Source organism: Ambystoma mexicanum, chromosome 2q (genome assembly GCF_040938575.1).
Source record: "Ambystoma mexicanum isolate Mex_15411 chromosome 2q, UKY_AmexF1_1, whole genome shotgun sequence".
NCBI lineage: Eukaryota > Metazoa > Chordata > Amphibia > Caudata > Ambystomatidae > Ambystoma > Ambystoma mexicanum.
In genome coordinates, this window is record NC_090924.1 from 1365035038 (window position 1) to 1365107126 (window position 72089).

A 72089-nucleotide genomic window follows, 5' to 3' on the forward strand; every position below is an offset into this window, starting at 1 on the left:
TTGTCCCGGACAACCTTAAGGACGCGTGGGTTATCCCGCTACTAAAAAAACCTTCTCTTGACCCAAGCATACCCACGAACTTCCGACCTATTACTACAGTCCCTTTTTTGCTTAAGATATTGGACCGCGCAGCTTACCTGCAGATCCAAAACTACCTTGAATCAAACAATCTGTGGCCCAGACATGGGACCGAAACGGCTCTATTAGACCTAAAAACCCAGATCGAAGTACTGAAGGACAAGGGCAAATTAGCAATGCTACTACTCCTCGACCTCTCCGTCGCATTTGATTTCGTTAACCACCAGATCCTTTGCAGGCACCTCCACTCTGCTGCCAACTTCTCACCGTCCGCTGTGGCCTGGATCAAATCCTTTTTGAGCAACAGATCCATGAGGGTCTTTGCACCCTCCGCAGCCGCGGATCCTTCTCCTATTCATTGCGGCGTACCCCAGGGTTCTTGCGTGTCACCTACACTTTACAATATCTTTACGAAACCACTTTTTGATGTGCTTGATTATCTGGGTGTCTCCTACATCAACTATGCGGACGACACCCAGATACTCATTCCTATCTCAGGTGATTATCTAGCTGACACCAAGGCCCTCAATGACGTCTACCTGGTCATCCAAGCTTGGATGGCCCAGCACCAGCTATGTCTGAACGACGATAAGACGGAGCTCCTTATCTTGGGTACCTCACAACGCCTGAGCAAACTTGAGCCATTTTATCAGTCATTCACCATAGACGGTAATACCATACGAGTCTTGAAAGACACTAAAACATTAGGCTTCTACTTGGACTCCACCCTATCCCTAACGAGACAAACAAATGCAGTCAGGTCTGCCTCTGCGTACACGTGCAAACTTATTTCAGCCTGCCGACCGTTTCTCACCACCCCAACAGTGTCACACTAGCCAGAACACTGATCATGGCAAAAATTGATTACTGCAGTGCTCTTTACTTAGGCACTAGCCAAGAGAACCTGTCCAAACTCCAAACTACCCAGAATAATGCCATTCGAGCGGCCTTGAACATCCACCGCAACCACCACATCTCAGAAGCCAGAACTAGCCTAAAGTGGTTACCTGTGAAGCAGAGAATTTCCCTAAAAACTCTTGCCCTCACGCACAAATGCCTAGCCTACAAGGACCCGATCTATCTCTGCAGTCGGCTTTCGCGCCACTCTACTGGCCGACCACTAAGAACTGCTCAGACTCATTGCCTAACAATCCCCAGGTTTAAGCTTCAAAAAGCGGGAGGCACTAGCTTCCCTGTCCTAGCCTCTAAACTATGGAACACCCTCCCTGCTACCATCAGAGCCGAAGACTCCTTCAACACCTTCAAGACTAAAACCAAATCTTGGCTCTTCGACCAGCAATAAGACATGCCCGACATTTCTGTCCTACTTACTCTGCCCGCTTATCCCTGACACCATCTCCGGTCTGCTACCCATGCTAACCTTTTTTTGTTCACCCTAGGTTATATCCTCTGTTATTCCCAGTTGCACTGCAACCTATGTAATATATGTAATGAATATGATTATTATTATGTTCGTATTGTTTAATTTTGTAATGTAATCTCCTGCCTGTATGTTTCTTTCTTGCAACCCTGTACAAATTGCGCCCTGATGCCCCTGGGCCTGATGGTATGCGTGTTATAAATAAACAAATACAAATACAAATACAAATTTGCACAATATTAAGAGAATATCGGAACACGCCACACAGCGCCACCGGTGAATGCTCGTCCACCCTAATGTTTGGCCGAATCATACGGACAAGACTTCCGCACAACCCCCATGTCCATCCACCCACCACCATCGCCGAAGATGCACGAGCCAGTGACAAGGTGAGCAAGGAGAAAATGAAAACCTACTTCGACCAGAGGAGACAAGCCAAACCATGCCAGATTCAAGTAGGTGATGTGGTACTGGTACGACAGGACCAAAACACCAAGGGCACCCCTGCGTTCAGACCCGAACCCCTGACTCTGACCCACACCAGCGGGTCCATGATAACGGCGGCAAGCCCTCATAGAACTGTCACGAGGAACTCATCGTTCTTCAAAGTCTTCGAAGGAAACTCAGGTTGTGAAAACACAACCACCACGGTCACAGACGAATCCTCAGATCCAGAATCTGAATATAGAGTGGAACATCGGGATGCCGACGACAGCGACACCCAGATGGCCAGAACAATGACACCGAGGCGAAGCCCCTCGAAACGGACAGTACGCAGACCAACCAGGTGGATAGAAGAAATGAACTAAAGTTCTCTTTTAAGTGAGGGGGAGATGCTGTGTCCTCATCCATGTTAATGACCCTGTTTGAATGGGAGCCAAGTCCCATTTCTATTGTTGTTCTTTTGTTGTGGGCTGTGCCCCACAGTATGCAGGAAAAGGCGGGGTCACCGCCTCAGGCGCCAGTTCTCGCGCCGATGATTAAAGAGATAAGAAGCCACTATTCCGGCTCCCGCGTATTATTATATTTGCTTAATTTGATCCGCCATATTGCTTTATTGCTGCACCCGACCTCTGTTAGGATATAACAAGGCCCCATTCAGCATCACCCGTGTTCCAACCCAGATCCCAATCCCTGCCACCTCGCTATAGCGCCCAAACTCCCCCCCGACACCCAACCCAGCCTTACAACTATTCCCCTCCTCCCTCCCCCATGTCCTCCTCCACCTCCCCATCCCCTTCTCTGGTGCAGTTAGTAAGCCAGTATTTTGAATGTAGTTGTACTTTGAATCAAACAACTCTTTTGTGCAGCTGCACCACAACTTTTCCGCAAGGCTGATGCCATGGGCCTGTATTTTGGGTCTGACTTTATTTTGAATCTAGCTACTGCAATCTTGCTGCTGTTTTGTGCCACTACCTTGCATCTTTCCAACAGGGGGAGTGTTGTAGGCTTGCTTTTTGAATCTTGCTTCTGTCTGGTGCCGCTACCCTGCATCTTTTCCCACAGGGATAGTGTTGTATGCTTGCATTTCGCAGCCTACAGAGACCCTATGGTATGTATGGCACTCCATCGCAATGGAACATAGCTGTATCCCGCCGGGGCATGTCCACTCACTCACATACATCTGCAGTAATTCACTATTCAGCTTCATAACACACGTCACCTCTTCCATTCGAATACATCCTTACCCACGTAGAAATGTGGTCCACTTGGAAACATGCTCAGTCTCCTTGGCTTGCCTACTCTCCTGACAGTCTATCACAGCACCCATCCACTAGCCAAGTCTCCATGGGTCGCTAGCAGGGACGCAGCCACAACTCCCTATCTTCGTACTGGCAAAATGCGCACCAGCATTCTTAAAAATCCTCCTTCAATTCTCATACCTCAGACTTAGGTACTCCAAGCGCATTTACCCCACAGGGCTTTTAGGCCATACCAATGTCACTGGGCGCTATACAATGCCAAATAACATAACATAACATACCTATTTCTTACTGTGGCATGACATTTTTTACTGGGCATCTTTGATAAAGCAAGCATGATAAGTCCTATTATGTGTCTAAACTGACCTACATTGATGCAGCCAGTTTGGGCATGTTTTCTTATAGTGGCATGGCATTTATAATAACAAAGCCAGCAGGAGTATGTTCTTACGTGGGGGTACTGACATATATTGGGAGTTCCTGCTTGAACATGTTTTCTTATAGTGCTGGCATTATGCGGAAAACAAACATGAGCATGTTCTTATATGGGAACACTGGCATATATAGGTGCACCCAGAATATAAATGTATGGGCACAGCCAGCATGAAAATGTTTGTTATGCTGCCATATACTGTGGGAAAAGGCATCTTGAAAATGCCTTGGTTAATACTCCTGTGCACTACTTGTGACTTGCATGTATAGGGGTTTTTCATTAGTAACCCTACAAAACTGATTGCAAACTGTCTGGTATTTTACCCAATTTCTCATAGAAAGTGTGCTGTACAATTCACCCTTTTAACCCATTATTCAAAAACATTTCTCACTGTGAGAACCCCCACAAATCTCTCTTGGTTGGTTCTAGCTCCCTAACTTTGCTTGGTCGCTCTTGTATATTGGTGGGAAATTAAAAAGTTCACCCGCTGCCGCTGTCGTATTGTTTGCTAAAGAGGTACATTGTGCCTGGCTCTGCAACCTGAGGTCACCCTGCTGTTGTTGGACACTCAGGAGTGTTGAGGGAATGCAGTGCAGTGGGTGACAACAAAGAGAGATGGAAAGAAACCCGAGAGCAGAGCGGTTGCCACCCTATGAGCAGAAGGCTCCTGGTACTTGCTTGGCCATTAATGATGGCTAGGTATTTATAGACAGCGGTGAAAATAAACAAGTTGTTTCTATACTTCTAGAATACAGTAAAATACTACTGGACACTCAATTACTTGGGAGGATTTGTTTTATTTGGAGTGAACGTGTGAGACAGAGGGCTGGAGAGATAGAGATCGAGAGTGAGAAAGAGAGACAGACATAGGGCCTCATTACGAGTCCGGTGGTAACCTGCCGGTTTTTCTGGCTCGGTTACTGCCGGACTCGTATTACCATTCTGCCTCCATGATTCCCAGAATTACCGGGGCATTATAACCCCAGTGACCCGGGAAATCCTTGTGATGGTGCCGGTGTTTCCACGTCCGCCTGCAGGCAGGCGGTGTTAAACCCGCCAGGTCAGACCTGGCGGGAATGACACCTCCGCCTGCAGGACTCGAGATCACCCGGTATGGAAACAACGATGGCGGCGGGTTTAACGCCACCATTATTTCCATACCGGGTGACTCGTAATGAGGCCCATAGAGACAGGGACCAGTGCTTACTTTGCATTCCTGTTGGTGTTAGCAGACATCTCATTTAGGAATTAAGTCAAATACGCATCACCATGTGCACTGCACTTTTTTAGTGGACATTGATTCAGAATCAAGCACATACATGCAGTGGCATCTTATAGCTGCCAGGTTGCCCCCAGTAGAGATAAAAGATGGGATGTGATTTGCTAGAATTCCCAGCATTTCAGCCAGTCACAACAGCTGATGCATCCTGGCCACCTTATTGGCTGTAAGACTGGAGCACTGGCCAATTAGTGCGCATGGTATGTTCTGACCCTCTGGGTGCAATTTCTGTGCGCCCTTATTGGTGGGAAGTTAGGCATCTCAGATCAAACCGAGGCAGTAGTACTGTTGGTATTGTAGCACGTGCATGCATGTGGAAATCTACACCCCGAGATCCTCCTAACGTATCTGTTGCCCCTCTGCTCATTATGACCCTGTGAGGATGTGCCCTGCAAACCACCTGGACAGTGCCACAGAGGTGCTGTATCTCACTGTACCAGTGGGTGTTTGGCCCAGGGGGTGGTGTCAGGATCATGTCACTTGGCCCCGGTTTCAAGAATATGACAGTGGAACGTCCCATTGCTTTGACGTAGGCCAGTCCTGGTGGTCTCGGCCCTCCCCAATACATCAGTTTAGTAGGGCAGTCGAGTACTAAAACCTTACACCTGTCAAAACCCTTAAAGAAATCCTGCAGGATAATGACAGGACAATCCTTCCGCAATTGAGAGAGCCCCCAATCCTTTCCTAATGGAAATGCCCATTGCACTTGCAGCCACTTTAGCCGAATCCCATTTTACTAGATTCTCTACCGCATTTTACCGCAAACAAGTAGATGATGTGTTGGGGTTAGGTATTTAGAAAGGTTGGTTTGTGTAAGGGGGGCTGGGTGGGTGCGGTGACCCCCCCACACACATTTTATGCAGTCAAATGCAGTGAAAAAACGCTGAAACGGGATTCGGTGAAACCCCTGCGATTAAATAACACAGAACCTTTCCAAACAGACCTCCAGCCAAGTAGGAAATGACCTTGTCTTCAAGCCACTGCTTGCTTGATTGGCAACATTGGCAAAACTGCATTCAGTGGAGTTCTTCCACCACTTAAAGGGACACTTGAGGAATCCGGGCTTCAGTAGCTGTGTGACTGGAGATTATATCAGAGGCAGAATCAAGTTACAAGAGCCTTGTCGCCTTACTGAGAATACAATGTTGCACACTCCCCAAGCACACAAACTGTCCAGTGAACCGAAGATGTAGAAAGACGACCCGGCCTATTTCCAGCCTTCATTTCACATGCTAGGAAAGCAGGCGCACATGTAACACATACGCCTGCCATAGGGAGACTCAATCACTGCAGGTCAGTGCAAGTTATAGGACTGGCAGACACATGTGCACCAATTTATATATCATTTTTATTTTTATTTCTGTAATATTATTTTGATTGTATTTATTTTCACATGAAAGTATATATCTTTATACATGTGTGTCTCACCTTCCTTCAAAAACACAATATTTAGTTGTATCCATTTAACACAAGACTCCAAGGGTGTGAAGCCCTAGCTTTCTTGCTTTTGATTAATACATTAGGCAGGGAATTCGATCTCGCTAAGGGTGGTTTTCTACTTAGACCCCCTCTTTCCTCAAACTCCATGCCATAAGAATAGCGTAGGCCTTCGCCCTGCTGCATCAGTGTCCTGAACTAAAGTGCCTTCTGTCCAATGGCACAGGGCAGGTTCAAAGGCCACGGGGTATGGGAGGCCGTTCAAGTCAAAATTACACCTTTGTGAATGTGACATATTGAAGTGAATACAACATGCAGTGCAATGAGTAAGGCATACACCGAGATGACTATAATACGTATCGAAATGAGTATAGCATGTATTGAAATGAGTATGACATACAATGAAATTCAATGAATAAGACATGCATTGAAATGCATAGGACACACATTGAAATGAATATGACACCTATTGAAGTGAATATGACACACGTTGAAGTGAATATGACATGCAATGGAATGAATATGGCACCCATTGAAATTAATATGACACACGTTGAAATAAATATGACACCCATTGAAATGAATATGACACGCGTTGAAATAAATATGACACACGTTGAAATAAATATGACACCCAATGAAATGAATGGCCCGCATTGAAATAATTATGACACACGTTGAAATAAATATGACTCACGTTGAAATAAATATAACACCCACTGAAATGAATATAAAACACGTTGGAGTGAATATGACTCACGTTGAAATAAATATAACACCCATTGAAATGAATATAAAACACGTTGAAGTGAATAGGACATGCAATGGAATGAATATGACACCCATTGAAATAAATATGACACACGTTGAAATAGATATGACACACGTTGAAATAAATATGATACCCATTGAAATGAATATGACAAGCATTGAAATAAATATGACACACGTTGAAATACATATGACACCCATTGAAATGAATATGACACGCATTGAAATAAATATGACACATGTTGAAATAAATATGACTCACATTGAAATAAATATAACACCCATTGAAATAAATATGACACCCATTGAAATGAATATGACAGGCATTGAAATAAATATGACACATGTTGAAATAAATATGACTCACGTTGAAATAAATATAACACCCATTGAAATGAATATAAAACACGTTGAAGTGAATAGGACACGCATTGGAATGAATATGACACCCATTGAAATAAATATGACACACGTTGAAATAGATATGACACACGGTGAAATAAATATGATACACATTGAAATGAATATGACACACATTGAAATAAATATGACACCCATTAAAATGAATAGGACACATGTTGAAGTGAATAGGACATGCAATGGAATGAATATGACACCCATTGAAATAAATATGACTCACGTTGAAATAAATATGACACACATTGAAATAAACATAACACCCATTGAAATGAATATGAAACAGGTTGAATTGAATATAACAGTCATTGGAATGAATATGACACCCACTGAAATGAATGTGACGCATGTTGAAGTGAATAGGACATGTAATGGAATGAACATAACACCCATTGAAATGAATATGAAACAGGTTGAAGTGAATATAACATTCATTGGAATAAATAGGACACCCATTGAAATGAATATGACACACATTGAAGTGAATATAACATGCATTTGAATGAATATATCATGCATTGGAATGAATAAAACATGCGTTAAAATGAACAGGACATGCATTGAAATAAATATGACACCCATTGAAATGAATATGACGAATGTTGAAATGAATAGGACATGCAATGGAATGAATATGAAACCCATTGAAATGAATATTGCACACATTGAAGTGAATCTAATATGTATTAAAATTAATTTAACATCCATTTGAATGAATAAATCATTACCTCCATGTCCCCATTCCTCTTCCCAGTACTTACCTTTGAGTACGTTCCGTGCTCACTGGAACTCTTTTCTTTTCAAGCTGCCCTCCTCCAATTGGAAGGAGTTATCAGGTGTTCTAGGGCTTTGGTGGTCTTCAGGTCTTCGATCTAGTGGAATGATGCTATGGTTCGGAAAGACAACACCTTGGCTCATGCTTCCAACAACCATCAGGGGGCTACGGGGTCCCGCTCCCTGGAGGATCTGGCTTTGGCCATTTGGACCTGGAGCACGGCACACCTGGTCTCCTTGAGAGCGGTCCATATCCGGGGGGGGTGGACAATGTGACTGTGGACCGGCTCAGCAGGGTGTTTCCGGTTTCAGCGGATATGTCTCTTTGTCCCAAGGTTTTTCAGGATGTGTGTCGGTGGTTCGGCATCCCTGGATGGACCTCTTTGCCTCCCCCTGCAACTCTCAACTTTCCTGGTTTTGCTTGAGGACTCTGCCCCCCAGGAGTTTGTGGGGGGGGTGGACGCTCTTCCCTTGACTTGGCCCCTCAGAGCTTCTTTATGCCTTTCCTCCAAATCCCCTGATTCTGCAGGTCATCAGCACAATCAGATCAGCTCCACGTGTTTATCCTGGTGGTCCCTTACTGGCCTCAGAGGGGGTGGTTCCCGGGCCTTCTGGAGATGCAGTTAGCTTCTCCTTGGGTGTTACTCAGGTGGCCGTCTGCATTGCGGGTGGTCAATGTCCCCCTTCTCCTCTCTCATCCGTTGTGGGTTCTGGAAACGGAGAGGAGGGATCTCCTGGCATTAGGCCTTTCAGCTGCAGTGGCTGGGATGGTTCAGAGGGCGCGTCAGTCCTCTACACTTAAGTTCTGACCGTCATTGGGCTAATTTTCTGGCTTGGTGTCACCTGAAGTGTGTCCTGGCACTGGAGTGTGGCATCCCAGACATTTTGCAATTTCTTCATGAAGGGGCGGAGAAGGGGTTGGTGGTCTCTACTTTCTGTTCTCAGTGGTCTGCCATTCGGGCTTTCCAGGTTTCCTGGTCCTCTCCGGTAGGGGGCGAGGTTCTGGTCCCAACGCTCTTGAAAGGGGTAGCAGGTACTCATCCTTTGGGCCTAGTTGGGGTTCCCCGTGGGACCTTCCTTTGGTCATGTCCATATTGCGGAAGCCACCATTTTAGCCCCAGGAGGAGGTGGAGATGAAATAGTTGTTGCTGAAGACTACCTTCCTGATTGCCATTACTTTGGCTCAGCATTTGGGGGAAATCAGGGCCCTCTTGCGTAGGCCACTGTTTCTTGTGGTCGAGGAGGAGGCTTTGGTGCTGGGCTGTGACCCCTCGTTTGTGCCCAATGTCGCCTCTTGGTTCCATCGGTCTCAGGAAGTGGTTATCTCAGCTTTCTTTCTTGCTCCGTCCTCTCCTAGGGGGGAGGCTTGGCATTGTCTGGATGCCAAGCAGGCAGTCTTACATTATCTGTCCCAGAGAGAGTCCTTTTGTCTCACTGATCAGGGGGCAGGGAACTGTGGTTGCCAGGCTTCCATTCCAACGATTAGCTGGTGGACTAATCTTTGATTCTATGAGTCTGTGGGCCTCTGTACTGCAGCTTGGGTCCAGGGTCGGTCCACAAGAGGAGTGACTGTCTCCTGGGCAGGCCTGCGGGGGCTACCTTTGTTGGATATCTGCCGAGCTGCCACATGAGCTACACCTAATACATTCATTCTGCATTACCAACTCAACATGGAGGGGCTCCAGTCTACGTCCTTTGGTGTGGGTGTCTGGAGGCTGTGTCTGGTTGAGGTGGTGATAGGAGTCATGGTCAGCATGCCTTTGGCTTTTTGCTGTATCTTGAAAAAATTGGTGTTGGGTGGGTTTCGCATTACCGTTGGTGTCTGTGTCTTTTGTGGTGGGCATGGGCGTCCTTCCTGTTTCTGCTTTGGTACAACTCAAAGGTAAGTACCTGGACGAGAAAGAGGGACGTGGAGGTAATAGTCAGATTACTTACTGGTAATCTTGAATATTCCCCCTCCTCCTCCTCCTCTGTCACACCCACCCAGGACCTTTGCTCGGCCCTGGCTGCACACTTCACTGAAGAAACGCAAGACATCCTTTTCTCTCTCACTTCCACACCACATCATACACCAACACTTCTGGAGCCTCCCTTTGCCACTCTACCACTTCTCCTCTCTTCTCTCAATCCCATTACACCTGATGAGGTCGCCAGACAAGTCCGATCTAGGAAGGCCTCATCCAAACAGGTGGACCCCTGCCCCACCAAAACCATTAAGTACAACATTGACTCTCTTTCTCCAGCCTTGGCTGATCACTGCAATCTCTCTTTTGCCACTAGAGTTTTCCCATCTTCTCTTAAGCACTCCATTGTGCACCCTCTGCTTAAGAAACCCTCTGCAGACCCCTCCATTCCAGCAAACTACCACCCTATCTCTATCACCCCCTTCCTGGACAAACTCTTAGAGAAGCTGGCTATCTCTCAGCTCACCCTCAACACTGAATCTGCTGGTTGCCTCCACGACCATCAGTCTGGCTAGAGAGCATCCAGAGGAACGGAAAACGCTCTTCTGAATACCTGTGAAGACCTGCTCTTAAATCTCGACACTAACACCCCTCTGTCCTCATTCCTCTTGACCTCTTCTCTGCCTTTGACATGGTAAACCACAACATCCTGATTGCACGTCTCCGTGACACTCTGGGAATCACAGGTCAGGCTCTGGCGTGGGTAACCTCATTCTTTTCCAGCCGTCCATCCCAGGTGGAACTTGGGTCTTTTCTTTCTACTCTCACTCTTTCAACCTGTGGGGTTTCTGATGACGATTCTGCAGTTTTTCCAAGTGCATTGAGGCGCCACCATGCAAGGAGGGGACAAGGGAAGATAGATAGATGAATCTTCAAGGCATGGTACGTTCAGATCATGCAAGTGCAAGACAGTACAGGAGAGGGGAGGTGTGTGCGGGAGGACAAGTGCAGGAGTGAGGGGGAGTCCAAGTGCACCCAGTCAGTAAGAAGCAGAGGTAAGTGCTGAGAGATGGCACTCTCATGGGTCATTGACCAAGTGCAGTAACGATGAGGCAGGTGTAAGGCCCAGAGGCAAGTGCGAGAGGACTGGCAAGGTTGCCCAGGACCTGTGAGACTCTGAGGTACACCTGGCGGCCAGTCAGCAAACTATGCGGAAAAGGAGGGAGAGAGGGATAGAGCGGAGAAAGAGGTTAGCAGGGTAGAGGGATAGAGAAGGAAGAGGAGAAGAGGAATGTCTTGAGGAGTTTCTGGACCTTAAGGAGATCAGGCTCAAGATGGAGGGCGGCAGGGAGACTGTTCCAGAGGGGTGCCGCTGCTGAGGATAAAGATCTCCCTCCAAATCTCTGCTTGGAGAACCGGCTCACTCGCAGAATGTTGGAGGTAGATGAGCAGAGGGCTCGGGAAGGACAGTATTTAGGTAGGCATCATTGCAGATAGGTAGGTCCCATGCCCCAGAAAGCCTTCTGGACAATGCAGAGGGTCTTCAACTTGGTCCTTGCAGACACAGGGAGCCAGTGGAGGAATTCCAGCGCCAGAGAGATGCGGTCTGTGGGCTTGAGGCCAAGGATAAGTCTTGCGTTTATGTTCTGGATGAGTAGCAGAGGGCTCAGAGCAGAGGCAAGGAGGTTGAGAAAGAGGCTATTGCAGTAGTCCAGCCTTGAGAGAACCAGGGCTATGGAGACAGTGAGTCACTGGGGGAAGGTGAGAAAAGGAAAAGTATCACTGAGGAGGTGCAGCTGGTAGTTGGACTTTTTAGAGATGTCCCAAATGTGAGTGAATAAGGATAGAGTGCAGTCGAAGATGACCCCAAGGTTTTTTGCCTCACAGCTGGGTGCAGGTGCAGGGCCAATGGAGGCTGACCAGAAAGAGAGTGGGAACGTGGGAGCAGGAGTCCTGATGTGAAAGTTCTCAGTCTTACTGGCACTGAGGCAGAGGTAGTTTGCAGCACACCATGGCTGAATTGCAGACAGTCAGATATAAGAAAGGTATAAGAGGTTGCTCAGGGTAGCCTGAAGGAGAGTTGCATGTCATCAGCGTAACACTGGAAGTTAGAGATGAAAGTGACAATCACACATGCCAGCGCAGCCATGTAGACCTTGAAGAACCAGGGGGCTAAGTTAGAACACTGGGAAACACCACAGGTTGAAAGAGTGAGAGTAGAAAGAAAAGACCCATGTTCCACCTGGGATGGACGGCCGGAAAAGAATGAGGTTACCCACGCCGGAGCCTGACCTGTGATTCCCAGGGTGTCACGGAGACGTGCAATCAGGATGTTGTGGTTTACCATGTCAATGGCAGAGAAGAGGTCAAGAGGAATGAGGACAGAGGGGTGTTAGTGTCGAGATTTAAGAGCAGGTCTTCACAGGTATTCAGAAGAGCGTTTTCCGTTCCTCTGGATGCTCTCTAGCCAGACTGATGGTCGTGGAGGCAACCAGCAGATTCAGTGTTGAGGGTGAGCTGAGAGATAGCCAGCTTCTCTAAGAGTTTGTCCAGGAAGGGGGTGAAAGAGATAGGGCGGTAGTTTGCTGGAATGGAGGGGTCGGCAGAGGGTTTCTTAAGCAGAGGGTGCACAATGGAGTGCTTAAGAGAAGATGGGAAAACTCTAGTGGCAAAAGAGAGATTGCAGTGATCAGCCAAGGCTGGAGAAAGAGAGTCAATGTTGTACTTAATGGTTTTGGAGGGCAGGGGTCCATCTGTTTGGATGAGGCCTTCCTAGATCGGACTTGTCTGGCGACCTCATCAGGTGTAATTGGATTGAGAGAAGAGAGGAGAAGTGGTAGAGTAGCAAAGGGAGGCTCCAGAAGTGTTGGTGTATGATGTGGTGTGGAAGTGAGAGAGAAAAGGATGTCTTGCGTTTCTTCAGTGAAGTGTGCAGCCAGGGCCGAGCAAAGGTCCTGGGTGGGTGTGACAGAGGAGGAGGAGGAGGGGGAATATTCAAGATTACCAGTAAGTAATCTGACTATTACCTCCACGTCATTCTTTCTCGTCCAGGTACTTACCTTTGAGTTGTACCAAAGCAGAAACAGGAAGGACGCCCAGGCCCACCACAAAAGACACAGACACCAACGGTAATGCGAAACCCCCCCAACACCAATTTATTCAAGATACAGCAAAAAGCCAAAGGCATGCTGACCATGACTCCTATCACCACCTCAACCAGACACAGCCTCCAGACACCCACACCAAAGGACGTAGACTGGAGCCCCTCCATGTTGAGTTGGTAATGCAGAATGAATGTATTAGGTGTAGCTCATGTGGCAGCTCAGCAAATATCCAACAAAGGTAGCCCCCGCAGGCCTGCCCAGGAGACGGTCACCCCTCTTGTGGACCGACCCTGGACCCAAGCTGCAGTACAGAGGCCCACAGACTCATAGAATCAAAGATTAGTCCACCGGCTAATCGTTGGAATGGAAGCCTGGCAACCACAGTCCCCTGCCCCCTGATCAGTGAGACAAAAGGACTCTCTCTGGGACAGATAATGTAAGACCGCCTGCTTGGCATCCAGACAATGCCAAGCCTCCCCCCTAGGAGAGGATGGAGCAAGAAAGAAAGCTGAGATAACCACTTCCTGAGACCGATGGAACCAAGAGGCGACCTTGGGCACAAACGAGGGGTCACAGCCCAGCACCAAAGCCTCCTCCTCGACCACTAGAAACAGTGGCCTACGCAAGAGGGCCCTGATTTCCCCCAAATACTGAGCCAAAGTAATGGCAATCAGGAAGGTAGTCTTCAGCAACAACTATTTAATCTTCACCTCCTCCTGGGGCTAAAATGGTGGCTTCTGCAATATGGACATGACCAAAGGAAAGTCCCACGGGGAACCCCAACTGGGCCCAAAGGATGAGTACCTGCTACCCCTTTGAAGAGTGTTGAGACCAGAGCCTCGCCCCCTAGCGGAGAGGTCCAGGAAACCTGGAAAACCCGAATGGCAGACCACTGAGAACAGAAAGTGGAGACCACCAACCCCTTCTCCGCCCCTTCATGAAGAAATTGCAAAATGTCTGGGATGCCACACTCCAGTGCCAGGACACACTTCAGATGACACCAAGCCAGAAAATTAGCCCAATGATGGTCAGAACCTAAGTGTAGAGGACTGACGCACCCTCTGAACCATCCCAGCCACTGCAGCTGAAAGGCCTAATGCCAGGAGATCCCTCCTCTCTGTTTCCAGAACCCACAACAGATGAGAGAGGAGAAGGGGGACATTGACCACCCGCAATGCAGACGGCCACCTGAGCAACACCCAAGGAGAAGCTAACTGCATCTCCAGAAGGCCCGGGAACCACCCCCTCTGAGGCCAGTAAGGGACCACCAGGATAAACACGTGGAGATTATCTGATTGTGCTGATGACCTGCAGAATCAGGGGATTTGGAGGAAAGGCATAAAGAAGCTCTGAGGGGCCAAGTCAAGGGAAGAGCGTCCACCCCCCCACAAACTCCTGGGGGGCAGAGTCCTCAAGCAAAACCAGGAAAGTTGAGAGTTGCAGGGGGAGGCAAAGAGGTCCATATAGGGATGCCGAACCACCGACACACATCCTGAAAAACCTTGGGACAAAGAGACATCTCCGCTGAGACCGGAAACACCCTGCTAAGCCGGTCCACAGTCACATTGTCCACCCCCTGGATATGGAACGCTCTCAAGGAGACCAGGTGTGCCGTGCTCCAGGTCCAAATGGACAAAGCCAGATCCTCCAGGGAGTGGGACCCCGTAACCCCCTGATGGATGATGGAAGCAAGAGCCAAGGTGTTGTCTTTCCGAACCATAGCATCATTCCACTAGATCGAAGACCTGAAGACCACCAAAGCCCTAGAACACCTGATAACTCCTTCCAATTGGAGGAGGGCAGCTTGAAAAGAAAAGAGTTCCAGTGAGCACGGACCATACTCAAAGGGAAGTACTGGGAAGAGGAATGGGGACATGGAGGTAATGACTTATTCATTCAAATGGATGTTAAATTAATTTTAATACATATTACATTCACTTCAATGTGTGCAATATTAATTTCAATGGGTTTCATATTCATTCCATTGCATGTCCTATTCACTTCAACATGCGTCATATTCACTTCAATGTGTGTCATATTCATTTCAATGGGTGTCATATTCATTCCAATGAATGTTATATTCACTTCAACCTATTTCATATTCATTTCAATGGGTGTTATGTTTATTTCAACGTGTGTCATATTCATTTCAACGTGAGTCATATTTATTTAAATGGGTGTCATATTCATTCCATTGCATGTCCTATTCACTTCAACATGTGTCATATTCATTTCAATGGGTGTCATATTTATTTCAATGCATGTCCTATTCATTTTAACGCATGTCTTATTCATTCCAATGCATGGTATATTCATTCAAATGAATGTTATATTCACTTCAACGTGTGTCATATTCATTTCAATGGGTGTCATAATTATCTCAATGCATGTCCTATTCATTTCAATGTGTGTCTTATTCATGCCAATACATGTTATATTCACTTCAATGTGTGTCATATTCATTTCAATGGGTGTCATATTCATTCCAATGAATGTTATATTCATTTCAACCTGTTTAATATTCATTTCAATGGGTGTTATGTTTATTTCAACGTGTGTCATATTTATTTCAACGTGAGTCATATTTATTTCAATGGGTGTCATATTCATTCCATTGCATGTCCTATTCACTTCAACGTGTGTCATATTCATTTCAATGGGTGTCATATTTATTCCAATGAATGTTATATTCATTTTAACGCATGTCTTATTCATTCCAATGCATTGTATATTCATTCAAATGAATGTTATATTCACTTCAATGTGTGTCATATTCATTTCAATGGGTGTCATAATTATCTCAATGCATGTCCTATTCATGCCAATACATGTTATATTCACTTCAATGTGTGTCATATTCATTTCAATGGGTGTCATATTCATTCCAATGAATGTTATATTCCCTTCAACCTGTTTCATATTCATTTCAATGGGTGTTATGTTTATTTCAACGTGTGTCATATTTATTTCAACGTGAGTCATATTTATTTCAATGAGTGTCATATTCATTCCATTGCATGTCCTATTCACTTCAACATGTGTCATATTCATTTCAATGGGTGTCATATTTATTTCAATGTGTGTCGTATTCATTTCAATGGCTATCATATTTATTTCAACGTGTGTCATATCTATTTCAACGTGTGTCATATTTATTTCAATGGGTGTCATATTCATTCCATTGCATGTCCTATTCACTTCAATGTGTGTCATATTAATTTCAGTGGGTGTCATATTCATTCCAATGCGTGTCCTATTCACTTCAACGTGTTTTATATTCATTTCAATGGGTGTTATATTTATTTCAACGTGTCATATTTATTTCAACGTGTGTCATATTTATTTCAATGCGTGTCATATTCATTTCAATGGGTGTCATATTTATTTCAACGTGTGTCATATTTATTTCAATGAGTGTCATATTCATTTCAAGGGGTGTCATATTTATTTCAATGTGTCATATTCATTTCAATGGGTGCCATACTCATTCAATTGCATGTCATATTCATTTCAATGTGTGTCCTATTCATTTCAATGCATGTCTTATTCATTGAATTTCATTGTATGTCATACTCATTTCAATACATGTCATACTCATTTCAATACATGTTATACTCATTTTGATACATATTATAGTCATCTCAGTGTATGCCTTACTCATTTCACTGCATGTTGTATTCACTTCAATATGTCCCATTCACAAAGGTGTAATTTTGACTTGAACGGCCTCCCATAACGGGGCTCTCTTAACAGCTACGGTGACAGCAAAGTCACTTCAGTGCAGAGGCTGCATTTAAAATCTGTACCTTTGTTTCAAAATTGCATCATTATGATGCATTACCATACTGGTGGAAGTTTAATCTTTAAACATAAGCCATGCGTGAATTTGGGGTATGGAGGCCAGTAATTCACGTAATTATTAAAGCCAAATCTGATCTGTATCATACATGTGTCAACAATGTAAGCACAGGCCTGCCATGGACACACTGTGTGTATTCGGCCTAGACTGGCTGTCTCTGCTGCCAGGAACATAGCCAGTGTGTGGAACGTGGGAGCTGGGGGGTTCTCTTTTCATCCGTTGTGAGGTTGGATAACAGCTCTCTACAGTAGGACAGCCCCTCAGCAGGAGCTACTTTTCTGGGAAACAGGAATCATAGGACATGTCCTAATCAAACGGACTAGCATCACATCAATATATTGTATACCAAAGGACCTTTGATACTATGGGTCTGAGAAGGGGGTAGTGTTAGTGTAGACAGAGGGAGCCCAGCTGAGTTTCATCATCCTCTTTCTCTCTGTACCTCTCCTTCGTTGCTGTCTCTACACTTCCTTTAGCACAAAGGACTTTGGGTATGTTGCAAGAAGGCAAGGACCACTTGTCACAAGGGCAGGGATTGCACATCATAAAGCAGGATTGCTTTTGTCCAATCTCTTGTGTGCATGTGCCTATAAAGGAACGAGTCTCCCACCCCTTCTTTGTCACCCTTCTGGACTATCCAGGATATAAGAAAGAATTCATTAAGACCTCTTTTTGGAGAGTTAATCTTTCTCGAAGTCTTCAGTCATTGAGATGAAGAAGGAATGTTCCAAGGCAGAGGAAACCTCCGCTTTCTACCCACTCCCAGCACATTAGGGGTAACTCTTACTGAGTACCAGGACCTGCTACTCAGCTTAAAAACCTCCCTAGGCTGGGAGAGCATAGCCTGGAAAGACTCACCCTGTCCTAGAGCCCTCTGCTGTGGGTTTCACGCATCCTCAGTGTCAAAATAGCCAGGATCCCTGTTTTCACCACATCAAACTGATTGAGCCACATTCAATCCATGTTCGCCGCATTCACACCAGAAGCATCCAGTGATGCTGCCTCTGGCATTCACTCGATCTTCGAAACCTTGTGCTTGCATCATTGATTCAGATCTGCACAGAAACCTTCCACCCCCAAGAGCCTCATCACCGCTCTGGCCTGAGCACCGGCATTCCATGGAGATGACTTCAAACTACTGCATCGAACCAAGGATTGACCCACCAGGAATTTGCATCGCAGTTTGACTCAAACCACCTGACCCATGTGTCCCTCATTGAGCTGAACCAGCGGCACTACTTGTTTTGAACCACACTCGATTATCGAACCACTCCCGGTGAGCCATTTCACCTGCATCAGTTGACGCCATCACAAACTACACAGAGCACCTACTCGAATTTGATGCAAAGCTGACCCGCCGCCTGATATGAACCCTGTAGCCACAACAGTTTGAAGGCTGGCTTGACACCATTGAATTGACCGTCGAATTGACTTAAAAGTTGGAATAAGGTACTTTGAACTGACCTTGTCCCAATGGTCCACCTTTTGGGGCCCTAGAAACTGGCTAAATCGATTTTTCACTTTTCCACTATAAACATATCCTTTTTGAATTTCATCTTGCATTTCGTGCTTGTGTTTTTCGTCCCTCGTAAACACCTAGAGGGCGGCATCATTACATTCTGCATTTCTCTGTCTTTCCTGCACGGGAGTGGGTTTTTGGTAGTATTTTTTAAATAGTTAAACATACAACTGATTTGTGGAATTACAGAATACATTCTCATAGAACCTGATCATTTGGTATACTTTCATTTTGGAACTGTTCTACTTTGCTGTTTGGGTTGCTACTGGCTAACATTCACACACCGTCTGAGAAGGTTATAGTCTTCCCTTCGCCCATATTACCACAAAAAACTAAATGAGTTATATCCCTTAGCAGTGCCTGATTTACCTTTATTATTGGAATCACTGTTGTTTTGCAGAAGTGTGGTGGCTAGGTAGGTAGTTTAGCCACTACTCATCCTTACAGTCCTGCAGCGCAGAAGTCGTTTAGTCACAGTAACTCCTCGGTCATCTGCGCTGTCTTTTATTGACCCCCAAGGGAGAACAGTCTGTTCCTCCTGGAAAAGTTCACATTTCTATACAGGATCATCTCTACATTAAACACTATTTTGATATTGGGTGGCACCAACCTCTGGCTAGATGTCCGTGAAGACTTACCTGTGACTAGTTTCAGTGTGAGCATAGAAAATGTTGCTTTCACCCATTGGAACCAATATCCCACACATCAAAATGGGCATTCCCTTGACATCATTTTCTCCCAGGATTGCCCTTTCTCTGGACCTAAGCACATATTGGTCCCTTCGTCCTTTCAGCAACTGTTTACCAGTACTCGGAAGAGTGCTTCCAGATGGGGGCGCTATGTACCAGCTCACACAGAGCTACCCAAAACCAAAATCAGACCCTTGAAAAAGAATAATGCAGTCAACTTTGAAGAACAATTCTCCACCTTCCCTCCAGCCTTTACTAAAACCAGCTATCCAACACTGCTCCTTAATGTGTAAAAACCACGCTATTAGTTCAACCCTAGACAGTATTCGTTCATCCCTGAATGCTATCTAGAGCTTAGCATTATGTCACTGTACCTAAAAATAAACTTTTTGATCAAAACTGCATTCACCTGACTAAATAAAAATCAGCAGAGACCTATAAAATCTTCGAAGAGCTAAGCAAACCATTACAAACGAAGGAAACGATTAGCCTGACTCAACAAATGGTGGACCATCTTTCTGCATCCTTTGTCAAAAAATTAAGACATCCAACGTACTATTGATTAACAAATATTGTCCAAATGTCCTATAAACCTTTAACCTCTGATTCGATGGGTGAACCAATCCCCATTCTCCCCAAAGATGTGGTTAGAATAGCAAAAAAGTCTCCAGAGGGTAATGGTTCCCAGCCCCCCCTTATGAAGACATGCATAGATACCCGGTTCCCTGGAATGGTCAATCTTTGCAACGCCCACTTTGGCTCAAGTATCATCCCTCCCTCCATGAAAGAAGCCATAATGTCTGGTGTTAGAAAACTGGATCTTGCAGATCCGATGAACTACTGGCCCATGTCAGAGATCCCTTATATAGCTCAAATAATGGAGAAAATGCGTATTCCACTGTGCACTGTCTTGTGCATTCCATTAGATGGCTCCATGCGCATTCCATTGTGCAGTGTCTTGTGCATTCCATTAGATGGCTCCATGCGCATTCCATTGTGCAGTGGCTTGTGCATTCCATTAGATGGCTCCATGCGCATTCCATTGTGCAGCATCTTGTGCATTCCATTAGACGACGGAATGCGCATTCCATTGTGCAGCGCCGTGTGTATTCCATTAGACAGCTCCATGCACATTTCATTGTGCAGCATCGTGTACATTCCATTAGACAGCAGCATTTACATTCCATTGTGCAGCATCTTGTGCATTCCATTAGACAGCGGCATGCACATTCCATTGTGCAGCGTCTTGTGCATTCCAATAGACAGCTCCATGCACATTCCATTGTGCAGCGTCTTGTGCATTCCATTAGACGGCTGCATGCACATTCCATTGTGCAGCGTCTTGTGCATTCCATTAGACGGCGGCATGCGTATTCCACTGTGCACTGTCTTGTGCATTCCATTAGATGGCTCCATGCGCATTCCATTGTGCAGCGTCTTGTGCATTCCATTAGATGGCGGCATGCACATTCCATTGTGCAGCATCTTGTGCATTCCATTAGACGACGGAATGCGCATTCCATTGTGCAGCGCCGTGTGTATTCCATTAGACAGCTCCATGCACATTCCATTGTGCTGCATGCACATTCCATTGTGCAGCATCTTGTGCATTCCATTAGATGGCGGCATGCACATTCCATTGTGCAGCATCTTGTGCATTCCATTAGACGACGGAATGCGCATTCCATTGGGCAGCGCCGTGTGTATTCCATTAGACAGCTCCATGCACATTCCATTGTGCTGCATGCACATTCCATTGTGCAGCGTCTTGTGCATTCCATTAGACAGCTGCAAGTATATTCCATTGTGCTTCAGGTCAGCAGATTCTACGCATCAAACTCCACATGTACATGTCTCCAGGGCTTGAAGCCCCAAAATCACTCCCCATAGATGTCAAAAGAACCTTGTACGCAAAATCATTCACCAAAAGGGGCCCAGGTATGTTGACACTTTCTGAAAACCCTATCAGCAATAAAGCCCACTCGAATTACCTGTGCAAATAAACTCACAGCATTAGGAATTCACAAGAGGCCATGAATTCAATGCAGCACCTTCTCCGTCATCGCTCCTTCCTTATGGGCAAATAACACAAAAGATAGAAACCCAAGAGACACTTGGAGAGATGGCCCTTTAGTTAAGCTCCTTCTTTTCTGCTTGCTGATCTCATAAACCCCAGGCTGTGGAGGGATCCCATCACCACCCTTACCCACTAATCGCAATAACGTTTCCTGCCGTCTCCACTTTCTCTAACACATATTGTGCACCTTGAGAAGAGCTTCTATCATCCCCTAAATTAAGGACTGGCTTAGATGGGCACTCATGCCCTATTGATCCTTTAAAAGTAACACAGATTTGATCTCTCTTTTGATCGTGGCTTTTAGCGCCTAGATACCCTGAGGTGAGTGTTCACCCTCTACAAGTATGAACAACTAGAGAAGAAACCGAATAGAATACTCCCTGTGTACTTACCATCACTGGTTTCCCCTTCTGTAGCCACTGTACTTAGTCCCATTGCTTTAGAAAGTTCTTTGAAATATTCTGTATACAATTTTAGGCGCTCCACAAAATAACAATAACATGATTTTGAAAGAAACTACGCCTTGCGTTCTTTGGCTCGCAGTTTTAGCTTTTCCTCTAAACGTCCTATGATGCAAAGTGCTATTGGTTGAAACTCCAGAAGTGCCAGGCAAGTCCAGAGGGCACCTGTTTATCTGACTACATTGAATTAATACTGAACATGGCGACAGGTCCTTTTACAGGTACCAACTCTGGCCTGAAATCGGATGGACAGATATGGTTCTTTGCTCATAATATCTCCTGGCTTGCCTCATTGCACACTGGGAGAATACATCTGACAGCCGACTCATTAGTTTCCCCTGCCCTTTAACAGAGGAACTGCCTGCCAGCCAGCCAGGGAACCAAGCAATCTGAGCCCCCATTACAGGGCATTAATGTCAGCTATTTTCCTTGTGCCATTAGAGGCAAATTGCGTGCATAATGTGAGCCGCAAAACCAATCTGGTAAACTCACTCCCATGACTTTCATGTGATGTTAGTATTGTCACTATAATGGGGCAATTATGCGCCATTTAGACGTGAGGTCAATTAATCGTTTTTGAAAGTGCCAAACTGCAGTTCTGATCTCTGTTACTGTGTGATAACTTCCTTTGAAGAGAGGATAACATTACAGTTCTGATCTCTACTCCTGTGGGATAACTTATTTTGAAAGAAGGATACCATTGCAGTTCTGATCTCCACTCCTGTGAGATAACTTCTTTTGAAAGAAGGACAGCATTGCAGTTCTGATCTCTACTCCTGTGTGATAACTTCTTTTAAAGGGAGGATACCATTGCAGTTCTGATCTCTACTCCTGTGTGATAACGTCCTTTGAAAGGATGATAGCATTGCAGTTCTGATCTCTACTCCTGTAAGATAACTTCTTTTGAATAGAGGACAGCATTGCAGTTCTGATCTCTACTCCTGTGTGATAACTTCCTTTGAAAGGAGGATAGCATTGCAGTTCTGATCTCTACTCCTGTGGGATAACTTCCTTTGAAGGGAGGATAAGATTGCAGTTCTGATCTACTCCTGTGAGATAACTTCTTTTGAAAGGAGGATAGCATTGCAGTTTGTAATAATATGCAATGTGCAATAACCAGGAGCTGCTGTGGGGGAGCAGCAGGAGGAAGACACTGCCCCCAAAAGTTCCCATCCACCAGCTACCCTTCCCAGGGTACCTCGCAGGCCGAGCGGTGTGAGGAGGTGTTATCAAGCGGACAATTGGGCAGAGGAGAGCTCTGGAGGAGAGTGTCCGTGGTTCAGGGGGCTCGTCAGCCCTTTTTCTGGAGTAGCAACGTGTGCTTGGAGCAGCGCTGGTGGTGTTGTCGGGCAGACAGCAGGGCTGTCGTGAGGCCCAGAGGGAGAGTCCTGAGTCTGTGGGCACTGGAGCAGCTGTGGGCCGGGTGGTGCAGAAATAGGATCCCGGTGTTGCCTGTGATGTGGAGAGGGCTGTGATTGGAGGAAGCTGCAGCCCGGGTGGCGCTGATAGGATGGAGCAGTATTTGGTTTCCCATGTCTAAGAGGCTACAACATATCAGTCCATGTGCTGGTCCTGGGGGACGCTGATAGCATGTCAGCGCAGGACATATCCAGGCTGGGAGGCACCTGGGTTGTTGATGAGGAGACAGTGCAGCAGGGACGTGGCGGCGCTAAGGAGAGTGAAGTTGCCGTGGTGACCACCAACAGTTTTCAAGTTGGACTATTTGTCTGTGCACAGTGGCACAGGTGAAGAACAGGAGAGCTGAGTGCCATTGGTGCCACTGGCGTCTCCGTTGGAGGAATTTGTTTGCTGTGGCTGGGTGGTGCAGCACCAACAGTATGGGGGGGGGGGAGGCCGGCAGTGGTGTTTTTCTTGAAGGCCGGGGGCAGGAGTGATGATGTCATCACCATACATGGGGGCGTTCCAGCAGAGGAAGCTGGAACGCGAAAGTGTTTTGGCACGCGCATGTGTCCGGTCAGGGAGTGCATTGTACGTTATATGCAGCCAGTGGCGGCCGCTATCATAGGGCGGAAGGGCGCTGCCCCCCCACCTAGGAGGCACCCACCTTGGTGTGAGTGTTGCTGCTCTGCAGCAGTTGATGCATGTTACTGCTGCAGTACCCATTTGAGCAGTGCAGAGGAGCTCTGGTGACAAACAATACAGTAATAGTATTGGGCCTGGGCTGGCTGCCACAGCGGGGCGCATCCCATTTTACTCACCTTTTCCCTATCTTAAAGTGCGTGGAGCTGGTAGCTCCACGCACTCTACGTAAACCCTTTCACTAGGAGCCTGGCGGGGCGCTTGAGGGGTGGCCCCGCCACTGAAATATGTGCGCAAACAGCGCACCGAAGATTCCCTGCATAGATACAGTAATGTAATTGGCTGCTTGCCAGCCAATGACATTTGAGTATGGGAGTGGGGTGGGTTATTGTGGTGTAAGAGGCTGTGTCGATTCTGAGCTTCCCGTGACCACGAACAGCAGGCCAAAGAATTTTGCCGGTAACGGTAAGTACTGAGAGACTGTTGGGGCAATCACCGTGTATTAGCACGGCATCTTGCCCTTTCCAGGCCAGTACAGTGTGCCCCAGGGGGACCGTGGTGCACAGGCTGAGGCCGGGTAGTAGGCCCATGGGCCTGCCGCATCGGCGTGCTTGGCGTTGTGTATGCATCGTTGATGAAATTAATGGAAGATTTTTTTTGTTCACTCAAGTAACTTAATTTAAAGTTACTTAACTGAATACAAATCATCTATCTATTTCGTCAAGACGTCAACACAGTACTGCGGCAGGCAGCCAGTTTCCCTCGGGCTCGGGCCGTGCTCCAGGACCATCCTGGAGCACTGCACTGGGCTTTAGGACGGCCCTGCCCTACTAGGGAGCACACAGCTCCCTTGATAACCCGTGCATCCGTCCATTTTGGACCCATTACATAGCAATACCCCCTCACAGAAATGTGTAGAATGAGTCTTGCTTTGTTTTTTGGCATAAAAAGGCCGCAGATTTATTTTCCACAATAACATAAAACCACACTGTACACATTAGTGGAAATAATTCAGAAGATGCAGCGACTGCTCCGTGTCCAATGACCTGCTTCCCCCTTTCTTTCCCAAAGTCCATTATAGGCCCAACTCTCCCAACCCTTTGCGCCTGAGCTTCACCTGCCCATGCAGGTATTCCTGGGCGGGGAGAGTGCCGTTTCCTTGGGGGAAGCTGAGCCCTTGTTGTTCCCCCCAGACGCCCCTGCCGTTCAGGCTCCCAAGGGGCGCTGGTCCGAGAAGGGCGAAGACCCTTCCGGCTTTCTCCTGGCACCTCCGGAGTCTGTCTCTTGTGTTTGGTTGCCCAAACACCGCCACACCGCCTGTCGTCCTGCGACATCGACGATCAGGCCTCCTTGCTTGTCCTGTTTGTAGGGTGGGTGGGTGGGAAAACGAAGTCCTCTGCTGGTAGGTGGGCGTCCCAATGCCAAGGCTAGATACTGCCTGCAGTGGGAAGCCCGTTTGTTATAAAGGAGGGTAGCCCCACCCCCCGCCATTGTTGCCCTTCGCGGGCTTTTCCTCCGATTTGCCGCGCTGTTTCCTTTCGCGGGCTTTCGCTTCGTCTTGCCGCGCTTCCTGCGGGCACCTCCCCCTCATCCCGGGGGAGGGGGAGGATAGGAGGAGGACACCGCCCGGGTTATCGGGGTGCCTCCTCCATTTTGGGATTTCGTCGTCGACACTGGCATAACCCGTGCATCCGTCCATTTTGGACCCATTACATAGCAATAACACATTCTTCTTTTACCCCCTCACAGAAATGTGTAGAATGAGTCTTGCTTTGTTTTTTGACATAAAAAGGCCGCAGATTTATTTTCCACAATAACATAAAACCACACTGTACACATTAGTGGAAATAATTCAGAAGATGCAGTGACTGCTCCGTGTCCAATGACCTGCTTCCCCCTTTCTTTCCCAAAGTCCATTATAGGCCCAACTCTCCCAACCCTTTGCGCCTGAGCTTCACCTGCCCATGCAGGTATTCCTGGGCGGGGAGAGTGCCGTTTCCTTGGGGGAAGCTGAGCCCTTGTTGTTCCCCCCAGACGCCCCTGCCGTTCAGGCTCCCAAGGGGCGCTGGTCCGAGAAGGGCGAAGACCCTTCCGGCTTTCTCCTGGCTCCTCCGGAGTCTGTCTCTTGTGTTTGGTTGCCCAAACACCGCCACGCCACGGGTGGGTTTCCGCCCACCGTGGCTCCCCCTTGCTGCCTTCCTCACTTTTCTAGGGTTTTTGCCCAAAGGATCCCGTAACTAGCTCCAACCCCAGTGATGACAATTGTACCCTGGTGACAAATGCACCCCTTCCTTCTGAAAAACCCGGGTACTTTAACTTAATCAAGCCGGGCCTGATCCGGCCACAGCCCCTGCAGAATTCGCCATTGACCATTCCGGCCTCGGGATTATCTCTGACCCAATGATTTCTGTTTCACCCACTCGACTGGCCAAATGCTGTAGGGAAACCATCATCCCCTGCCCCAGAGCCCCCCTTCCCAGGCTTCTCCGGTCGCTACCTCCCCCGTGTATGACCCATATGTCCGGCTTTGCCGTTTCCTTAGCAAACTGCGCCCATGCCCCTGCAGTTGTACCCCTTGGATCCCTGGCACCCCGTGCCATTCAAGTCTGCCCTAGGAATCACTTCCATTCTGCCCTGGGCATCACCTCAGACCATGCGCTCACTCAGTCACCCAACTGTGCAGGTATCTCCTGCAAAGAGCACCCTGTTTCCTCTGTCCCCTTTCCATCCCGCTCCGCCTTACCCAGGGCGGGCCTGTTCCGGGACACCCCTACCTGCCCTGCAGGAGTTACTTGTTTCCCCTTACTCCTTTGCACCAAGTCCGTAGCAGGCCCAACTCTCCCCATCTTTTGTGCTTGAGCCCCCCTGCCCTTGCAGGTGTCCGTAGGCGGGGAGAGCGCCGTTTCATTTTTGGGCGAAGCTGGTCCCTTGTTGCTACCACCAGCCGCCCCTGCCGTTAGGCTCCCAAGAGGCGCCGGTCAGCGGCGTGCAAAAGACCGTTCCCCTCCTGCTCCGCCTTAACCTCCGCCTTACCCAGGGCGGGCCTGTTCCGGGACACCCCTGCCTGCCCTGCAGGAGTTACTTGTTTCCCCTTACTCCTTTGCACCAAGTCCGTAGCAGGCCCAACTCTCCCCATCTTTTGTGCTTGAGCCCCCCTGCCCTTGCAGGTGTCCGTAGGCGGGGAGAGCGCCGTTTCATTTTTGGGCGAAGCTGGTCCCTTGTTGCTACCACCAGCCGCCCCTGCCGTTAGGCTCCCAAGAGGCGCCGGTCAGCGGCGTGCAAAAGACCGTTCCCCTCCTGCTCCGCCTTAACCTCCGCCTTACCCAGGGCGGGCCAGCTCCGGGACACCCCTGCCTGCCCTTGCAGGAGTTACTTGTTTCCCCTTACTCTTTTGCACCAAGTCCTTGGTGGGCCCAACTCTTCCACTCTTTTGTGCTTGAGCCTACCCTGCCCTTGCAAGTGTCCGTAGGCGGGGAGAGCGCCGTTTCATTTTTGGGCGAAGCTGGTCCCTTGTTGTTCCCACCAGCCGCCCCTGCCGTTAGGCTCCCCAGAGGTGCCGGCCCGAGAAGTGCAATACGAGTTAGAATGCCCCCTTCCAGTGTCCTAAACACTATGAGACCTTGACCTGTTAATTACCGAGGGTGCCAACTCGCATTGTTTGTTGATGAGCACCCCCACTTTAATTATTAGGACGTGACCTGGCCGCAAATTGAACAGCTGTGTGCCCGACTGGGCCCCTCCAGTCAAGCTCACCCTTTCCAGGCCCCCGAAGTCCCGGTTTACCCCAGATTGTGGGTACCCAAACCGACCCCAGAACCTTCACCCCCCGAGGTATTGGTTTACCCTCAATACGTGTCGTATGCCACCACCCTGACACCCAGGGGTGTCCTAAAGAGTTACCCCACCTACCAGACGCCTCTTGGGTTATGTGGCCTCGTCCGAGCGAGGGGGAGGGAAGTTCGTGCTAGCTCAGCCCACCAGTCTCCCTTTGACCTGCCCCATTTAAAAGCGAGCTTCACCTGCCCACGCAGTAAAAATGCCAGCCTCCGACCAGAGTTGCCTCTAGTAACAGCGGCACTTCAGCTAACCTGTGCAGCCCGTAGTAGCTGCCCTGCACAGAGCACCAATTATGATCCCTATGGAACACTCAGCCTCGGCAGCCCATGGCCCCCTTGAAATAATTAACCCTTTAATGAGCAATTCCACGGGGAAGCGCTGTGGTTTCATCTGACGCCATCTAGTAATATCTCCGCCGGTGGACTAAGCAAGGTGACCAGTGGCTGCCGCGTTCTGCCTTTCTCATGGCCGCACACAATCAGTTCGCTGTTGGCGGGATGTCCCGCCGGCCCATCTAAACGTGGCCCTAACACACCTTGAACCTGGCTGTACACATGAATTAATCCTTTACGGGCGCCTGCCAAAACCCTGCACTGCTCCCCCGTACCCTATGATGGTAGTTCCCCAACTTGTGGGACCCCAATGCCGCTGGCGTCCTCAGCCCCCTACCGGCACTCTCCCTGTCACGCCGTACCAGAATACTTCTCCCCCTGGTAAGGCGTCCCTCTTTGGAATAAATTATCGCCTGTTACTGCGTAGGTGCTTGAGTTACCCCCACGCCCCCGCGGTTTGAGGCTTACCACGCTGCTAACCTTCTTTAACCCATAGTCACCATCCCGCGGTTCCATGTCCGACCCGGACCCAAGGAGTCGGGAACCTGCTCCACATTACTTTACAATCCGCCGCTTGTTGAACGATCCCTGCCCTTTCCTGCCCATTCCAAAACCTATGTTACCACCAGCCAAGTAGTTGCTTGATCGGAGAATCGCCTGAGGCCACCCCGTGTAAGGAGAATTCCTAGATGCACAATCTTCCTAGCGTAACCAACTCCCCTTTCTTAGCCTTGAGCCCCTTTCCTTCGCATTCAACCAGAAGGACGGCTGGCCATGCGCCACCGCAGGCACCTTTTAATGGCGCCGGCAGCAGGTCTGGAACGAGGCCACGAGCTATGCTAATGTACGCGCTGCTGTGCTGTCCATACTTTAGCTTTTCTCTGCATGTAGACTGCTACCGTTGACTAGCGACCCGGAACCGGGCAAACTTCTATACTGCTGTTGACGCGTTGTTTCTCTAGTGCTTTTAATCTGACGCTCTATACAGCCCCCATCTTCACTTACTATCAACCCAACCGCTATTGGTAATTGTCTACTGTCCTTGGAAGGGTGAAAGCTGAGTAGGCCTTATTGGGCTTTGAACCTGTGACTTGTATCTCATACCCCAAGTCATACCATCTTCCCCTTCGGCCTGGCTGCCTAGCCTATCGCGTCCTATTACAAACCTCCAGTCGCCTCCAACCCCAACCATGGTGAACCAGAGCTGAGCTGACTGAACCTCAAAACCGGATCCACGGAGCCCCCGACTGCTTGTTTTAGCTCCCTGATGTCGTACTGCCACCCTTAGCCCGCAACCGTCGGTGCAACTCAAGAGTCCTAACCTGAGCTGTGCTCCTCGCCTTTCCTTAGTTCGCCGCACCATACGCCAGCGGTACGGAATTGCAGCCCCCTTGGCTAACCCCCCATATCAACCAACCCTTCATCTCCATGGCCTCTCAGGCATGGTTGCCCACCATTGCATGTAATGATGAACCCCTCGTCGCCTTTAAACCGATACCGAGTGACCACATAATAAGCCACTTTACCACTTCTGACCCTATTTCCAATACCTTCCCCATGAACTCCCGAAACTCACAGGAGCAATATGCGACCGTGCAACTAATTTCCCCACACCCTGTGAAGACCAGTCCGCCTTGGGTGATATCCCTTTGTCAGAGCCATACCGGGGAAATTTTACCCGAAAACACCAAAGGCCACCATCCATTCCTCCTAAGCCCCTGCCACCGCACTAAATCCCCGGGCACTCAAGCTGCCGCCTATCGACCCGCGTATTTCCCCCTCCTATGAGCAGCCCAGGAACCAATTCCTAGCATGCTGAAATGCGCTGCAGTGGGGAGTAGCGTTGGTCTTACACCACAAACCTGATTACACCCCTAGATCAATCGCGAGTGGCGTATTAGTAACATACAGGACCATAACTTCACATTAGATTGACTGAGTAACTCTTTTCCTTGATTTGGTATTCCGTGCCCGGCCTGTTCGCCTCATCTTAGCAACAAACATCGTTTCACTCTCTATGCAGCCTCGGTTTCTATAGGTGCCGCTCCATTCCCTCTTCCCTTGTTGAGGTCCTAGGCACCTCCTCACCCACCGACACACAAGGCGTCTTCCTGCGCACGTGCGACTGCACCGACATGGTCCCATACTAGGGAAAAAACGCTTATTTCCCCCAGGATCCGAACTCCCCACATACTATCCTTCAATAATACTGGTTTTATCATCTCCCAGGAAGTGCACACAATTTTTAACTGCAAACAAAATGCTCACACCCACCCGTACGTAAGCGTTTACTCCAAAGCACGTGCTTAATCACACCTCTCATCATTTGATTCTGCTACCCTGTTCACAGCGTTTGCCATCACCTAAAAGTCCCTTTAGCAAAGAATACCCTTAGTGCACCCCGAACCGGATATACGCACACCCATACCCGATCACCAAGACCTAAACACTCCATGTGCTCATAGTAAGAGCCGATATATACCGCCACATTGAAAGGCAACGACGGCCGACCCAGAAACGGTGCAAAAAATGAGAAGCCCCTGTACTCCCTTACCATCATGCACCATAATTCGGTACTTAAATCGCGCTGTGAACGCTCCGGTGTCTAAAATTCTTTCTTTTTAAATGCCCCGGAGGTTCCAGACATGGGATTAGAACTCAGGTCCCCAGCATCCCACGACAAAGCACTTAGCGGTTGACCCACCAGTAGCTGTGCTGTGCGAGCGCTGTTTATTATTACCCTTTTATGTGGTGCTCCTTTATCAAAAAGGGCGCCCCGCGGGATTCGAACCTGCGTTAGCAGGATCTGCAGGGATGTCAAGCGAGCGCTCTACTCGCTGCGCCACTTGAACGGCTGGCTGAAAGAAATTCATGTCCCATAATAATTCGTATTTTAAACAGCGCTACGGACCCTACTGCATCTGAGCGCTGCTATTACCCACGGTGTGTGGTGCTCATTCATCGGCCTCGGAAGGAGGAAAGCCTGAGTTTGGCCCAAACCGTAATTATTTTTCACAACACTTTCAGAATTTTGAAGTTGGAGGTTTGGTTCGAACCCCCCACCTCTCAGGTACAAGTCACAACACTTCCTGACTGCGCCACCAAGACTGACTAGTGCTCCCGCCTTCTAATGCCTCTGCCGCGAGGCCGCCCACACCAGCATTGACACCTCCGCTGCGCAGCAGCCAGAGAGTGTACTGCACTCCCAGGCGAGGTCGCATCGGGAGGGTGGGTGTAACCCAGGACCATCTGGGCTCGCCCCTCTAAGGAACCATTCCTGTTCCTTGCCCCTCCCCTGCACGTACCTTCGCTTGTGCGCGACGCTCCTTTTACACCGTAGCCCTGCTCATTCCTCACTGGAACCCCTTCACCGAAACAGTCTTCCACTGGAAACCCCGAACGAACTCGAACGGCATCCTTCTCCTACGAGCGAAAACGAAGTCCTCTGCTGGAAACGACGTCCTCTGCTGAAAACGAAGTCCTCTGCTGGTAGGTGGGCGTCCCAATGCCAAGGCTAGATACTGCCTGCAGTGGGAAGCCCGTTTGTTATAAAGGAGGGTAGCCCCACCCCCCGCCATTGTTGCCCTTCGCGGGCTTTTCCTCCGATTTGCCGCGCTGTTTCCTTTCGCGGGCTTTCGCTTCGTCTTGCTGCGCTTCCTGCGGGCACCTCCCCCTCATCCCGGGGGAGGGGGAGGATAGGAGGAGGACACCGCCCGGGTTATCGGGGTGCCTCCTCCATTTTGGGATTTCGTCGTCGACACTGGCATGAAGTGCATGTCTGGTCAGTTGTAGCCGGGGGATAGTGCCCGAACTGCAGTAGCGCCCCGACTAGCAGGCGTCGGTTTTGCATGTGTGATTTGTGCACAGGAAACCGAGACATGGTTTTAAAGAGGAGCTGATAAAACATCCAAGTCTCTGCGCATTTCGACAGGGACTGTTTTTTCCTCACACTACAGGTGTAAACGGCAACATGTAAGCCTGCAGCCGGTGAGTCTCGTGAGCCCTAGCTCTAGAGGTTCCTGCACCGTGGGGCTGGGGGTTCTGCCAAGACAGCCCCCAACTCTGGCTCCTACTTATGAGCAGCCCAACCGGGAGAGACGGATCCTCGACCGCAGAGTGTCCTGTGCCCATGCAAATAGCATGTATGTTTGTTTGTTTGTTTGTTTATTTATAGGGCGCTAGAGAACCCTTGGGTAGCTGGGCGCACAGAGTAATAAGAATACTTAGAGCTTGGTTACATGCTGCAGCAATGCAAGTAGCATACATTGTGTACAGTAATTACATTATATACATTCTTTATATTTACATGTAGAGGGTAACATATTATAAACAGTAAATACATTATGTACAATTTACATGTGAGAGTGGATGGGTTCATGCGGTATCAGAACACAATGCACATGGTCTCAGGTTTCAATGGTCATTGCGTTGGAGCCAGATGCGGGTGTGGTGCCTGAAGCTATTGTAGGACTGGACCCTTCTTAGTTCAACTGGTAGGGCGTTCCAGTACTGAGCTGCTTGCACAGGGAAGCTATTGCCTCCTGTTTTTTTTAGTCGGAATCTAGGGGTTTGGAGGCAGAAGGAGTTGGCTGTTCTAGTTGGTCGTGCAGCAGTTCTTCTAGGTATTCTATCCCTAAGGTATGGGGGGGCGGCATTGTGCAGACATTTGAATGTCAGTGTGACAATTTTGAAGGTGATCCTATCGCTAATTTTTAGCCAATTGTAGTTTCTCCGCACATTCGAAATATGCTCTCTAGCTGGGAGGTTCAGGGCCGTTCTGAGCGCGTTATTTTGCAGGGTTTGGAGTTTATTGATGATATGTTTATTTGCGCCTGCATAAAGTGCATTGCAGTAATACAATTTTGAGAGGATTAGTGCGTTGGCTAGGATAATGCAGCTGGCTGGTGAGAGGAATGGTCTGCATGCTTTGATAAGATTGCCAGTGTAGGCAGTGGATGAGGCCAGATAATTCACTTGTTTCCTTAGGGACAAAGTGGAATCCAAATAGAAACCAAGGGTTTTCACCTCTTTGGTGACGGGGATTGTGTTACCATCGATGTTGAAGGAGCTGTAGTTGGGGTCGATTTTTTTTAGGTTATTGGGTGAGCCTAGAATGAGGATCTCTGTTTTTCGTCGTTCAGGCAGAGGCCATGGGTTGCCATCCATGCCTGAATGAGGGTGTAGATTTTATTTCCTAAAGCTGTATCCGTAGAGAAATTGCCCGAAAGGGGGATGAGGATCTGGGTGTCGTCTGCATAATTTGTGTAGGTGACACCCAGTCTGTCCACTTTGTCGAATAGAGGTTTAGTAAATATGTTGTACATCGTTGGCGAGACACAGGAGCCCTGTGGGACTCCACAAGTTGTCTGGATAGGGTCTGCAGAGTTTGAGGTGGAGAAGACTTGCATGCTTCTGTTATCCAGAAAGGATTGGACCCAGGCTATAGCTTCACTTGAGAAGTGGGCGGCTGACGCTAGGTGTTTGCAGAGTACTGCGTGGTCCACTAGGTCAAAAGCCGCCGACAGGTCAAGGAGGAGGAGCATAGCTGTGTCTCCTTTATCATTAAGCTCGTCGATTTGGGCCTTGAGATCTATGAGAGCGGTCTCAGTGCCGTGCTGCGGTCTGAAGCCTGATTGACGTGTGCCGAGGAGTTGGTTAGTCTCTAGGTATTTTTGGATTTGGAGATAGGCCACTCTGTCAATTATCTTCAGGAGGAAGGGGACAGTGGTGATGGGCCTATAGTTGGTGGGGACGGAGGGGTCTAAGGTTTGTTTTTTAAGCAGGGGGAGTACCCAGGACTCTTTTAGGCTGCTTGGGATGGTGCTGGATGAGAAGGATGCATTGATACGTTTAGTAACATAGGAGGCAAGGTCTCTAGCGGCATCCTTGATTATTTGGGCTGGGCAGTGATAGCCTTTGCAGTTGGAAAGTTTTAGTGAGGCAATGATTTTTTCAGTTTCCTGAGTGGAGACTTTAGAGAATTTGAAGGGTGTTAGGTTAGGTTTGAGCGAGGGCGTGCTGGGAGGTTCGCTAAGAGGGAGCGAGACTTTTTTATGGCAATTTTTGATTGTAATGTTTTTACTTTATTTACGAGGGCATTTTGAATATTAGTAACCCGGCGAGAGACAATCAGAATGCAACAAGCATTCTGATTGGCTCTCGCCAGGTCCCTACCCGGGCGGGAATCCCTCCGTCGGGATTCCACGGCCTTTGTCCCCAGCGGGGGCCGTGGTAGCCCCTCAGCCAATGAGGAGGCTTGAAGCGGGGCCATCCCTGCTCCGAGCCTCGCCGCGGCTGAGAGGCTGCCTTCGCCCCCGCCAGGGACTCGGGTAAGTCTTTTATTTTTTTTTATTTTTCCCTCCCTCCCAACTTACCTTCTTGATCCTGCGTCCCCAGCGGGGGACGAGGGAAGCCTCCAGCCATGTGGAGACTCGGAGCGGGGCCATCCCCGCTCTGCGCCTCCACACGGCTGGGGGCGTCCCTCGTCCCCCGCCGGGGTCACAGGTACTTTTTTTTTTTCTTCCTCCCCCTGTCCAACTCCCGCCCTCCCAACCCTACTTACCTTTTTTTTAAATACTTTTTCGGGAGCGGACGCGCTGGGAACACAAGTGTTCCCAGCGCGTCCGCTCCCGATGACCGCCATGGAAAGGGAAAACGGACACCGTTTTCCCTTTCCATGGCGGCGGCCATTTTCTTGGTCGTTTTTTTTCTGTCCCAAAACGCTGCAGCAACACAGGTGATCTCATGCAGGTTGATGATTTGTCACCAATTAGGATGCAAAACTCAAGCAATCAATCAGGTACCAACGGAGGTGTCTGATGGAGTATGTGATTCTCAAATAAGAGTCTTCGGATTGCTCATGACTCCTCACTAGACTCTGACAAAGACCTCCCTATAAGTCCCTCATCTTTTGTCCTACCCAATCCAAGACAAGTAAAAAAATCTTGGAAAGGACATATTGTTATGGGATGTAGTAATACTCACTTGGAGGAAAGTGTTGTACAGGGTGAAATGGGCTTAACCCTTTTGACAATGAACTCGGCCATACTATCTTTGGCTAAATTATATGAATCCATGGATGCAAAAATTAATCACCAGACGATACTGTTGACCAAATTAACAGATAAAATTACTGAAAGAGAGGATGTGACCAATCCTAGAACCTGTGAACCTCAATTTGAGAGCTTTAGGCACTGTAGTACAAATGACTCAGAGTCGCAAACTGATTACCTGATTACCACTGGCAACCAAAGACAAGTGCAGTCCAGTCACTTTGTTTTTGGTAAATGCAAACTTGCAACAAATGGGAGCTCAGAGTTGGAGTCGGAACTACAGATTGAGTCTAATAGTGAGGACTTGAAGGACACAGCGTCCGGCTCAATCGTTGTAACATCTGAAGACGACTCTAATAATGTAGGAAGCCAACCAGAGCTAATTAATTCCTTCACAAGAAAACTGCCAGATGTTTCTCTTAATAGTAAAAAAGCTGATCTCACTAAAAAGAAGAAAGTTAATAAATTACGAGCAAAGCCAAGACAATTTTTAAAAATAACCAACAATAAGCATGATGAGGCTTTGGAGATAGTGAAACATGATGGCTGCAAAAATCGACCAGACCAGCCTATAGTGGCAAACAAGGGGAAACCCTTATCCAGGTTATGTTACAAACCCTTGGATGATTTAGTGGCTGCAAGTGAGGAGGTTAAAGTGGTGAACAAGGGAATATTTTCATTTGGGGTATGGCATAAACCTGTGAATGATCTGGCGATCGTAAGTGAGGAGCCCAGAGTGAAGGAAGGTACCCAACTGAAGTCATCTCTTCTTAACTTGTCCTCGGTTGTACAATCAGAGGATAATGGGCGTGAGCGGATTGATACACAGATGCGTGAGGAAATAAATAAGACCATTGAACAGTATATCATAGAAAGACAACTGGAACTTTGTAAACAGGCCACCGAGCAGACAAATTCAGTGCCATGGAAATCCAAGCCTGCCCCTATGCCCATCTCTCACAATAATGAAAGAGATCTGGCAAAGGCAGGGAGAATATCTCAAGGAGGACAGTGGCAAGAAAGTTAAAACCCTGCTCGTCTACCATCCTCCAAACCAAGAGTAATGGGTCAGAACAAGTATCCTGGCTTTATCTTAGAATGTAGAGAACATCCTTACGACCAATATGATCTTAACCGCTCATGCATTCTCAACATCTGCAAAGAAATACCTAATTTGAGGAATATAATATCCTCTGATATTGACAGAGTGGACTTTTTGAATGACAAAGATCTGTCAAAGTCAAGGATTACTCTCAGTTCGATAGTTTTGGCCGATTTAGTATGGGAGGCCAGAAATGCATTCTTTCAAATGGGTTTTAACATTTACAGAGAAGAGTGTCAGGAAGTAGGAGGTAAAAGAATGGATTCAAGGAAATGGGTTCCACATATCTATGGATCAAATAACAGAAGTCAAACCATTCATGAAAATGAATGATTTGACCGTGCATAACAATCCATTACCAAAGAAAAAAACAACCTTGTATGCTGGAATACCCGGCGTTTTAAACATTTTGTCAATACTACCTGCTCAAATCTCGATGAATTTGACATTGTTGTATTACAGGAAACCTGGTTGGTTGATTCACCTATTTGGAATGGATATGATATAGTGCTAGAACCTGCAATTGTGCCACCAAGAGGAAGGCCTATGGCCGGTCTACTTGTTAGACTCTGGCAGGCCGTTTATTCAATTTATTAAATTGTCAAGCAAGACGCATATTTTTTTGCTAGTCAACATCTACTGGGGGAAAGCCCACTTGTCATCAGAATGTTTCTTTGACCATCTGAAAAAAAGAATCTGCGAATTGCACTAGAAAAAAAGTTAACTTTGTGCTAATAATGGGAGACATTAATCTGCATCTGTTGTCCCAAAAAAAGGAAAAAATAATGCATGATGAAACCAGATGGAATCAATGCATGGAAAATATGCAACTGGTTATGGTTAATGGTGCAGTGGAGGGTGATACTCCCTTTGTCATTACATGGCATAATGGGCTATTTGAGGCTACTATTGACTACATTTTTGTAAACAAAGCAATGATGAACATGGTCCAGTCCCTGAATATAAGACCCAACACCAAAAGTGATCATCACCAACTTTGTTTAAAGTGAGAATTGGAGATTGAACCATCGATAAAGCATGCAGGAACTTACAAAGGCAATATAATTGCCAATAATGCAAGGAATCGATTGAAATGGTCTGATGACTCCCTAATGCGTTTTGATAAACATCTGTCTTTCAATTCAGGGAGGGACTATGTTTCCTCAATGCTTCAATATGTCTCAATTAAAAACTCTGTTCAAGGCCAAAGCTATAAACATACACACACATTTGATATATAGGTGAAAGATAAAAAATCAGAGTTACGTCATCAAATTCGCATGTTAAAGCAATTACCCAAGGAGGAAGGAATGTTAAAAACTAAGCAACTCTGTACGAAATATAAGAATTGGCAAAAAGGAAGGAAAGCATTGTGCCTTCAGAGAGACAGTGAACTTATGTTAGGAAAGATTGCTTCCAAATCAACAGCTGAAATATGGGGAGTATTAAATGAAGCTACATACAAGGACCAAAATTCTATTCAGGTAAACTCCATCTCAGCTGAAACGTGGTGTACGTATTTCAGTCAGATATATCAATCCTCTTCAAGAGATAGCCAATCTTCCCTTGGAAGAGAAAGTAAAAACTGGAATCATTCATTCACATTTGACCGGGATGATATAGTAATGCATATAGCAAAACTTAGTTGTTCGAGAGCTGCGGGTCCTGACGGACTTAGTAACAAGATGCTTAAGGAGAATCCCAACATATGGTCAAGCATTCTTACACAAATATTTAAAGAAGTAATGAGAACTGGGGTCGTGCCTCCCTCATGGAGAAAGTCCATCCTTATACCGTTATATAAAAAAGGTAACAGATTAGATCCGGCCTCTTACAGGCCCATAGCTATCCTCGACTGCCCGGGACATTTTCTTGCACACCTAGTACTTCGCGAATTTAATGGGTGGCTTGATGATAAGGGATTAAGAGATCCATGGCAAACAGGATTCGTGAAGGATCTAGGCACAGGGATCAATTTGTTATGTGTAAATGCAATCATCGCTAAGTACGCCAAACTAAAATATCCTTTATATGTGGCTTTTGTAGATTTTAGAACCGCTTTTGATGCGGTTTCCAGGGAACTTCTCTTTATGAAGTTAATGAAAAACAACTGCCCCTGGAACCTTCTCAAGTGGATCATCGATCTACATTCTCAAACCACACTGCAAATTAGATTATCCAACAATGGGAGTTTATCCGACCTAATATTTAGTTTCAGAGGTCTCAAGCAGGGACGTATTCTTGTATCATCTATTTTTAATTTTTTCATCCTTGACATTGGTAAAGACCTTTATGACATCACAACTGACTCCCCGAAGTTGGCCTCGTGTGAGGTCAAATGGTTGTTATATGCCGACGACCTTTTGTTGTTATCCAGAACGCCAAGGGGTCTTAGAAATATGCTTTGTGCTGTGGAAAAATATGCAATACATAACAAAATGACTATTAAGACCAAGAAAACTCAAGTGATCCAATTTGGCATTTGTAAGCAAAGAACTAAAAAAATTGAGTGGAAATTGATGGAGAGACTGTTGAAACTGTAACTGAATATGTATATTTGGGGTTAAATATCAGCAACAATCTGTTTGATTCCCCCTACTATTCCAGTCTACATCGAAAATGGAACAATTTGATATCCCAAGCAAAAATCATCAGGGGTAAATATTGTAAGTTTACTATTGCTCCTCTTCTAGTTTTCTATAAACAAAAAGCTATGCCAATTGTGTTATATGGAGCGGAAACCAAACCAATTCAAAACAGCTGTTTTTGGGATAAAAAGGAGGGGTTCTATTGGAGAACTTTGTTATGCTTACCTTCATCCGTTCATGTTGCCCTAATAAGGCCCGAGCTATGGCTAATATCTTTATATGCGAACTATAAATGGAAAATGTGTATGCTTTATAGGAAATGTGTCCTAGAGAAAAATAGAAATGGTCTTGTACAATTGGCTCGTTATATACAAAACTCTAATGATGTCTACATTCTTCAATGGAAACTACAGGTGCAGAAAATTATGCAAACTGCTGGCATAACTGACAACCTACTTATCCATAACCCGGACAAGGCAAAATGTAAAATGTGGGAGATGGATTGGATAGAAAATAGAGAATCGTGTCACAAGTACAAAAGTTTTGTTCAAAATCCATTTGCCCTTAAAGCTTATGGTAATACTGAATCGTATCTCTTAAAAACTCCTAGCACTATCCATCGCACCGGCCTTATTCGATTAAGATTGAATTTATGGCACACGAGAGTTGTAACAGCTAAATGGGACAAGGATACAGTGGCGACCATTACATGCCGGTTCTGTAATATTGAGGATAAACCTTAGAGCACATCTTTACAAAATGTGATGTGTTAAAGCATTTAAGAATTAAGCACTTTAAAACCCTATTTGAATCTAGATTTCACATAGGTCCAGAAGATCTATGGAAGTATATATTCCATGTATATTCAAAATAAGTGGGGTATGCGTCGATACATTTTTTTAATGAGACAAAACTTGGTAGAGATGATGTGGATAACAAAAAGGAAACACTTTAATAGTGGTAAAATGGTTAATAAGATGTAAATGGTGTAAAGTTTTCTTATTGAGGTTTTGACCTGGCTATTTAGAAATTTTAGAAAAAGTATTGTTTTATATTTTTGTAATGATCAAATTTGTAATAATTGTTAAATTTTATCTTAACGACAAATGTAAAGATGTAATTATCATGTTTTGAAAGGTTGAGTTTCTCAACCATATCAAATAAATAAACATTTAAAAAAAAAAGACCACACAAGAACGCCAAGGTGCAGAGAGGCCTACCCTATGGGCCAATACACCACTGGTTTAAGCAGGAGCCCTGTGAAATCCCTTGTTGATATTGCACTCCACAGGAAATATTGATGTACTTTATTTTTTTGATTTCAAAGGTGTGCACGTTTTGTACTTTGCTGACGACTGTATAAGAAACTGGGCCATTTTCCAGGTGTTCATGATTCATCGGCTGAGAGGATGAGAGGCAACTGTTTGTGGGGGCCAGTAAAACACCTGCCATCTGTTCCTGCCCCTCCATCAGGAGGTGTTAACGCAGTGTACTACATTGCCAAAAACATACCATCATGGCTGTATAGGGCATGGGTTATCAACTCCTAAGAAATGGTCTTTAGTTATGTTTAAATGGTAATCTTTTTGTTTTTATAAACGTATGCAGACTTTTTTTGTATCTTTTTCTTACGATACACTTTTATGAATTATGATTTAAGAGTTCCTAAATCTTGAGCAGTTGATTATTATGGATTGGATTATATTATTTTAATTGGTAAATGTTTCCTATACTCAAAGCTATTGTTGCTTAGGTCATACTATGTGCTTCTTATAATGTACTAAATACTTGTTGCTAGGAGCACTGCGTTTAGGTTTTGTGGCGTCTGCAGTGCGCACAGGGTCAGACACTTTTTCATTGGTGCCTTTGACAATTTTATGGCCTTGGCCCCAGTCCGATTTGGACTGGGCCATAAAATTGTCTCGGGCACCAATGAAAAAGTGGCCCACCACAGTTGCAAATGGCAATTCATTCCTTTTGTCACACTGTTTGAATATTACCCAATGGAGATTTTTTGATAAAATGTGTTGCAAATTGTGCATTTTAAAGAATATTTAATCAGCAACAGCAACACTGCTCAAAACTAGTAGCTGCATGGTGAAGTTACTTATCATCAACCTGCCTCAGTCATAATGGGCAAGAAAGTGACCCACTTGGACCAAAAAAACCGGCCCACACCAGCATTTTGGGTTTTTGTTTGAATCATAGGCCTTTTGCTCTATAGGCCAGTCCAAGTGATGGCCTGAAGGGCTGCAGCAAATTAATTTTGTAATGCCAGCTCCGCAAAGTGCAAATGTAAAGCCCCAGAACGAAAGCATTATAGAAAATAATCATACAACTGATGACTGGCACATGGTGGTTATTGCTGGGCCTCCAGGCCCCTTTCATACACCATAGTGTACCAGCTATTCTCAATATTTGCTGCTGTAAAATACACCATCACACATGCATACGTAAGAACAATGTACCACCATTAGGATGTAAAACCTAATACTTTGTATGTCATATTTCTGTGGGTTTGGACAGTAAATTGCACATTTTGGAGGCCATTTTTCAAAGGATTTTGCGGTGGGAGAAGCCCACCCCCCCGCACCCCATTTGGGTAGTGTGGGCTTGCACGCTGCGCGTGCTTGCTCCCAAATTCATCCTGGGAAATTTACGCCCCACCAGCTTTAAAACTCACCAGCCACCACTGTATTCAGCACGGCAATGGAGCAATAATTGAGGGACGGGGCCACAAGGGACATTTTCTGAGGCAGCTGGGCCAGGGGCAGGAACGGCTGGCTCACTGGGCACATCGTCTTTGGCAGCAGGGCCGGTGGCAGGGACGGCTGACCCTGGCATTGCACCAGGGAAGGTGACATTACCAGAAGCAGCTGGGCCGGTGGCAGGGACGGCTGGTCCTGGCGTTGCTTTGGGGAAGTGCAGTGAAGAACTTGGGGCTAAGAGACGATGTGCGGTTTCTGCACAAGGCGGTGGTATGGATTATGGCCTGTGGATGCAAAAAAACAATGCAGTGTCCCCTGAGATCCCATGGAGCATAAGGTCTGTTTCATCTGCGCCGTAGGGGCTCAGTTCCAAGAGGACTTTTCTGGCAAGTGCTGCAGCGTTGTGGAGAACTTGAGGGAGTTTGACCCTGATCTGTGGGATTTTTACGTGCAGATGAAGGCCCTCGCGTTGTCTGAAGACTGATATGGGTAGGGTTGTGGAGGCCAGTAATTTTGTTGTGTGGTGTTTTGTGTTGTGGCCTCTGGGTTAGTGTTTCTGTTCGGGGTTGACAATAGTGGGGTGGACATGGGTTGATGTTGTTGAAGGCCGGTAGCCTATGTGTGAGTGTACATGTGGTGGCCTGGGTACCCCATTAGTGTCCATTACGTTGTTTTTGGGTATTGATTTTTACACATTGTTTTGTATGCTTTAACATGTATTTTCATTTTTAGGGTGATCTGGACGTGAGGGTGTTGGGTTATCGGTGGGATATTTGTGTTTAGTTCAAGTCATACAGTGTATCTACCTGAGACAGTGACAGGGTTTTTACCCTTGCAGGTGCTATTTGGACATGAGGGTGCAGGGAGTGTACTGTATCAAGTGGGACAGAAATGTTGTTTTCTTCTGTGCATGTTAACAGTGTTTCTTTTACAGGTGGCATTTTTGGACATGCGGGTGGGGTGATTGGGATATGGCTAACAGAATGGCAATAGTCCTAAGGTGTTCCAGCATTTGCATTTGTGTTTGTTCGTTAGTGTGATTTGTGATTGTTTCCCCTGCTGGATGCATGTGTAGGGAGGGTGTGACAGTTAGTGTTGGTTACTGTCTGTGATTCTGGTGTGTATATGTCAGGTGTTGTGGTTGTTTAGTTGGTTCAGTGGGTCTGTTGGTTACAGTCAGGGTGTGACTGTTAGTGTTGGTTACAGTTCTAGTGTGTGTATGTCGTGTGTTGTGGTTGTGTAGTTGGTTCAGTGGGCCTGTTGGTTACAGCCAGGGTCTTGACTGTTGGTTACAATCGGTCGGTTGCTGTTGGTTACAGCAGGTTTGGGGCTGTTGGTTACAGCTAGGGATTGGACTGTCGGTTACAGTCGGTCGGTTGCTGTTGGTTACAGCAGGTTTAGGGGCTGTTGGTTATAGCCAGGGTTCATGTGAGGTTTTGACTGTTGGTTACAGTCAGTCGGTTGCTGTTGGTTACAGCAGGTTTTGGGGCTGTTGGTTGCAGCCAGGGTTTTGACTGTCGGTTACAGTCAGTCAGTTGCTGTTGGATACAGCAGGTTTCGGGGCTGTTGGTTACAGCCAGGGTTCATGTCAGGTTTTGACTGTTGGTTACAGTCGGTCGGTGGTTACTGTAGGTTTTGGGGCTGTTGGTTACAGCCAGGGTTTTGACTGTTGGTTACAGTTGGTCGGTTGCTGTTGGTTACAGCGGGTTTAAGGGCTGTTGGTTACAGCCAGGAATCATGTGAGGTGCATGAGGTGCAGCCGCTGGTTCTGATGTGTATATCATGTGAGGTGCATGAGGTGCAGTCGGTGGTTCTGGTGTTTGTATGTTGTGTGTTGTGGTTGTGTAGTTGGTTCAGTGGGGCTGTTGGTTACAGCCAGTGTCTTGAGTTTTGGTGGTTTGGTATTGGGCCATGTGAGGTGCATGGTATTCTTAAGGTGCATGCATGAGGTGCAGCCAGAGGTTCTGGTGTGTTTATGTTGTGTGTTGTGGTTGGGTAGGTGGTTCAGTGCGGTGCAGCTGATGATTCTGGTGTGTGTATGTCGTTTATCGTGGTTGGGTAGTTGGTTCAGTGGGGCTGTTGGTTAGAGCCAGGGTCTTGACTGTTGGTTACAGCCGGTCTCCGCTGTTGGTTACAGAAGGTTTGTGGCTGTTGGTTATAGCCAGGGTTTTGACTTTCGGTTACAGTCGGTCGGTTGCTGTTGGTTACAATAGGTTTAGCGGCTGTTGGTTATAGCCAGGGTTCATGTGAGGTTTTGACTGTTGATTACAGTTAGTCGGTTGCTGTTGGCTACAATAGGTTTTGGGCCTGTTGGTTACAACCAGGGTTTTGGCTGTTAGTTACAGCCAGGGTATTGACTGTTGGTTACAGCTGGTCAGTTGCTGTTGGTTAAAGCAGGTTTTTGGGCTGTTGGTTACAGCCAGGGTTTATGTGAGGTTTTGACTGTTGGTTACAGTCAGTCGGTGGTTACTGTAGGTTTTGGGGCTGTTGGTTACAGCCAGGGTTTTGACTGTTGGTTACAGTTGGTTGGTTGCTGTTGGTTACAGCAGGTTTAGGGGCTGTTGGTTACAGCCAGGATTCATGTGAGGTGCATGAGGTGCAGCCACTGGTTCTGGTGTGTGTATGTTGTGTGTTGTGGTTTTGTAGTTGGTTCAGTGGGGCTGTTGTTTACAGCCAGGGTCTTGACCTTTGGTGGTTTGGTTTTGGGCCATGTGAGGTGCATGGTATTCTTGAGGTGCATGCATGAGGTGCAGCTGGAGGTTCTGGTGTGTTTATGTTGTGTGTTGTGGTTGGGTGTTGGTTCAGTGCAGTGCAGCCAGTGGTTCTGGTGTGTGTATGTCATGTATTGTGGTTGGGTAGTTGGTTCAGTGGGGCTGTTGGTTACAGCCAGGGTTTTAACTGTTGCTAAAGTTGGTTGGTTGCTGTTGGTTACAGCAGGTTGAGAGGCTGATGGTAACAGCCAGGGTTCATGTGAGGTGCATGAGGTGCATGGTACTGTTGATATTATTCAACTGTTGGTTACAGTCAGTCGGTTGCTGTTGGTTACAGCAGCAGGATTTGGGGCTGTTGGTTACAGCCAGGGTTCAGGTGAGGTGCATGAGATGCATGGCACTGTTGGTATGTTCAACTGTGGGTTGCAGTTGTGGTTTGGTATTGGGCCATGTGAGGTGCATGGTATTCTTGGGGCTTGGTCAATTGTTAGTCACAATTGTGTTGGTACTGTGCATGCATGAGGTGTATGAGGTGCATGGTACTGTTGGTATTGTTCTATGGTTGGTATGGTTGGTTACAGTTGTGGTTTGGTACATGGTCATGTGAGGTGCATGGTACCGGTTGACTGTTAGGGTACAGTCGGGGCAATTGGTATAGGGCCGTGTGTGGTGCCAGCAGGGTGCGGGGTGAAGGTGCTGGCGACGAGCATTTTTGGCCTGTTGCCGATTGTGGGGGCCATTTGAGGCATGACTGGTGTTTTGACTGTTGGTTGCAGTCGGTGAGGGAGTGTTGGAATTGGGGTCGACTGCGTTTTGGTGTATTGCGTTTATAGACTGCTAATTTGGCGCATGCACACTGTTTCAGTACGGTTTTGTGTAGGCTTTCAGCTCACAGTTTCTGCTCAGTGTTCAGTCCTTGTAGTTGGGTTAAACAATGGGGGGAGAAGTGTCATAATGTGCTGGGGTAAGGTACTGGTGCTGTGGAATCTCTAGTGGGTGGAATGTTGGTGTGGAGTCTTGAGTGTGCAGGTTCCAAAGTGTCAGTTGGAGATGGAGAGTGAGCTGGGTGGATGGGCCAGTGCTTATTCTTCCTTTGTACACCTGTAAAACTGGGCCCAATAATCCACATGTAACTTACCTTGTTCCTGTGTGCTGTCTGGTGGAAGAACCCCACATAGGTTACTTCACAGTTCTGATCTCTACTCCTGTGTGATAGCTTCCTTGAAGGGAGGATAGGATTACAGTTCTGATCTCTGCTACTGTGTGATAACTTCCTTTGTAGGTAGAATAACTGCAGTTCTGAACAATATAGTGCAGTTCTGATGCCCACTACTGTGGGATAACTTCCTTTGAAGAGAGGGTAGCATTGCAGTTCTGATCTCTACTCCTGTGTGATAACTTCCTTTGAAGGGAGGATAAGATTATAGTTCTGATCTCTACTCCTGTGTGATAACTTCTTTTGAAAGGAGGATAGCATTGCAGTTCTGATCTCAGCTGCTGTATGATACCTTCCTTTGCAGGTAGATGAACTGCAGTTCTGATCACTATAGATGCAGTTCTGATGCCTGATACGGTGTGATAACTTTCATTGTAGGCAGAATAACTGCAGGTCCGATCACTACAGTGCAGTTCTGATCTCAACTCCTGTATGATAACTTCCTTTGAAAGCAGGATAACTTTGCAGTTCTAATCTCTGCTACTGTGTGATAACTTTCATTACAGGCAGTATATCAGTTCTGATCCCTATAGTGCAGTTCTGATCTCTGCTACGGTGTGATAACTTCTTTTGAAAGGAGGATAGCACTGCAGTTCTGATCTCGACTCCTGTATGATAACTTCCTTAGTAGACAGTTCTGATTACTAAAGCACAGTTCTGATCTCTGCTATTGTGTGACAACTTCCTGTGAAGGCAGGATAACATTGCAGTTCTATTCTCTGCTATTGTTTGATAACTTCCTTTGTAGGTAGAATAACGGCAGCTTGGATCACTGTAGTGCAGTTCTGACCTCGGATAATGTGTGATCATTATAGGCAGAATAACTGCAGTTCTGATCACTACAGTGCAGTTCTGATCTCTGCTACTGTGTTATAACGTCCTTAGTAGGCAGGATAGCACTGCAGTTCTGAACTCTACTCCTGTGTGATAACTTTCTTTGTAGTCAGAATAACTGCAGTTCTGATCACTACAGTGCAGTTCTGATCTCTGCTACTGTGTTATAACGTCCTTAGTAGGTAGGATAGCACTGCAGTTCTGAACTCTACTCCTGTGTGATAACTTTCTTTGTAGTCAGAATAACTGCAGTTCTGATCACTACAGTGCAGTTCTGATCTCTGCTACTGTTTGATATCTTCCATAGTAGGCAGGATAACACTGCAGTTCGGATCTACTGTGTGATCACTTCCTTAGTAGTAGGCAGGATAGCACATCAGTTCTGATCTACTGTGTGATCACTTCCTTAGAAGGCAGGATACCACTTTAGTTCTGATCCCTGCTACTGTGTTATCACTTCCATAGTAGGCAGGATAGCACTGCAGTTCTGATCACTACTCCTGTGTGGTAACTTCCTTTGTAGGCAGAATAACTGCGGTTCTGATCTCTGCTACTGTGTGATCACTTCCTTAGGCAGGATAACACTGCAGTTCTGATCTCTGCCACTCTGTGATCACTTACTTAGTAGGAAGGATATAACTGCAGTTCTGATCTCTGCTACTGTGTGATCACTTACTTAGTAGGCAGGATAGCACTGCAGTTCTGATTTCTGCTACTGTGTGATCACTCTCCTTAGTAGGCAGAATAGCACAGCAGTTCTGATCACTACAGTGCAGTTGTGGTCTCTGCTGCTGTGGGATCACTTCCTTAGTAGGCAGGATAGCACTGCAGTTCTGATCTCTGCTACTGTGTGATCACTTACTTAGTAGGCAGGATAGCACTGCAGTTCTGATTTCTGCTACTGTGCGATCACTCTCCTTAGTAGGCAGAATAGCACAGCAGTTCTGATCACTACAGTGCAGTTCTGATCTCTGCTACTGTGGGATAACTTCCTTAGTAGGCAGGAGAGCACTGCAGTTCTGATCTCTACTCCTGTGTGATAACTTCCTTTGTAGGCAGAATAACTGCAGTTTCTTAGTAGGCAGGATAGCACTACAGTTCTGATTTCTGCTACTGTGTGATCACTCTCCTTAGTAGGCAGAATAGCACAGCAGTTCTGATCACTACAGTGCAGTTCTGATCTCTGCTACTGTGGGATAACTTCCTTAGTAGGCAGGAGAGCACTGCAGTTCTGATCTCTACTCCTGTGTGATAACTTCCTTTGTAGGCAGAATAACTGCAGTTTCTTAGTAGGCAGGATAGCACTACCGTTCTGATCTCTGCTGCTGTGGGATCACTTCCTTAGTAGGCAGGATAGCACTGCAGTTCTGATCTCTGCTACTGTGGGATAACTTCCTTAGTAGGCAGGATAGCATTGCAGTTCTGATCTCTGCTGCTGTGGGATCACTTCCTTAGTAGGCAGGAGAGCACTGCAGTTCTGATCTCTGCTGCTGTGGGATCACTTCCTAAGTAGGCAGGAGAGCACTGCAGTTCTGATCTCTGCTCCTGTGTGATCACTCTCCTTAGTAGGCAGAATAGCACAGCAGTTCTGATCACTACAGTGCAGTTCTGATCTCTGCTACTGTGGGATAACATCCTTAGTAGGCAGGATAGCACTGCAGTTCTGATCACTACAGTGCAGTTCTGATCTCTGCTGCTGTGTGATCACTTCCTTAGTAGGCAGGAGAGCACTGCAGTTCTGATCTCTGCTCCTGTGTGATAACTTCCTTTGTAGGCAGAATAACTGCAGTTTCTTAGTAGGCAGAATAGCACAGCAGTTCTGATCACTACAGTGCAGTTCTGATCTCTGCTGCTGTGGGATCACTTCCTTAGTAGGCCGGATAGCACTGCAGTTCTGATCTCTGCTACTGTGTGATCACTCTCCTTAGTAGGCAGGAGAGCACTGCAGTTCTGATCTCTGCTACTGTGTTAATTCACGGAAGCGTTTTATAATGGCAAAACCCCATTGGAATACGCTCTGTGAATAAGAGCCTACATTTATATATTTATTCTGTAGTTATATTGGGCTTAATGCTGGACCAGGGATTAAACCCATCCCGGACTAAATAACAAAATGATTTGGCCAGGTTGTCAAAACCTTTTAGATGCCCAGTTTCACACCTTTGCGAATTTGCGCAAATCAAGGTGTGCTTTGGCACATTCAAAAACACATCCTCAATTCGCAAATGGGATGCGCTTTTAAATGCGCAGAAATTAGGCCCATTCCCCTGCGTCTGTTGGGAACAGGCACAGAGGGGTGCGCAAATCAGGACTGGGTCATTTGTGACCCTGTCATGCATTTTTCTTGAAGTGTGACATCCACACTTGCATTTCCACACACCAGACAGGGACGGAAATGGTATTTTTTTGTGTTTAGCAGAGACAGACTTTGAGGGCCTGCATAAGTGAAATGCGATCCAAGCTAACACGAGGGTGCTGGGGTCTAGTCATACTTTAATGTTGGGCTGGAAGCATGGTCCCAACACTGATGCATTCAAGGGGGATGGCGAGCGCATCTGTGTGCTACTGTCCAGGCCCCCCAGAAATGCAGAGGTGACTTTTGAGAATAAGGCAGACAGGAGGATAGCTGTGTGGCAACGCGCGGGTCTTGGAAGCAAGACCACGCTGAGCAAACACAGGTTTGAAACCCGTACCTGTGCTTGAAAAAGGAAAACAAAAAAAATATGAGCGTATTATGAAACTAGCGCCTAGATACCTACGGGTTATGTACGCTACAAAAAAATACAAATACAAGGTGACCTGCGCATTTCATCTGCGTTCATTTTTCAGACTCTGTCCCTCTGTTTGTACTAAACCTTGGCTAGCTACCGACTCACTGTTCTGACTTCCTAGCCTGCCATAGTTAGGATTCTGGGGTTCCACTATAACTACGGACTTTCATGTCCCTGTATGCTCTAGTGCAGTAACACACTGGAGGCCGGAGTGGGGTCTAGTAGAGCTTTTTTCCTCCAGAGCCCAGAGCGCTGCACCCCCCTCTTCAGTGCTCGGGAGTGATTGTCCATTGCAATACAATGCTCTGCAGCAACGCCAGACTACACCGGGGTGTTGCTATGTCTGGAAAAGATCCGGGGCTACACTAATGTCAGGACTATCGGGAATCGGTGCTAGCTAGACTTTTGGTTGTAGCCCCTGAGCTTCTATCTGGGGATACCACCAAAAGACCCGGGGCTACAGCTCCCTCATCCCCCCCAAGCAACGGACTCTGGACAACACCACTTCTCCCTCCTTTTACCATCTGTAACTAAAACCACAAAACACTCCTATAAGAGGTGCAGAATAAAAATGAGACTGCCTCAGACCTATGCCAACTTGGAGGAAAGATTACTTTTGCATTTAAGTAATTCAAAATAACAAAAACCATCTTTCTTCTACGAGGCCTCGGAAGGAGAAGCTCAGGGGCAACGAGCTCGGCTTGGAAACAAAACTGCACAGAGCAACACAGGTTCAATCCCAGGTCGGCGCTTAGAAACCTCTGGGTATTAAGCGCGTTTCTAAGTAACCAATCATGTCATATCATGTGTAGCTCAGAAATGATAAGGTCCACCAATGAACCCTGGGCCACTATTTGCAATCAAAAGGGCCGGTCATTAAGCACTACTGTCCTCTGTGGGGCTTCTTGCCTTCTGCTCTCTGTCTTCTTACCCATCGAGGTCTGATGCAAAAATCCCATCCCCTGGGGTTTCAAGGGGCAGCACTCATTTAGCCAGGGCTTTTCTTACAATCATGAATTGATTTTTAAAATACCCTTTCTTGGAGCATGCTTGCCTTTGTAATTTGTGGTCGTATGCATGTATGCATGTATGTATGAATGTATGTATGTATGTATGTATGCATGTATGTATGAATGTATGTATGAATGTATGTATGTAGTTATGTATGTATGTATGCATGTATGTATGAATGTATGTATGTATGTATGAATGTATGTATGTATGTAGTTATGTATGTATGTATGTATGCATGTATGTATGAATGTATGTATGTATGTATGAATGTATGTATGTATGTATGCATGCATGTATGTATGCATGCATGAATGTATGTATGTATGTATGTATGAATGTATGTAGTTATGTATGTATGTAGTTATGTATGTATGAATGTATGTATGTATGTATGTAGTTATGTATGCATGTATGTATGCATGTATGTATGCATGTATGTATGTATGTATGAATGTATGTATGTATGTATGTATGCATGTATGTATGTATGCATGTATGTATGTATGCATGTATGTATGAATGTATGTAGTTATGTATGTATGTATGTATGTATGTATGTATGGGATTTCTACAGTGCAAACCTTAACTGGGAATTAACGGACGTCCCAAGAGGATTGCAAGTAAGAGTGCTGGCTGCACCACCACTTTTCATAGCCTTTATTTATTGATTGCACTTATTATTTATTCTGTTTTCTTCTCTGTTCCGCACTTTTCACTTCTCCCCCTTCCACGCACTTTCCCACTTTTCCCGTTCTTAATGTCACTGGGCCTAGTAAGATCATTGTTTTTGTTCTCCCTTGTTCCCCTCCCTTTGGTTGGTCGCACTCTGAAACACTTGTGCATGAGCGCGATGTAAATAAAATATATCATATCATATCAAGAGTACCAGGGGAGCAGGGATGCATAAGGGGAGCAGTGAAGTGGGGGAACTCGAGAGTGGGGAATGAGGGTTGAGCAGAGCGATCACACATTGGTGGGAGGTTCTTTGAAGAGTAGGGTCTTCAGGACTAGGGTCTTCAGGACCTTCTTGAGCTCCAGGATTGAGTGGGCATGTTTTAGGAACTTGTCCCAGAGAGAGGATGCACAGCAGGAAAAGGCCTGTGTCCTGCTTCTTTCGCTCTTGCAGTTCTTTGCTTCCAGTCTGGCAATGGGGTTGCTTCTGGTGGCGCGCTGGCCTGTGGAGGTGATGAGATCAGCAGCCAGGTACAAGGGTGGCTTACAATTTGAATTAGAGAATCATAAGCCACACTAACTATGTTATCCACTTTTGAGTCCATGGAAAAATGTCCAAGAATGGTAATAAATCATTATATAATAGAGGAATATCTGCCTCTTGACTCAAGTGGCTCCAGTAGATTGCGCTACAGTTATTCCTGAAGTAGTGCTGTTAGCCCCACAGAGAACTGATATATGATATGAATGGTTACTTATAACGCGCTTAATACCCAGAGGTTTCTAAGAGCAGACCCAGGGATCGAACCTGTGTTGCTCCGTGTCGTCTTGCTTCCAAGGTGAGCACGTTGTCCCTGATCTATCCTCCCGTGACTGATACACAATTCCCCAGAATGTCGGCAGGAGATGTGGAATCAGAAAAATACAATATTACGGCTGTTACACCGAGCAAAGGAAAATACACCGACTCGGGTTTATAAAGATTCCCAGAATCTTTATTACAAAACTGAACAGTATTCAACAAAGTACACAAATAGTTATTTGGCCATCAATACATCACAGAGACCACCAGCAGGTCCAATATGAGCAGCGAGGGAATTTCCTAGCTGGACATCGGTGCTTTTATACAATTTGTAAAATGATGTCCAGCCCCCTTACAGCTTAATCATGAACTGGGCTAGGGTCGCGCCATGTTCACTTTCCTAATTTACATATCTTGTGCATGCGGTTTACTTTTCAATACATTTACTAACACACTCCATTATTCTTCAATTTAACATTTACACTCTTTATATATTGCTTTAATACAGACCAAACAATGTTTCGCATATTATATTCGGATAGCATTACTGTTCTTGTATACTTGTAGTTTAACATTGCTAATTCAAATAATCCCCTGCTCCGAGGTCAACAAAGAACAAGGTCTACATGACCCTAACATGTAGCCTGAAGGCAGGTTGGACATTAACTTCCCTACAGAGGTTGGAGAGGTTAAGGCAAGAAGAAGGACACACGAGACGGCCATTTTAGATTACAGGGTGACTTTGTACAAAACCCCAAAATGGCGGTTTCTAACCTAAAATGGAGGCTTGATTCAAGATGGCGGCTTACATCAATTTCTAAGGTCAAGACCTTGCCGCAGAGTTATTCGCGTACAATTTTCAAGCAACTTGGCGTAGGCCAATATACATACAAATCGTTTGTAATAAGAGGCATAATTTAATATCCGGTTTGACAAACCCTCCTTTTGGCCTATGCCAAGTGCTAATACTATTTCTGATTTGATTGCAAGTAACTCCATGCGTCATCATCCAGACACCACGGATCATTGTCGGACATATCTATTGCCATTAGGCCTGATACCAGAGTTTCCTTCAACACATACTCTTTGGAGAGCTTCTTTGGGGCGTATATTTTATTCCCCAATACGCTTGTTGCTTGCGCGCAACATCCCCCTAATACTGAGCATATACCAGGGAGACACTGTATACAACAACAAAGAAACAGAAAACCTCCCAAGATAATCAGTAGGGCCGAGAACAACTTCCATCCCAATGACCGTAGGAGGTCCCAAAACCATGTACCAAGTTCCCAATTTCCCTCAGGAACATGTACTTCTGAACTAAGGACATGTAGATTTTAGATCGCCCTAAAGATCGTTGCAGAGGAGTCTGGAACGTAAACGCAGTAAGCGGATCCCACTAATTTACATACTCCGCCTCGCTCTGCCAGGATGACATCTAATGCCACCCGGTTCTGAAGAGCCACTAATCTTATCACTCTCTGCTCTAGCGTCATATTATAGAGTATGTCAGTGGTCCGATTGATGGTTCTCTCCAATACTCTCGCTAGTCCCCTAATATCTTCTGAATTCGTAATTTGCTCAAAAAATGGTACAAAAGATTTCATAATATCTCCTAAAGTTTGCGCCGGAGTATCCCCTTTTACACCTCGTCGTGCACGAGTCTTTGAAATTTCTGTAGTACTGGCAATAAATACCCCAGGTAATAGAATCCCTAAATAACAGGTTCCTTGCCAATCCCTGGGCAACCACGGAAATGCCACATTACCGCAAACAAAATAGACAGGTTCGCTTACGTACAGAGGTCTGTTTTCACTAGTCAAATTCGCAACGTTGGCACACTTTCTAAAATTACCCATTGACCGTGTTCCATTCCTCTGTATGCAGAAGGATACTGAATCGGGGCTGTGATTAACAGAATAAAATGGAGGCGTGGCATCCTTATTGCCTATAGGAGCCATTTTGAAAGAGATTAAAGACTGAAAAGGATGGGACAATCTATCAGAGGGCCTAACAGAAGCAACGTTTGGCTTGCTTCTATTTGCAAAAAGCGAGCATCCCAGGGGCATCAAAACATTCTTTTCAAAACTATTTAAATTTATACCATCAAAGTTCCCTGAAATGCTGTCATTCCATCGACCAAAAAATAGTGCTCTAAGAGAAGCGTAACAGGCAGTTGTCAGAGACAAAGGGTAAATATACCAACCAAGCCCTTTATCCCCATGTTGCGGTAAATGTATACAGATCCAGCAATTGGTCTTATTAAAAATTGCATGAGTGGCATTGATGATTAATAAAAGGGTATTATTCTGACAATTCCGTCTATGCAAGGAATCTCTAGGCGACAAAGTATGTAATTGCACAGAAGGAGTGGGAATCACAGATACATTCTCAATAGGTAAAAAGTCCTCTAACGGATATGCTTCTTCCAGATACCATAACCCAAACCCAAAAGTCATTACAAATCCAGTAATTATTACGAGAAGGCAACAATACACTTTGGGGGTCCCCTTACATACTTGATCATTGTCACTGCTAGTCATATTTTTATCTAAAAGTTCAGTACGAGCGGTAGCGGGTGCAGGCATCGTAGTCTTCAATCGAAAAAACACCAATTGTTCGTTTGCTGGCGACTCCAGTCGCGCGTCTTCTTAATGTCTTTTCCACAACCCTTAGCCGACAGAATCTTTCCGTACAATCGGGCCAAAAGGACAAGCTCTCAAATGATTTTTTCCAGTCGCACAGTCAGACCATGATGTACATTTATTTCCTTGGGCGCAAATTATATTTTGCCATTTCTGGTGAGAACAAAGTGTCGTCACTTCCTCCTGGAAGTGGTGAACGGACGGAAATGGGATCAAGAAAGGATTGATCCGGAAGTTCCACTGTAGGGGAGTGCGGAGACAAGATGGCCGTCTTGTCCGGCCCTGCGGATTCTGAAGCGGTCTCCGATTCTCCCTTGTTGGTTGTTGCTGTTTCAGGCACGCGAGTTACAGCAGTGGGAAGAGATTCTGTGTCTTCTGTATTGTATGGCATGGGCTGTGGGATCCGTTTGGTGTGCGTCGCATGGATCGAGTGTTTTCGACCCGCTACCCGCACAGCAGTCTGGGTGACTAGCAGGACTTGGTAGGGACCCCTCCAGCGAGGTGCAAGGCAAGATGACCTCTCAAAAACCTTTGTGAGGATCCAGTCCCCTCTCGCACCTGGTGATAAATTGAAAACAGATTTTTAGTCAACTGGTTACAGTAGTCTGAAAGAAGCACATTTTCTATATCCCGTAGTGAGCGACTTTTTGGCATACCCCAAATATTAGCAGGTCTCCCCATTACCACCTCAAAGGGAGAGAGCCCAGTCTTAGTTTGAGGGGTCGTTCTCATCGATAGTAACACGATCGGTAAGGCGTCTGGCCATTTTAGCTTGGTGCCAGCACACGTCTTAGCGAGTTTGTTCTTTATAATGCCATTGTGCCTTTCCGCCAATCCGGAACTCTGGGCATGTCTAGCTGAATGGAACCGTTTGTCAATCTGTAGTCCTTTGCAAATTTGCAGGACTACAGTGGCAATAAAGTGTGGCTCATTATCAGACCAGATGACTCTCAGCAACCCGAACCTAGGAAAAAACTCTTTCAACAGAGTTTTTGCCGTGGTTATGGCCGTTGCATCTTTAACCGGGTAGGCCTCAACCCACTTACTATATGCGTAAATAACAACCAATACATATTTAAGATTGTTACACCGTTCCATGTCAATAAAATCAAAGTGAATAACCTCAAATGGGACAGAAGGAGGAGCAAAACTTCCTCTAGGAGTCGAGGTACCTTTCCCTACATTGTGCTGCAAGCAAACCATGCATTTCTGGACAAAACGCTCCGCAATTTTGAAAATCTTATCATTGGCCCATACACTGTGTAGCATTTTCATTAGTTTCCTCGCACACACATGTGTCGGACCATGAGCCATAATAACCATCATCGTAATGTAGGCATCAGGGAGTAACCATTTCCCTTCAATATTGTCTACCCAACACCCATCATCATCCAATCTTCCTGCACCCTCGATCCATCTCTTAGTTTCCTCTATAGTAGCATCTGCTTGAATATCTTTTACAACATCGATACTTTCTCCCAAAGTGCAAACATTTACAACTTCTTTTAGATCGTACATTTCTGAACTGAAATCAGTGGCAGTCTGTTTAGCTATCTGATCGGCGAAGGCATTCCCTTTTCCTACATCATCTGTAACTTTTTGATGTGCTGAACATTTTATGATAGCTAACTGAACAGGGAGTGCAAGTGCTGAAAGCAATCGCACTATTAAAGTGCCGTGCTGGATTTTCGTTCCGTGCGAGGTCAAGAAACCTCGTTCTTTACAAAGTCTACCGAAATTGTGGGCCATCCCAAAGGCACACTGACTGTCAGTATATATATTCACTGTATGCCCTTCAGAAAGCTCACAAGCCCGAGTTAACGCTATAATTTCTGCGGCCTGCGCAGGGTTATGCATAATTCTTTTGGTTTCCACAACCGTGCTTAAAGTAGTGACAGTATAAGCAGCCGTGGATGTACCGTCTGGAAGTTTAAAACAAGAGCCATCACAAAATAGCTCTCCTTGAGGGCTATTCAAAGGTGTGTCTTTCAAATCGATTCTGCCTTTAGTCACTTGTTCTGTCTTATAAAGGCAATCGTGTGACGTATCGTCATCATCAACAATATTTTGTGAGACAGGTAAAAGTTCAGCCGGATTTAATACGCAACACCTCTGAATTTGAATGTGGGGAGCAAACAAGATCAGTTCATATCTTGTCAATCGTGCAGAAGTGAGGTGTTGCGTTTGATTTCTATTCAATAGCATATCTACAGAGTGAGGTACCATTAGGGTTAACGCATGACCCAGGACCATTCCCTCACTCTGTTTTACAGACGCAGCAGCAGCAGCAACAGCGCGCAAACATCTTGGCAAAGCGCATGCTACAGGATCAAGGGTGGAGGAATAGTAGCTGCACGGCCTATTTTTCCCTCCATGTTCCTGCGTTAACACAGCCAAAGCACATCCATCACATTCATGCACAAACAATACAAAGGCCTTATCATAATTCGGAGTTCCTAAAACCGGCGCCGAACACAGCGCGGATTTCAGCAAATCGAATGCTGTCTGGTGTTCCAAGGTCCATGGCAATGGCAAAGAAATGCTCTTCTTTGTCAAAGCCAACATTGGTTTAATCGTTAACGAAAAATTCGGGATCCACAATCTACAATAAGAAGCCATACCTATCAGGGCTCTAACTTCCTTTTCCGTATTTGGGACAGACATACCAGAAATGGTCTTTATTCGTTCAGGTGTCAACCGTCTTCCCTCCTTTGACAGGAGATAGCCTAAATAGACGACCTCCTGGCAACAATATTGGAATTTCTTAAGTGAAGCTTTGTGGCCATGATTTGCTAGATGACAAAGCAGCAACACGGTGCCTTCTTTACAGGCACTCTCAGAATCAGCGGCCAAGAGGACGTCATCTACGTATTGTAGTAACGTGCCAGTAGTAGGCAACTCGAGGGTATCAAGCTGCTCTTTCAATGCCCTACTATAAATACTTGGACTCTCAGTGTACCCTTGTAGTGCACGAGTGAATGTAAACGAGCGTCCACCTAGGGTAAACGCAAACAAATACCTACTATCCTTGTGTATAGGAATACTGAAAAACCCGTTTTTAAGATCAACGACGCTAAAGTGAGTGGCAGAAGCCGGAATCATGGTTAATATCGTTGTAACATCAGGTACAATAGGAAATTGAGGAGCCACAATTTTGTTAATAGTGCGTAAATCAATTATAAAACGAAAGGGAATCGCATTATCACCTTTTTTGTATACTGGCAAAATGGGGCTGTTACATATACTACCCGTAATCTCCTCAATTACTCCACGATGTACAAAATCTGAAACTATACATTTCAAAGCCTGTTCACCTTCAACTGAGATCTTATATTGCGGGATGCGAGGCAATTTTACTCCATGTTTCAAAATAATTTTAACAGGTTCAATTTGGAGAATGCCCACATCATTATCATCGATTGCCCATTAACATTCTGGAACATTACTAAATTCTGGCGGTAAAGGTCGAGTCAAAAACTGAGAGGCGAGTGATTGCTGGGGTGAAATTGTTAGCCGAATCCCATCCGGAGAACATTGAATTACTGCATGTAATGCTTTCAACAAATTTAGCCCCAGTAAGTTCTCCCCACAGTTTGTGGTAAGTAAAAATGGACACTGTTCCGTGAAGGGACCCAGTGTTATCGGTACCGGCAAAGAAACCGGACAAACTACAGGTGTGCCTGAAAACCCTACAGAAACGTTGGATTGCCCTGACAGGGGAATATTTGGAACCCGTGAATGGTCAATGGAACATTTCTGTGCTCCCGTATCTACTAAAAATAGATGCTTTCTATTTCCCACCGCCATATCAACGTAGAGGCCTTTCTGATGAACGGGAATAGGTGTAGGTTCCAAATCCTGCTTCGGGCAATCCTAGCAGAACAAAATATTATCAAAAGGAAGTTCTTCAGAGAGGTACGCGGCAGAAGGGTGATCAAAAATGTTTCTATTATCCACATTCGAAACTTGCTTATCTTGTGAAGGAGATTGCTGTGATTCTGGTGCAAACTGACCTCTGCCAGGGCCCCCTGCACCTGGGCGACCTCTGGATCGGCTACCCATGTTCCCAAATGACCTTTGCTGTAAGGTCGGGCATTGTACGCGCCAGTGGCCTTCCTGCCGGCAGTAGGCACACTGGTTAATGGTTACCGGAGCCAAGGGCGCACTTCCCTGTGGAATGTACTGACCTCTAAATTGGTTCCCCCCTCTAGGGTTTCTAATGATCTGCTGCAATAAAACTTTAGTTTTCAAGTCACCCTTTTTTTTCTCAAGCTTCTCTTTTTCAGTGTTTACACGATGTTCATAATACTGAGCCATATGCAATACTTCTGATTGGGACTTCGCCTGCCAAGCGCTTTCAGAGGACATAATCTATAACTGGATGTCAGGCAGCAATCCACGTGCAAATTTGTCGACAAACAACCTTTTCCCTGACTCTGTGCCCAAATCTTGTCCACTGAAATCCGAGAATACCTGCTCGAACCAATTGAAAAAATCGGTAGCACCCTCAGACTTTCCTTGGACACAGGCCGTAAGCTTGTCCCATATGATTCTTTTTTCTGGAAGCATAGTTTTCAATTTTACAATAATTCTATCAGGCAAGGTTAATATCACTTGTGGTGGTCGTTCGCCAGCTGGTCTTCCTCTGTCCAGCCTAGTCATGTTATCCCATGTATCTCCCAACCCTGGTATGTCATCTATAGTCCTAATCTGCTTCCACAAATCAACTGGCAGGAGTACGGGAAATAATAGGTCAATATCACTTAGAGTGAATACCGACGACTGTAAGACGACTCTATGTCTTTATAGAATCCGGTCGGATTTTTTCATATATCAGGAATAGATTGCTTTATGGTGTTCACTTCCTGTCTTGAAAACGGGACGTGAACAAACTGTGAAACGTAATGTGCAGGAATTTCTCCGGCTAATATACCTCGTGCAGCATCAGCCGCAATCTCAACTTTTGGTACAAATGTCGGAGGGACCTCTCTCATAGGCAACTGAGAAGTAGGCAGCTCTGAACGCTTACTAAGCAACAGAGCCAAGTCAAGCGCTAAGGCAGTCGAAGAAGTATCAATCGAAAAAGCTCTCTTATAAACACTCAACAATTCTGCGGGACAACAAATCTTTCATCTTACACACTCATTCTGCAGGTGCTCTACCATCACCTGTATCACTTTCTTTTGCATTTCTAACGTATATTGACTGTATGTGTCATATACTTCTTCTGGAGTGATCGACATATCCGAAATCCATCTTATCGCGTCCTTTGTACAAATTCGTGCTTCCTCACCTTTTAATTCTCGACGAGGAGAAAACTGTTTCTGTCAATACATAATACCTAAACTATCACCATCTACTTCCTCGTTCTGTAACTCTTCCAACTCCTTCCTATACTCAAAAATCCTCTCGACATGCTCATATACCTTCTCCGCAGTATCTCTGGACAATGCTAAGGCGTTCAAATCCCGTAACCCTTGTGGGGAATCTAAATCATCTAGTCTATTCCACATTATACTTAAATGAGCCCCTAATCCTTCGATAAAACATTTTTCTCAGGAATATCTTTTACATTTTCGAGTGTGGAAAAAACATCAGCTTGTTCACCCTTCTCCATATAATGTTTAGCCCAAGCATCAATTCATTCCTCTTGTCTGGCGACACAGTATTACGAGTCACAACCCTGGGTCTTGCTCCCTGGTCTACTACAAGCGATCACTTGGAAGAGGAAGAGTAGTCACATTCTGAATAGCAACAGGTGAAGGCAAGGGGGCAGGCAAAGGGGCGACGGCTGGAAGAACAACAGGAAGAACAGGGAGGACCGGAGGAACTATGGGAGGGGGAACTACAACAGGAAGGGGCAAAGCGCTAGGAGGAGGGACATATGGAGGTGGCGCGGAGGCATCGGGCCTTCGTTCATGCAAAAGTTTATTGATCAATTCGTCTGACGTATGAAAATCTTTTGAAGGGTAGATTTTCTGAATGCCTAATTGAAATGCCCTGTCCGTGTTCCTAACTGACTCCAATTGCTTATTTTGATCATGTAACCGTGCCTTTTCGACACTTGTCATATGTCGACGCATATGTTTCTCTCTACTCTTTTGTTGCTGCAAAGCTTCTATTTTCCAGCTATGCAACGCGTCAAATGCTGCAGGCCTAGCCTTCTTCTTTACTAATACAGACTCTAAATATTCTATACAAGGGATTTCAAAACTACCATTGGTCGGCCACCAAAGATTAGAATTATGTCTGGTTTGTCTGTGCCAAATGTCATTAAATGCTATACTACCAAAGCCTTTCTTAGAGTACATGGTACATGCCGGCAACCCCTCCTGTGGTGCGGGACGGCTATCTTCCAAAGATTGTCTGTCACTGCGGAAAAATGCCCTAAAGCAGGCAGACAATTTCCCAGGCATATCAAAGTTCTGGTGTTACCTGGTTAAATAATTGTGCTCGCGAGTACAATGCTCCAAATTCAAATTTGTCAGGGTTAAATTAAGAATCGGGACCCGATTCACCTGACCAAAGGACTGGGCGGCCCGATCGGGTTACTAAGGACAATGCAAAGGACCCACGTGTCTGGTGATTTTCGGCAAATTTGCCCACCTCAAATATATGGACCCTCGTCAAGACGTCGTCTCGGGCTATAGCTCACCGTCCAGGGATCGGATCGTGCAGTTTCGTCGAGGAATTCACTTCTCGTTTTAGAGTGGCCGGTTCTGTTGACACCGTCCGATCCCTGTCCGATAGCCGAGCCAACCTTCAACTAGACAAAGTCAATCTTGAGGGTCCCTATTTGGGCGCCATCAGTGGAATCAGAAAAATACAATATTACGGCTGTTACACCGAGCAAAAGAAAATACACCGACACGGGCTTATAAAGATTCCCAGAATCTTTATTACAAAACTGAACAGTATTCAACAAAGTACACAAATAGCTATTTGGCCGTCAATACATCACAGAGACCACCAGCAGGTCCAATATGAGCAGTGAGGGAATTTCCTAGCTGGACATCAGTGCTTTTATACAATTTGTAAAATGATGTTCAGCTCCCTTACAGGTTAATCATGCACTGGGCTAGGGTCGCGCCAGGTTCACTTTCCTAATGTACATATCTCATGCATGCGGTTTACTTTTCAATACATTTACTAACACACTCCATTATTCTTCAATTTAACATTTACACTCTTTATATATTGCTTTAATACAGACCAAACAATGTTTCGCATATTATATTCGGATAGCATTACTGTTCTTGTATATTTGTAGTTTAACATTGCTAATTCAAGTAATCCCCTGCTCCGAGGTCAACAAAGGACAAGGTCTACATGACCCTAACATGTAGCCTGAAGGCAGGTTGGACATTAACTTCCCTACACAGGTTGGAGAGGTTAAGGCAAGAACAAGGACACACGAGACGGCCAATTTAGATTACACCGTGACTTTGTACAAAACCCCAAAATGGCGGTTTCTAACCTAAAATGGAGGCTTGATTAAAGATGGCGGCTTACATCAATTTCTAAGGTCAAGACCTTGCCGCAGAGAGTTATTCGCGTACAATTTTCAAGCAACTTGGCGTAGGCCAATATACATACAAATCGTTTGTAATAAGAGGCATAATTTAATATCCGGTTTGACAGAGATAGCTGTCATCAATATAAGATGATACACAAATACCCAGATGTTACTAAGCGCGGACCCAGGGATCGAACCTGTGTTGCTCCGTGTCATCTTGCTTCCAAGGTGAGCACGTTGCCCCTGATCTATCCTCCCGTGACTGATACACAATTCCCCAGAATGTCGGCAGTAGATAGCTGCCATCAATCTAAGATAATGAAGTTCACTCTCCATGTGAACAAGAGCCACATCCAACCTTCAAGGTCTACTAGAAGATAACCTATATGACTAATTTTGGTGGCTAGCCTAATCGTTGGCTGAGCAGATGAATCTATTGCATGCCTGCCGACCGGCGTTGTTTATACCAGCTGCCAACTATGTCACTTTGCAACTGGCGAGGGGGTCTCATTGACTGGGTACCCCATGCTTCACCTTCCTCCCCCCGAATCTCATCAAGAGCCACACATGGTCCATGCTGGCTGTTCAGGTCACCCGTATTTACTATGTCGGACACCCTCTTCAAGGCGTATAGATTTTCTGAGGTCTTCAGTAATGTCTCAAAGGCAGTAAATGCATCTCTTGCAGGCATTAAGTACATATTGAAACCATGTGCTATCACGCTGTCTTCCAATTGACTCTTTAGGCCTAAAAGATCGAATGATTTGGTATTAATGAAAGGTATTCAAGCCTGAAAATTGACGGGTCCCTAAATACTCAGCCGCTGCTCTTATTGGGATGCACCCTAGGAGCCTTCACCACTAGGGTATGGAAAGGGACAAAGCCAGGTTTAAATATTGGAGCAAGGGTCCAGGATGCCTTGAAGAATACCGAAGATCCGTGCTTCCTCATTGTAATCCTGCATGCCTACGTCTACAATTTCACTCTGGATGCCAGCTACCTTCCAAGATATTAATTTAAGCTGGTGCATGGATATCGATGCCACCGTTATCCCCCCAGTGGGTGAGGGGAGCATTGCTCACGATGTCCAGAAAGAGGTTTGCCAGGTCAATCCAATGTGATTGGATCAAGGACTAGTCGCGCACGGGGCGCAACCTACCCTTTGATACAACACTGCAGAGGAAGCATTGGCAGTTCTCTGCCTGACGGCCTTCTCTCTCAGTAAAGGGGGGCTAGAGTTTACTTCTAAGAGAGAAGAACTTGCCATGAATTCATGTAGCCCCACTGTCCTCTGAGTGGAATTGCGGAATCTCTCAGAAGATAGTTCTATATCTGATCCCCAATAATTCTTGGGATTTATTCTATTCTATAATATGTTTATAGAGCGCCAACTCGCCACAGGCCTCAGAGCGCTACAGACCTTATGAACATAATAACTCAGATGACACTAAAATCATGGCCGTTAGTGTCAGGAAAATGGGCGACCTTGGTGATGTCACTTTGGAAGACTGATAACCCCTTCTTCTATCTTAACTAATGGCTGCACTGATTCAAGAAGGCATCGCCTCTTGGAGGTACGTTTTTACATAGATTTACCCTGTGACTGTGCCCAGACCCTGAATCTCTTCTCTGGAAAGGTTCCATCAATCAAAGTGTGTGTCTTGGTTTATCCTCCACCAAAGCATAACCACAGACTGCCAACAGCTGCCTTTTGCACGCTTCAGGTGCCTCCTACAATATGTGAAGGCTGACTCCTACTTAGAAGCCTGCTGCTTCCTCTGTGCTCCAAGGAATGCTGTGTTCCAGCCAGGGAGGATTGCCAAACACTGCCCTTAGAATGCTTCAGATGCCTCCTGCAATATGCGAAGGACGGCTCCTCCTTAGAAGCCTGCTGTTTCCTCTGAACCCCAAGGAATGCTGTGTTCCAGCCAGGGAGGACTGCCAAACAAAGCCCTTTGCATGCTTCAGGTGCCACCTACAATACGTGAAGGCTGGCTCCTCCTTAGAAGCCTGTTGCTTCCTCTGAACCCCCAGGAATGCTGTGTTCCAGCCAGGGAAGACTGCTGAACACTGCCCTTTGCACACTTCGGGTGCCGCCTACATTACGTGAAGGCTGGCTCCTTCTTAGAAGCCTGTTGCTTCCTCTGAACCCCAAGGAATGCTGTGTTCCAGCCAGGGAGGACTGCAAAACACTGCCTTTGCACACTTCTGTTGTATCCTACAATATGTGAAGGCTGACTCCTCCTTAGAAGCCTGTTGCTTCCTCTGTGCCCCAAACAATGCTGTGTTCCAGCCAGGGAGGATTGTCGCACACTGCCCTTTGCACTCTTCAGGTGCCACCTATAATATGTGAAGGATGGCTCCTCCTTAGAAGCCTGCTGCTTCCTCTGTGCCCCAAGAAATGCTGTGTTCCAGCCAGGGAGGACTGCCAAACACTGCCATTTGCACTATTCAGGTGCCTCCTATAATATGTGAAGGCCAGCTGCTCCTTAGAAGCTTGCTGCTTCCTCCGTGCCCCAAGGGATGCTGTGTTCCAGCCAGGGAGGATTGCCGAACACTGCCCTTTGCATGCTCCACCATTACTCAATTGTAAACTGTAAAGTGTAATTATTTATTTATACAGCGATTATACACAAGTGGAGTGCTTCAAAGCGCTCCCAACCATATGTACAACATTGTCTTCTGTGGGAGCGGCTGGTAGGCATTCCACCCCTTAGGGTTTGCACTAAGTCACATTTAGATGACTTGGAATGCACCAGTGGGGCAGTGTTGGGCGCTTTATCCCATCCTCCTGTAACCAATGTGGAGGTGGAGGTTATTTTTGCAGAGTATTTTGGCAAGAATAGCTCATGGGCAACGCGTTTGTCTTGGAAGCAAGACAAGCAAGACAACGCAGAGCAGCACAGGTTGGAAACCTGGCCTTAGAGACTGGCCTCCGGTATTAAGCGTGTTATAAAAGATTAATTAATTAATTAATAACCCTCAGGACTTCTGATGATCCTGAGCTTTCTGCAGTAGTATTGTATAAAGAAGGAATACTAGTAGATGCTGACTCTCTCACCCCAGGTTAGCAGTACTAACAGCTTCACTGCCCTTACTAGCATGTTGTTTCATCATATTCACGGTCCCTGCTTTTAACTCCCACATCACATATCCTAGATTCATATTTAATATATTTACTTCCGTGCATAGGTTGCCACTACTTGCTGTAGATCCTTTAGTGCTTTACAGAGCTCGACACAGTTGGTGCATAGCCACCACTGAGTTAACACCCATCGCTGCACCGCCATGCACCAACGGATTCATATGTTCACCTATACTGCCCTCTCAAAACCTGTGGTCAATAAATAATCATGTAAGGAACATATCCGATACCCCTGCACCCTGGAGCACAGATTCCAGGTTACTTGCTCACTGTGCTCAGAGAGGCACAGCTCCACCCTACTGATGAGGTCCAACCAGACCGGAACACATGTCTGGGGTTGCTGTTGGCACTCTTGTTCAGTGGAGAATTGCCTAGCATTGCAGTGCTGGCAGAGGGACTCCCAGGACCCCCTTGTATATTGCTCATCTACTGCACTCACAAAATCTCTGGCGAATAAACGATCGTGTAAGGAACATATCGGATCTCCCTGCACCCTGGAGCACGGAATCCAGGTTACTATGCACCTGATGCATAGTATGAGCGACAGCCATTCAACCCTCATTACCCCACGGTGGTAAGGGGGCACCCTTATTGTCAATGTGGACCACATCCAGTGCCGGATTAACCCTGTGGAGTCCCGTAGACAGTCGAAAGGTCGCCCCCCCCCTCGCCAATGATCTCCTAATTCATTTTGAATTTTCAGCACCCCTTTGTTTTGATCTGTTGACACAGGACCCCTAAAAGCAGGGGTGTTCCTAAGTCTGGAAAAGATCAGGGGTTAAGCTAATGTCGGGACTGGCGGGACCCGAACTAGCTATAGCCTTTTGGTTGTAGTCCCTGAGCTTATATCTGGGGCTACAACCAAACAATCTGGGGCTATAGCCCTTCGGCCCTCCCCTAGCAATGCCTCAGCCTAAAAGGAGTGGGGCACATAGGCCGGTGCCTACTTGGCCTAATGGATGATCAGGCACTGGCCACATCTGCTACAATCAATGAGCATCGTTTGCTTGGCGATGATAAAACTGCTTGGTCAATTGAGTGGAGCAGAGCAGGGTCAGGACTGTGCACGTCCGCTGATGGTAGATGGCTGATAATTCCTGGTAATTCTCAGGCAGCATTTCTATTGGCGACGCAGAAGAGCTATCCAGGGCTACTGTTTAGAGCAGTGGTCTTCAAACTTGTTTGGCCTGGGCCCCCCCTGAGCAATGTTTGGCCAGGCCGGGCCCGCCCAAAAGTGCCAGATGGACAGTATGTAGAAATGGCTATGAACCTTTGCGTGCCGTCACTGCACCCTACTCCCAGTACAGACCCTGGACTCTCCCCACCCTACTCCTACCACTATCCCAGTGCTGTCGCCAATCCTGCTCCCACCACAGTCCCATAACACAAGCATACACACATCCATACACATTTAAATAAAAAATAAATCGCCATAAACGTACCTTCTGCAGGGGCCTGCGCATGGTTGCTAAAATGCCCCGCTCCAGGTTGCTCTGCCCGTATGTGTGAGGAGGCGCAGGACACCCCCTCGCACATACATACATGCAGTGCCCCAGCCAGCATTTCCAATGAGCTATGCAAGGCTGGTGAAGCAAAACACCCGCAGCGTTGCATGGCTCAGTGATCATGTGTGGCTGGGGAAATGAACTGTCAAAGGCAAACAGAGTTTCCCTTTGGCAGTTCAGCCAGCCCAGGAGCACTCCCTCAGCTGGAAAAAGCAGCTATGGGAGTGCTCAGTGTGTCACTGGGCTGGCTAATCCATAATGGGTGAGGGGGCCACTGGGTGGACGCCCCCTCACCCATTATGGATGAGCCGGCAGACTTGGACTGGCCTATAGGGCAATAGGGCGATGACCGTACCAAAAATGCAAAATGCTAGTGTAGGCCAGTCAAAATTGGCCACTTTTTTGGCCATTGTGGGCCAGCTTGAGGAGTTACTTCACTATGCAGCTAGTAGTTTTGACCATTGTTGCTGAATAAATATTCTTTAAATATCACAATGCGTTTACATTTGAACAAAAAACAACCCCATGGGTACTATTCAAACAGTCAGTGACTAAAGGACTGAATATCCATTTGCAACTGCTGGCCATTTTTTCATTGGTGCCTAAGACCGTTTTATGGTCCAGTCTGACCATGTGAGCTGCCCCTTCTCATTTCCTCCAATCTAAAACAAAAACAGTTTTTTTTTTTACATTTCATGCTGGGCTCTGGCGCTCCCCCTGGGATGCGGCCACGCCCCCCTGGGGGGGCGCACCCCACAGTTTGAATACCTCTGGTTTAGAGGATGTTCTGAGAGTGACATTGACTGACCCGGAAGAGCTCTCTCTGTGGGCTCAGGCTTCACGTGCCTACTAACTTGCTCACTTGCCGCACGTTCTGCTTTGCATTTGGATTATGTGTACTTCCCCTCGCGCCCATCATGAAGCCGGGACTCCAGTACATTAGTGAGTACATTTGCACTGGCAACAGGCTGCATACGCATTGCTGGATACTTTGGTCTATGGCCTGGTGACAGCCCTGCAGCCACTTTGCATGTTATCAATATTTACCCTGTGCCCTTGAACTTCCGGTTCATTCAAAGCATGAATAAAACCACACACCTGCAATCGTCTGCAAACAAAGCTAAAAAGTACCCAATCGGCATAAATCCATAAAACTGTATCAGAATGATATGACAATTGGGCCTCATTACGACCCTGGCGCTAAGTGACAAACGATGGCGGTAAATGCTTACCGCCATCGTTTTCCGCCAGGTCCGATCATGACTCCTGACCGTAAACTACGATGCCAATAGCGGCATCGTAGTTAACGCTGCCGCTAACTGCGCTAAGGGTGCGCGCACGCGACCGCCCACACCGTACTTAGCGCCATGGCGGAAAGGCACGCAAATGCCGACCCAAGCGGACATGCACCTAACGCCATCACCGAGGCCGCAAAGTACCTTACCGCCATGGTGCAAATAACGCCATCGCGAACCAACCGTAAAGGGCCAATTCAAGTGAATGCAGCTGCCACAGGTGCACAGAAACAGCACAGGTGAAGGCAATACAGACTCAGGGGAGTACAAAAAGAGCACACCCCACCCCTACCCACACCCAGTCACACTCCACAATGATGCCAATACGACTAGCAATGTTGGGGCTGGAGGACCTGATAGCAATGCATGTGCTACTACAACAGCAACAACAACAACAACAACAGGCAGCACAGAGGAGACGCAGGAGGAGAAGGAGGGCAAGGCAGGCCCAGCAAGCCCCACCAGCACAGCCAGTGCCACCACGCAGGCAGCCCCCAATCCCACGCATCAGAGCCAATCCAAACAACCTCACTGCTGAGCAGATCCACACCCTGTACCGTTTGGACCGGGACACCATCACCGCCATCGTAGACATGATACACGATGACATCGTCAGCATGATAGAAAGTCCAACCGCCATCCCCCCCCTACTGAAGGTAGTGGCTGTACTCCACTTCCTGGCCACAGGCACCTACCAGCACACAGTGGGGCACCTGCATGGCATTTCACAACCATTATTCTCACGAACACTCATCCAAGTGCTCGATGCCCTCCTCAAGCACACAGACGACCACATCTCATTACCACGGACTGCCCAGGACATTGCAAACACCAAAGTGGGTTTCCATGCACTAGCCAGCATACCCGGTTGCATTGGTGCCATCGACTGCACCCATGTGGAATTGGTGGTTCCACGTGCCATGGAGGTACCGTAACGCAACCGGAAACAGTTCCACTCTATCAACGTGCAAATGGTCTGTGACTCCAACAAGATCATCACACATTGTTGTGCCCGATTCCCCGGATCAACCCATGATTCCATGATACTGAGGAACTCCACAATACCACGCTACATGGAGCGACATGCAGGCCCAAGATCCTGGCTACTCGGTGAGTGCTATGTCATGGAAGTGGGCATGGGAATGACGTACCAGTGCATACTCCACCTGGCAGAAAGGGGGGGGGGATGATGCATACTCCACCTGGCAGAAAGGGGGGGGGGGATGATGCATACTCCACCTGGCAGAAAGGGGGGGGGATGATGCATACTCCACCTGGCAGAAAGGGGGGGGGGGATGATGCATACTCCACCTGGCAGAAAGGGGGGGGGGATGATGCATACTCCACTGGCCTGTGAGTAACACAGAGAACGGATACAGAGGAAGGGCACTCACAATGCACAAAACCCCTCTGCATACATAGGGTGATGGCATGCAAAACAGGCCATGGCAGCAATGAGCATATACTGGTTGCATAGTGTGAATCAATTAGTGCATGTAGAAGTGAGCCAAGGTAACAGTTCCATGCCAGCCATGGTGGAACATCATGTTCCTGATCAGACAACATGACTGACACATACATTCTCGCCTACATACAGGTGATGCAGCCTACCCCCTGAAGAGGTGGCTCCTCACGCCAGTCCGGAACCCGCAGAACCAGCACGAGGAGGACTTCAACCGTGCACATACACGTACTCGTGTGGTCATAGAGCAGACATTCGGCCTCCTGAAGGCACGGTTCCGAAGCCTCAGCAGGTCTGGTGGGGCACTCCTGTATGGCCATGAGAAGGTGGCAAAGATCGTCATGGCATGTGTCATGCTGCACAATATGTGCGTCAGACGGAATGTGCCCCTGCCCCCTGACGCAGAACTGCAACCACCTGACGATGAGGATGAGGATGAGGAGGGTGCAGATGGGGCGCCACCACATGGAGGAGGCGATGTACAGGAGGGGCGTGCCATGCGCCAAAGTATCATCAACCACTGCTTCTAGCACACACGGCTGGTGTTCATCGCATGGAGACTGCACTTGGGGCACTGTGTGTCTCTGGGGCATGCACACTGTGGACTGTACACCAATAAAGCACACATACGCAATGAAAATGTCCACACATTTCCTTTTTTTGAAAGAAAAAAGTGTATTGGAACCATGAACTGTCGTGTCACACCCCCTCCCACCTCCCCCCTGCACACCCCAACACACCCCCTCCCACCTCCCCCCTCCCCCCTGCACACCCCAACACACCCCCTCCCACCTCCCACCTCCCCCCTGCACACCCCAACACACCCCCTCCCACCTCCCACCTCCCCCCTGCACACCCCAACACACCCCCTCCCACCTCCCACCTCCCCCCTGCACACCCCAACACACCCCAAGTAGCTGTCAACAGATGCCTGTGACAGTGTCCACAGGCCGTCACAAGCCCCCTCTCCCGGCACCCGGGGCACCCCTGGCTGTGGAGCGCAGGTTGCGTCCGGAACGGCGCACGGGGCTGCTCTGCGCAGAACTGGCAGTGGAGGATGTCCCTGGCTGCTCCTGTGCATGCACGTCCTGTCGTGTGTGGGTGAGGCCAATGACCGCACGACGCAAGGCCGCAAGTTCTGCACAGATGTCCCTGGACATGGCCTGCATGGCATCCCTCAGGGTGGCAGTGCTCTGCGCCACTTCCGCCCTTAGTGTCTCCGTGGCCTGTTCAATGCTAAACCTAGCCCCCACACATTCCGCTGCATGCTCATCCAGCATTGCGGACAGTTGATGCTGCCGTTGTGTGATGTCCTCGAGGGACGGCTGGCCGTGCTGGCCCATGGCCAGTGCAGGTGGAGTGATGGAGGGGCTGGTCCCCTCCTGTGGAGTGTGGACAGGGCATGGGGTGGAAGGCCACTCCTCTGCCTCAGTGTGCCCCTGTGTGTCGCCCTCATGGGGGCTGGCGTCTGAGAAACAGGGGGAATGTAGTTGGTCAGTGGGGTTTCTGACCTCCTGCTCCATGTCCGAGTCAGAACATGCAGCTGTTGCAGCTGTCTCCCCGATGTTGCTGCTGGCCGCTGACCCCCTGCCTTCTGTGGCAGGCAATGTCGGTGGAGGTGGAGCAGCAGCTGCTGGCCTGCTGCCAACAGGGGTGCTTGCCGGTGGGACCTCCGGTATGCCTGCAGTGGGACCTGCTTGTCGTGGGTTCTGCCTCACTGCAGCTGAGGTTGAGGGTGCAGGGAGGTTGTTGGTGGACTTCGCCCTCTTCGGCGCAGGGGTCTCCTGGTCCTCTGGGTGTGATTCTGTGCCTGTGGTGGAGCAAAGGTGGGAGGGCGTTATTGATGGGTATACGGACTTTTGAATGACAATGGTTGACATTATTTTGGCCAGTGGATGAGGCAGATTTCAGGCAGTGCCATGCAGGTTGTCTCCTTTTGGTGTGGCATGTGGATGCAGGTATGCGGGTGCCAGCAGTGTATGCAGGGTGGTGCTCGCATGTGGCTATGGGCAGTATTGATTTGTGTTGCATTTACACTCTAGGGCAACCTTGTGCTACACATGATTGGACTGCTGTGTCTATGGCATGTCTTGTATGAGGCACCTACCTTCATCGCCTGATGTCGGGGCTCCCCTTTCCATCCCTCCAACGCCTTCGATGGATTCCATGCCGATGGTGGCAGCACAGATCTCCTCCCACGGTTGGAGTTTCAGGGGGGATTCTGACCCTCCACCGGTTCCCTGGGAAAGGTTGCGGTTTGCCGAGATGACGGCTCTGACCCGTATGCGCAGGTCATCCCAGCGTTTCCGGCACTGCTGTGGGGTGCGGGGTACGGTCCCCACCGCGCTGACGCGCTCAGCCACCAGGGCCCAGATGGCCTTCTTCTTCCCAATTGCTGTCCGGCTCATTTCAGGGGAGAAAACAACACCTGCGTTGTCCTGCAGGGTCTCTGCTAGCATGCAGAGTTCCTCCCGGCTGAATCGCTCCTGGCGCTGGCGGTCACAGGCCTTTTTCACGCATTTCGGCATTTTCGGGAACTTGGGTGGGTGGGTGTTTTGTCGGGACAGGTGTCAGGGTTGGGTCTGGTGTTGTTTGGTAGGATGGCGATGGATTGTGTTTTTAAAGATGGCCGACGGGCTGCTTCCCGTTCCGGCGCGATGACGCTATTTCCGGTTTGGCCTTTTACGGCCACCGTAAATTACGGTGGCCGTAAATTACGCTGGCCGTAAATTACGGTGGCCGTAAATTACGGTGGTGGCTACTTACGCTGGCGGATGGGCACCTTGCTCGCTTAGCGATGGCGGTAGGGGCCTTTTCCGCCATGGCGTTATTTGCATTACCGCCATGGCGTAATGCTCGTGCGCGATGGGTCGTGATGTGGCGCTCTTTACGCCATCGTCCCACGGCGTAAACGCTCATTACGCCATGGCGTTAATGACGGGCGCTTACCGCCAGG